The sequence below is a fragment of the Mchenga conophoros genome, linkage group LG12 (assembly GCF_057382185.1).
Source record: "Mchenga conophoros isolate Kocher_MC1m ecotype Shallow Benthic linkage group LG12, M_conophoros_male_GT1.1, whole genome shotgun sequence".
Lineage (NCBI taxonomy): Eukaryota > Metazoa > Chordata > Actinopteri > Cichliformes > Cichlidae > Mchenga > Mchenga conophoros.
The window spans coordinates 5,856,016-5,915,306 of NC_140537.1; the positions used below are offsets into that span (position 1 = coordinate 5,856,016).

Below are 59,291 nucleotides of genomic sequence, written 5' to 3' on the forward strand. Positions count from 1 at the left end.
AAACCACAGCGTCTTGGGCGTCAGGATCGGGGTTCAGAGCCTGTGGATTCAACAACTCCAACAGGCTTGCACAGGCCCAGTCCTTCTCACTGCGCTGGGTCTCCTCTGCTGGAGCCGAGGCGACAGATGTGCTGGAGCTGCTTGCCTCTTCATCCACCAAAGATTCAGCCTGACAGCTCTGAAGATTCTCAGCTCCTGGTTTCTCACTCATCAGAGGCAACACCTCAGCTTCCTGGGGAGCTGCCAGCTCGGAACTGCTGCCCGGCTTCATAAACTGTAGAAACCTGAACAGCTGATGGTTTTTTGTGAGGGCTGCAGCCAGAGACGAGTCTGCGTCGTCTGACGAGCTGCTCTCAGCTGCGTCTGAGCCGCTCCCTGACTGGCTGTTTGGAGACAGCTGTTGTTTTGTGACCACTGACCGATGTTCACCTCCAGCCTTCACCAGCTTGTGTTGTACAATCTGAGGAAGCAGGGAAGGAGCTGTAAGCCAATCAGCTGCCCCCCCAGCTTCAACCAGACTCTGCTGATCGGGAGGCGGTTGGGTTTGTGCTGTCGGCTTGGGGGAGACGCTCTGGGTTAAGATGCTGTAGGACAGCATCACAGGAAGTCGGTCTCCCTCCTCCAGGCCGTCGCCTGATTTTGTGCTGTAGTAGGCAAACCTCTTTGCCACCAAGTCGTCATTCACACAGATCTTGATGTCACCAACAGTCACGTAAAGCTTGATAGGGGTAGAGTCTGACTCAGGTTCAAGCAGCACGGCCTCCTTTAGGGTCGATGCTTGCAGCAGCTTGTGCAGGAAGAGCGTGGCAGAGCTGTCCCACCGAGCTGACGGTTTGAGCTCTGCCTTCTCCTCAAGCAGAGACACTCGCAGGGTTGTTGGTTTGATTCCCGCCAGGTGGAACTTTTGCACCCAGAAAGGCAGCTGAAGGAAGTTTTCCATTGCCAACCGGATCTGCTCTGAGGGGACGACGACTTTCTCTCCGTGGTCGACCAGAAAGCAACAAGCTTGACAGGAAACCGAGTCCACGAAGATCGACTCCACCACGGCCCGAAACCACGACTTCTTTACCGCCCAGTACACCACATACACCCGTCCTTCCTCCAACGACGTAGGCTTTAGCGTGCACACGTCCTGCGTGGTGTCGCGGTAGAAGAGGTTCATCTGAAAATGTAGCTTTTTGTAATGTTCTGAAGTCTCCACATCGCCGCTGAGACCCCAAATGGCACCCCAGAGACACGATGGGTTCTCCACCTTCAGAACAGATATTTTCACCATTTCTTTATTTCGTCAGTCCGAAAGCAGCGACACTGGAAGAAAACAGTCGGATTTAACAGATTTACCGTTTCTCGAACGCCAACTGTTTAAACTCGCTCCGTTTTACTGAAATGGACTACTTGCACTAACACTTCCGCGTTCTATGTAGAGCAGATCTTGATAGGTACAAATACCTTAGATGCCCTTTATGCTGACTTCCATGAGTCCAGTGCGAACTTTCAGCCCGTCCCCCATGGTTTCAGAACGCTCCTCAAAATCCTTGGAGTACGTCGAAAAGCCGCTAGCAATTGCAGCCTTGGGTGTGCAAAGTTAACGGGTAAAAAGCAAGCCGTGGTGGCGGCAGGGCAGACAGCAGTTTTAGAAGCTTCGGTGTACATTCCCAACTCCATTAATGAGAAATGTGCAGTTGTCGAATCATCATCAGATTTTCCCTTACCCAGTGGTTTGCTTGTGTTAACTGGTCTTGTCAACCTGCCAGCCAAGCGGCCTTGTAAACTGCCGGTTGTAGTGAAAAATGAAACCGATCACGACATTGTTGTCCTGTCAGGCCGTGTGCTAGCCGACATTAATGCCGTGACCAGAGTCATATGTAAAGAACAGACAGAGAAGATGTCAAACTCTTCAGACCACTCAGGAAATTCTTCTCAACCTGAAGAAATCAGTTTCAACTTTGGAAATGACTTACCTGATGAATGGAGAAATCGTGTCACAAAGTTGCTAAATTCAATGCCTGAAGTGTTTTCGCAGCATGCATTGGATTTTGGACACACAGAGAAGGTGCAACATCACATCAAGCTTAGTGATGAAACCCCATTCAAGTCCAGACCCCGACCAATACATCCACACGATGTGGAGGCCGTGAGGAAGCACCTGCAGGAACTGCTCGACGCGGGAATGATACGGGAATCTGAATCACCATTCGCTTCCCCAATCGTAGTAGTCAAAAAGAAAGATGGTTCAGTTCGCTTGTGCATTGACTACCGGAGGTTAAACCTTGTGAAGATTATGAGTAAAACATATGTTATTTTATGATCCTAGTCAATGTAGTTGAATTATGTTAACAGCTGTAGGACATATATTATCCTTTAGTTTAGATGGTGTGCTGTGTATGTAGTCTAGTTCTCATTATACTCTTGAGTTAACAGAACATATTCACATATTAGTTTATTAGATAAATGTGCATCACTCTGTATCCTTGATTGGCTGTGAATGTCTCACACTGTGTTCTTGACATGTTTTATTGCTGAATCATGAAGAGAAAGGAGACTCTGAGTCTAGGGCACAAGAGATAAACTACATTCTATACCCCCACCTTTGCAGGAAGACAGGGAGCCAAAGTCAGGAGCCAGTCTCGCTAAGAAGTAGAAAAACATGTGAAGATGTAGCTTTTATGACTAGGTGGGGGCTGTCAGAAGCTATAAAAGTCTGTGAAAATCGCCACCATGTTGAGAAAAATGTGCCTGACCCTCTGGCAGCATTTCTCCCGTCCGGACGTCTTAATGCTCTTTGTGTTGAATTGTATGGAAATAAATGATTGTTGATTGAGCATTTATACACCGAGTATTGTCCTTCCTTCAGCCCAAAGATCAAAAGAATTGGGAGATTTCAACAACCTCCAAACCATCAAAGACGCATATGCACTCCCGAATCTGGAAGAAGGTTTTTCCGCTCTAGCAGGGTCGAAATGGTTCTCGGTCCTGGATCTCAAGTCGGGATATTATCAGATTGAAATGTCAGAGTCAGACAAGCAGAAAACAGCCTTCGTATGTCCCTTAGGATTTTGGGAATTCAATAGGATGCCCCAAGGGATCACCAACGCACCCTCCACTTTTCAAAGGCTCATGGAGCAGTGTATGGGTCCGATGAATCTTAAGGAGGTCCTTGTCTTTATTGATGATCTCATCATCTTTTCATCATCTCTTGAAGAACACGAGCAACGCCTGAAGAAGGTCCTGTTGCGGTTGAAAGAGTTTGGGTTAAAATTAGCACCCGAGAAGTGTAAATTTTTCCAAACCTCTGTTAAGTATCTCGGCCACGTGGTGTCAGAGCGTGGAGTCGAGACTGATGCAGAGAAGATCAAAGCCCTCACGAGTTGGCCCGTCCCCACCAACCTTAAAGAGTTAAGGTCATTTTTGGGCTTTGCTGGGTACTACCGGCGATTCATCCAGGGTTTTTCTAATATTGTAAGGCCGTTGAATGAGTTAACCGCTGGTTACCCACCATTGAGAAAAGGAAAGAAAAGACCCACGAAGCAACAAAGCTCCATGTACCATAGCCCGAAAGAGCTATTTGGGGACAGGTGGACTCAAAAGTGTCAAGAGGCTTTTGAACAAGTCATTGGTAGGCTAACCTCAGCCCCAGTGTTGGGTTTTGCCGACCCCAGACTCCCATATATCCTCCACACTGATGCTAGTACCATTGGCCTTGGTGGCGCTCTGTACCAACTCCAGGATGGACAGTTGAGGGCCATAGCCTTTGCTAGCAGAGGACTTTCAAGAAGTGAGATGAGATATCCAGCCCACAAGCTGGAGTTCTTGGGTCTTAAGTGGGCTGTCACCGAAAAGTTCTCCGACTACCTGTATGGTACGGAATTCACAGTAGTGACAGACAGTAATCCGTTAACGTACATCCTAACATCAGCGAAGCTGGATGCAACGAGTTACCGTTGGCTCTCAGCCTTGTCTATTTTTTCATTCCAACTCCAGTACAGGGCTGGTAAACAAAATGTAGACGCGGATGCACTGTGTCGTCATCCCCATGGTAGCCCAGGTGATGATCCTGTCTCACAGAAGGAAAGTGAAAGGATCCGGCAATTCGCCCTCACTCACCTCAGTGGCGATGACAAAGAAATGGTTTCTAGGGAGGTTGTACAGGCCATCTGTGAAAGGCATTCAGTTAATTCTGCAGGCCTGGATTCACTTGCCCAGGTTTGGCTTTAGTTGAGTCCTTAGCCTTACATGCTACAGCTGTCCCTGATAGCTTTGCAGAAGAGCTGTTGAATGGTTCTCCTCTTCCCCCGCCTATGGCAGAGGATGAGCTCAGACAGAAACAGAGGCTAGACCCAGCTCTCGATGCTATAGTCACTCTGTTAGAAACTGGTCAGACCCCACCTCCCAGTCTTAGAGCAGAACTACCTGAGCTTCCCTTGTTACTGCGTGAGCTCAGTCGTCTTGAACTGCAGAATGGAGTTCTTTACCAAAAGAGGCAAACCAGTCCAGACATCTCCTTTCAACTCGTGTTACCCGAGGAGTTGAGGCCAGTAGTCTTCCAACACCTCCACAGTAACATGGGCCACCTAGGAACTGACCGCACTATTGACCTGGTCAGAACTCTGTTTTACTGGCCAAAAATGCAGACGTCAGTTGAAAAAATGATCAACACGTGTAAACGGTGTGTTCGCCGGAAGTGTAGGCCGGAGAGGGCAGCTCCCCTCATGAACATCAAGACAAGCAGGCCCCTTGAACTGGTCTGTATAGATTATCTATCTATTGAGCCAGATCAGTCTAACAGTAAGGATGTATTAGTTATAACTGATCACTTTACTAAGTTCGCAGTAGCTGTCCCTACACCAACCAACGAGCGCGCACTGTTGCAAAGGCCCTCTGGGAGAACTTCATTGTTCATTATGGTGTCCCAGAGAGACTTTTAAGTGATCAAGGCCCCGATTTCGAATCGAAAACAATAAATGAACTCTGCGAAATTATCGGCATGAAAAAGATACACACAACGCCGTACCACCCCAGAGCCAATCCAGTTGAGAGGTTCAACAGAACACTTCTCCAAATGCTTGGTATCTTGAAGGACAATGAGAAGTTGCATTGGAAAGACTATGTGAAACCTCTAGTACATGCATATAATTGTACCAAGAATGATGTGACGGGCTATTCGCCTTATGTGCTGATGTTTGGGAGACAACCAAGGCTTCCCATTGATCTAGTATTTGGGTTGCCTGTGAATGCTATTAGATTATTCTGTTATTATATGTTACCTTATATATGTAATCAAAGTAGTTGAATTAGAATACTGCTGTAGATCACATTATACCCTTTAATATAGAGTGTGTGAGCTGTATGTAGTTTAGTTCTCATTATACTTTTGAGTTAACAGAACATATTCACATATTAGTTCATTAGATAAATGTGCATCACTCTGTATCCTTGATCTGCTGGGAATGTGTTACACTGTTTTCTTGACATGCTTAAGTGTTGAATCATGAAGAGAAGGTTGTAAGCAGGAGACTCTGTGTCTAAAGACAGGGGAGATAGATAGACCACATTCCACACCCCCACCTTACAGAAAGCAGAGAAACAACTGCCGAGGTCATAACTTAGGCGCTGTAACAGAGAAAAAATGTGATGTTTTGGCTTTTACGACTAGCTGGGGGCCACTAGAGACTATAAAAAGCTGAGCAACCCGTCACCATTTTGAGACATGTGCCTGACCCTCTGGTAGCATCTCTCCCGTCCGGACGTTGTAATGCTCTTATTGTTGAATTGTATGGAAATAAATGATTGTTGATTGAGCATTTATACACCGAGTATTGTCCCTCCTTCAGCCCAAAGATTCAAAGAATTGGGAGATTTCAACAACTTGGTGCCGTGTGACCCGGATCTTTGGTGTGCTGAGGAGGTGCAGATTTGACCTTTGGTGAGATCGCGAGGCGAGGTGAACAGAGGACCGGTCCAAAAATAAAAAGGTAAGCACAGCCTGTTGTATTATAAATACCAAATGTGCATATTGGGCTTTCCAAATTAATCTGTTCGCTGAGTCACATGTATTTTCACAGTAAATTTGTCGGTGTCTGGTTTTTGGCGCAAGATACTAACAACATAAGTTGAGGCTGAATTCCAGTGTGTTAAATAAACTGCTTCTACCGAGATACTAATAACATACTACGTTGGACTAGTTGCAGTAAACTGCTTCTACCGAGATACTAATAACATACTACGTTGGACTAGTTGCAGCCACTTTACCTTCCACATTTAATTTTGTCTAATACTGGCTTCTGTAGCAATAATACATTAGAATTTATTCTGAAGACGCGGCCATTAGTCCAGTACATTGAAGTCGAGGTTTGTTTATTTTGTTTATGGTGTCAGTGACGTCCTGGCTTTTGCCGGCTATGAAATAGAAGTTGATTTAAGGAAAAGCAGATGCTGGCTTCACGGTGCAGTTGAACGCTGGCAACGCGAGAGCGAAACACGTCCGTAGGTTTGGTTTATGATACGGCGTGTTCCGGTGGTGCGGCCGTGAAGTGCAGTAGTGGTTGGTGCTAGTTTTAGTACATTTGATAGAGGTTTTGACGGTGGTTTGTGGCGTCAGTCGAGTATAAAGGGCTGCGGTCATAATACAAAGTAAAAATTTAGTACATAGCAACACCTGGTTTATGATGTCAGGTATAACTTCGGGGATGCAAGCATCACTTTTATGATGCGACTTTGCCCCGTGGTGGCGGTCATAAGCGCAGAGAAAGGGGTATTTTGGTCTATGGTGCAGTGTGCTTTAAGAAGATCTAATAGTTGAGCTCAGAGGTTTCTGTGTAAAATTCCCGCTGAGGAAAAGTGTTGTGGGTGAGTGTGAAAGCGCGCTCTGGGTGAGAGAGTGTGTGTGAAGCTGCGAGGCGCGCTCTGGGTGCTGTCTTGTGGGTAAAGCGCGCACTGAGTGAGAGTGTGAGTGAGGCGCGCTCTGAGTGTGTTTTTGTGTGGAGTGTGAAGCGTGAACACAGTGACAGTGACGGTTGATGTGTTTGATTAGGAGGACATTAGAGCAAATACACATTTTAGGATCAAAGGTTGATGCCTAGTGTACCTGTGGAACATTTGCCTATGGAGTAGCGACCCTCCTGTCCGTGGACGCGTGGCCAGGACCGGCGTCGTCCGGGTGCTGAGGTGGTGACTTGGGGAGGTGAGGGCCCCCGCATAGCCACGGAAATAACACTGGAACGGCCGTGTAATCACGGGTTCACATTTATTCCGGACTAGAACAAGACACATTTTGCGAACAAAGGTTGAGTCTAGATTAGTAAAGAAATATAAAAAGGTTGAATTCCTCGTTTCAGTGGTTGAAATTGTTGTGTGCCTGTCCCCTGACGAGTGTGAAATTAAAATAAAGAGGGAATTTGGAGCCACATAGAGATAGACGGGCATAATTGGGTGTATTACTCTGTGGTGTAATAAAAATAAAAAGGAGAGATAGTAAGAGGTGTGCAGTGGAGAATTATGGAGGAGTAGAGAGAGGAATGTGTTGGGAGACTGGCGTACAGTTTACGCTGTCAAGGTAGGCGTGTTGCCTGCTTATCTGTTTAACAGTGATGAAAATGAAATTAAAATAAATCTCTTAGTGTGTTAATACAGGAAGCTGCGGACCTGGACCAACTGCCCCCACAAGCACAGCGGCCGAAGCAAAATTATAGGTAATGGGAACCACACCCAGCACGAATCAGCAGCTGTGAAAAAGACAGCAGCGAGGAGAGAATTAGAGGAGAAATTAAGAGAAGTTTTAACACATAAAATTGGGGCCAACGGACTTGTGGAGGTTGGGAAGGCGTCCGGAGCATCACAACAAAAAGGTGAAACAAAAACACACACAAGCAGAGAAATCTGAGAGAAAGGCTCCTTTTAAGGTAACGCCTAGTTTGAGAAAAGATAAAATTAACCTGCTTTTATACAAATGCACATACACGCAATGAAGAAACAGCTTACACTCATGAACACGTGAAGATTTTCCAGCAAGGTTAAAGAAAAATTAACATACTTAAATGATGAAGTCTATACATTACTGACAAAGAAACCCTCTGGGTTGCAGGACAACAATTTAACTAAAAAAAAAAAAAGGAACACTGGTCTAACCAACCAGGCAAGACACAACAAATTTAGTGGTTAAAAGATTCAAATTGTGACATGTTTTCTGTTGATTGATTAATAAAAGTGATTACTGAATGAAAGAAAGTTCCTTTTTGGGCTTTTAAACATGATCTTAAGAATTTTAACATATACCGGTGTTGTCCTGTCAACTTGGTGGGTTAGGAGTTGATTATATCGGGAGACAAAAAACAAAAAAAGGGGGAGAGAAGGCTGACACAGGGCCTGGCCCCATTGTCTCCCCTCTGAATAACACAGCCAACACAACAACATTTTCCTGTTCGTTTGTTTTTGTTTTTTGTTTGTTTTTGTTTTGTTTCTGTTTTTTCTATACATATTTAATTACAGGCTGCTTTGCCGGCCCTGAAAGCCGAGGCTGACTGGACTCCTGCTCTCCCCCATACGTGACACTGACCAAATGCTGCAACAGCTGGACCCACAACAACGACCTGAGAATGTCAACAGACCTGCAGGAATGTGATCTCATGCAGCCGAGACGGAGAGCACTAAACCTAAGGCCCGTTTCACTACACGGGGGAAAAATTCCCAGACTGCGTCAGCTGACAGAGCTGTGACGAGACGCCCGCCAAGCCCGAATGAAAAGTAAGGCCGAGCGAAAGAATGCTGACCTTGATAACTTTGCATTCACACTGTGCAGGACAGTGATGGACCAACACGGATGATCGGGTGGCGAAAAAGGGCGTGACCGAGACAGGAGGAGTAACTGAGGTCAGAAGGCACCTCAGAATGGACAAAAACACAGAAGAAGATGCAGGTTTCACCTGCGGTGAACATCGACCCTGGAGAAAGGACTGCCCCAATTGGGGTCAGAACCAGGACGGACTGAATTTTGAGCAGCAGCAGCAGCAATGGTCGCAAACAAACTGAAAAGGAGGGGGGGCAGGACCCCAGGGCATGCTTCAGGCCGTGGTTTACCCAGAACACCAGAACAGGAAAGTGATGAACACAAACACACACACACACGTCTCCAAACACACAGATTCAGAATGAAGTGAAATACACACATGAACACGTGCACTCGTTGAGTGAGTGAGAAATGACACACACACACACACACACACACACACACGGGAATGTTGATTCACTGAGAAGTGATGCATACACATGCACACGCTTGTGCAATGAAGAGTGATCCACACGCACACACACATACACGCTGATGCAATGAAGAATGCTTTGCTTATGCTGATATGCAAAATGCTGCACACAAACATCCCAATGCATAATTTTTATGAGGAGCCATTGATTACCATTAAATACTTAGAATGTGTTATATGTCACCCAGAGGGCATTTATGTAGATTTTAGGAATAAGGTCTAAAAAAGTTTGGTTATGAAAACAATGTCTGTGCGTGATGTCTGTTTATGGCTCAAGGCCTTGACTGAATTCTTTGCTGTGCTTCACACAGCCCTGATGAGGAACAGTGGCACAGAGTGAAAATGATGAATTAATAGTGTAAGTTTTAGGTCGGAGTACGGCATTTTCTGTGATTGAGTTTTAATTCAAGGAGGAACAAAAGGTGTTACGGCACCTGAGGTTCTCATTCCCACACAATATTGTCCCGGCAGGAAGCAAAATGTTCCTGTGAATTTCTGGTTGATTGTTTGGTTTTGTTTAGCGCTAGCTTGATTTTATCAGTGAGCTTTGGCTTGTGTTCTTTCTCGTAAGCGAGAGAGGGATAGTTTTATGCTTGGACATGTCTGCAACGGGCCCTAGTTTGTGTTATTTTAGTAGTATTTTGTTGGTTATGTCTGTTTTCGTTTTTGTTACAGTGCACTGGAGAAAAAACATCTGAGAGGTGTGATCCACCGGTGGTGATATGTTGATATTTTGTGAGTTCATGATTTAACAATCAGCTCTTTAAACAAGGCCTGAAAGATTGAAATTTAAAGCGCTATAAAATATTATTACTGTAAACAGTTGCAAAGTGTGCTTCTCCATGATTGTAATTGGCTTGGGAGAAATTCACTTATAGGGAACACTGATCTAAAAGGATTGCACAGAGTCAATCCGGCCCAAAAAACAACAAGGAATTGTTTTCCTTTAAAATGATGACGTCATCTTGCTGGTGATGGAGGCTCGAATAGGTTGCGCGGGAGACTCCATTATCAGCAACATCTGGTATGAATGTGTATGGAGGTATGCATGCGAATGGACTGTGATGGACTGACGACTAAAAGTTTTGACTGACTTGATACTGAGACAATGACTGCACCCACTTTAGGATTAGTAAATGCCAATAAACAATTCACCCAGCCGACAAGAGAAGGGTGGATGCTTCGCTTTGTTTTGTTTTTTCAGGAGCAGGAGGATAAGAGAGACTGGAGGAGGAGACTCTAGCTTCACATAAGTATGAACTGCAGACTTAACACTGTGGTTGCTGATTTTGAGTTACTGATGTTTGCATTAAGAAAACTGTGCTATATTAGCTGTGTTTTGAGTAAGGTATCATGTTATATTATTGGGAATGCCAAATGCTACAGTGGAGAAGACTTTTGATACCACTCATGACTGGAATATGTTATTATTAACCACAGCAGGCCACTGTAAAAAGTCAATTAAATTTTATAGAGGAAAATCGCCAAAATTGAACAATACCTATGAATGACTGGCCACATTCAGAATAGAGATATGCAATAATAAACATTGGTCCACGTGATTTAGGTTCTCACTTGAAATAGTAAGTTATTAAATGTAGAATATAATCGACAGGGACATTTGATAGGATGTGGTACTGCAAAAGAACAAGAGCAAAGTAAATAAAGAAAATATTGTGTTTAGTTTGGATAAATTCAAATTAAAATGTACCATTACACTCAGAGGATCAATATGGAATAAAACATATGCAAAATTTGTAGGAAGTACATGACTGATAACTGTTCTGTCCTGAGCGTTTGTTTCTAGAGCACCCACTTGACCACACCAACAGTTTCTCGCCACCGAGGAGGGGTACTTGCAAAAAGAATAAAATAAAAATCTGAGTTTAACAAAACATTTTAAATGTAAATATCAAGATTACCTTTCTTTTTCCATGAAATGTGCTTGTGGGCACGCCAGCCATTTTGAAAAGGTGGGCAAAGCAATTGGCAAGGCCACACCCCCACACATGTGATATAATTTTAAAGGTACTGTTGCCCTCTCTAAGAAACATCAGGAATTAGAGGAGTGGCAAGTAGAGTATGCGAGCTACAAGCAAAAACTAAAATGTGTACTACAGTGTGCAAAAATGAAATACTGGGTCATCAGGGGGACATGAGGGACATTTATAAAACTAAAAGTCCCACTAACCTTAAAGTGCACTTGAAAAGCCCACACAAGAAGGTTAACCTAGCTTACCTAGAAGACCTCATCAGGGGGAGCACACTCCCCCTCCTTGAAGAGCTCACCCACTCAACCCGCATCCCCAGAAAACAGCTAACCCCAGATAAGGCAGCGTGATGTATCCCGAGACAACAGGACTGGGACATCTAAATAAAGGTGTGAAACAATCGCCTTCAAAAGGTTATCAATTCACTTCAACCAAAATTAGGACCACTCGGTGCGGCAAGAGTTAATAGTTATTAGTCTCAACACCCAAGGATAACCAGAAGAGCTTGACTGATATGATGGAACTGAGATTTTGTTACACTTAATTCTTGCAAAACACAAATAAAACTAAATTGAAACTAAGGATTTTCAGAAAATAAAAACTACACTAAACTAGCAAAGAATTGGTAAAAACTAATTACAACTGGTAAAAATTGAAAATCTGGAGTCGAAACTAAATAAAAATAACAACTAATGGAAATGGCGAAAAGTTTAAAACCCTGGTGCAGAGATTGGCAAATCTGACCAGGAAACGTTATAAAATGGATTGTCAGGATAGTCAGCGTTAAAGCCACTTTTGACAGTCCATACTAGGATGGCATTGGACATCTTCGAGGTGGAAGAGGCTTGGTGTGACCAAGGTGTGGTTTGGCTTGTTGTATGTACATTTCAAAATGTTACAGCTCTGGATGGACCAGTTACCAGGGCATGGAAGGATGACAGACTTTATTACATGAGGAGAAGGGACATTTTCGGGATCGAAGATCCTCAGGGATGACAAGGCTGGAGCAACGGTACTCGAGAGAAGAATTTCTGATACTTTCTGAGATATGATGTCACCAACCTTCTCTTTTAATTGTCTAGCTCCAATGAATTGACACATGGGAGTGTGTCAAAAAGGGGGAAGTTGAGTCCGAACATCAAACAATGGTTTTATGAACATCTTATGACGTTATTTCTGTGTTTAATAATTTAGCTATGGTAAAACTTAAGCTTATAATGTGTTAGACTTAGAAAGGGTTCACTAATTTTTGATTTCTTTTACACACACATAGATTATGATTAGAATAAGTCCTGAACATAATATTTTAAACCAAATTTGAATCATTAGAACAACAATGGATAACAATATTAGATTATCAAGGCTAGGGAGAGAGGTGTTTTGGTTTTCTGTCTCTTGCAGAGAAAGGAACAGACACCAGACGGGGACACGGAGATGTGAGGACCCTTCACAGCAGGGACAGATGTAGGGACAGCCGAGACAGCAACTGGGGTCAAGTGTCATGACGTTTGGGCTCCTGGAGAAGATGGATCCCACAAACACAGCAATAACCATGAAGGGGTTGGCGAAAACCAGGAACACCAGACCAACGAGGTTCAAGAGGCTCTTGGCAAAAAGGGGGACACGGCGGTGATCCCAAAACACACAGATCTTTGTTTGAAATCGGGGCAGAATAATCCCCAGAACTGTGCAATGACTAAAGGGTGGTCTAACCCCGGAGGTCGAAGAAAGAAGCTGAGAATCACCCAACTGGAAGACACTGGTAGCTGCAGCAATAAAAATAAAGGTTAAAAGCTCCTTAGACAGAGGTTCTAGTCTAAGTACATTTGAAAGGTATAAGGGGGCATTAAAATGGGAGTGGAAAACTGGAGCACCAAAATAAAGCTGTGGGAGAATTGGGGAGTGATGGGAGAGTCATCTGTAACTGCTGTTATGGTTGTAAATCTAACTTTGCTTGCATCTGAACTGCGTGAACACAGAGGTCATCCCACATATGGTCCACCCGTTAAAGGGGGACAGAGGGCCTCAGGATCAAGAAAACTTGGACCTTGCGACCCTGGAGTGCATGTTGTAAGTGATCTCTTTCAGAGATCAAAAGGGGGAATTATTAGATTGTTCTGTTATTATATGTTACCTTATATATGTAATCAGAGTAGTTGAATTAGAATACTGCTGTAGATCACATTATACCCTTTAATATAGAGTGTGTGAGCTGTATGTAGTTTAGTTCTCATTATACTTTTGAGTTAACAGAACATATTCACATATTAGTTCATTAGATAAATGTGCATCACTCTGTATCCTTGATCTGCTGGGAATGTGTTACACTGTTTTCTTGACATGCTTAATTGTTGAATCATGAAGAGAAGGTTGTAAGCAGGAGACTCTGTGTCTAAAGACAGGGGAGATAGATAGACCACATTCCATACCCCCACCTTACAGAAAGCAGAGAAACAACTGCCGAGGTCATAACTTAGGCGCTGTAACAGAGAAAAAATGTGATGTTTTGGCTTTTACGACTAGCTGGGGGCCACTAGAGACTATAAAAAGCTGAGCAACCCGTCACCATTTTGAGACATGTGCCTGACCCTCTGGTAGCATCTCTCCCGTCCGGACGTTGTAATGCTCTGACTGTTGAATTGTATGGAAATAAATGATTGTTGATTGAGCATTGATACACCGAGTATTGTCCCTCCTTCAGCCCAAAGATTCAAAGAATTGGGAGAATTCAACAATATGTAAACCCCTACACAGGTCCTTTTATTATTCTTGTGTTCTGGTAGGTATTTTGCAACATTTGTTAGTTTAATGTGCTCTCAGCTCTATGAGTGGCTGCCTAATAAAAATGCAATTATTATTAGATTTCATCATCATCTTCATCTAACGTAAGTGTTCCTAATTGTAGTTTTTAGCCACCCAAAAGGGGTATATTCCTTCCTTCACTTGTCTTTTTATTAAGTATGAACTCTCCTTGACATCTTTCCTTCGCTGCCATGAATTTTGCCAAAGAAATGTGATAAAGAAAAGGATCCAGGAAGTATTTTTTTCACTACTCACTCCACATCACGTCTCTGTCTAAAAGATTTATCTCTTACCATCTAATTTTTTAATAGAAAACTATGTTCCACGTAAGACACTTTCATTTTCTGTCTTCAGTTAGTTATAATTTTCTGAAATGCTTTTAATGCCTCTTCTGCCCTCAGCTGAATGTCTCTATCCAGCTTATGCAGAGAGCAAAGAGGACTCACAACCACTAGCACTTTACATAGCCTCTGTAGAAATTACCCACATATCTCACTTATCGTAACTGCACTACTGTATAGTTTTGTGTAAATGATCATTCTGTACATACGATAATTTTTAATCCTACAACTGTTTACAACTTGCATAGTTCCCATTTCTGTATAGCTGTATATCTCAGATTCTGTAAAGTTATTTATTTCATATTCTGTATAGTTTTTCATATTTATATCGATTCATTAAAATCCTGAATCAATTTTTTAATATAAATTTATTTTGCCCGAAATGCCAGAATCTCTGGTGAAATCTCACAAACTTTCAACAACCACCAAACAGCTAAGACAGTAAATGAGAGCAGGTACATGGATTCTGCACTTAAACACACAGCGCAACCCCCGGATCAGAATCAGTTAGATGTCGCCTTTCTCACGGTCGGGGCTGAAAGCTGACAGCTCGCTGATTCTGATCTGTCGGCGGGTCCACCTTTGTGTTTACGCCCTTTTTGTGCTGATTCTAAAGCTGTCAGTTTTACCTCTCTCCAAACAATATTGACCGAACCAGCAGCAAAAGAAGATCCAAACTACGCTTCACATAAACATCGTCATAAATTCATTCTTTTACTGTTTTGCTTCCACCACGATGCACAGCTCTCTCTCTCTCTCTCTCTCTCTCTCTCTGTACTTCAAGAACAGCTTGCTTGTTACGCACCAGTCTACTGTTGTTTACAGCGCTGTTTTTTTCCCCTTTTACATTCTCCCGAAAAGAAAACCTCATTACCTCAATACTGAACAAATTCAAACTTCTTAAAATTATGAAAAATGCAAAACGCTTAGCCGTGTCTCTAATAAAACCGCTGTAACGTCAGAGGTAATGTTCATATGTTGATTAATGGTTTTCTTTCGTTTTTGATCTATTGCAGAATATTTTTATAAAATCCCAGGCCAGGAAAATCACCTTCATGTTTTACTGTGTTTTATCTTCAGCTACTTTGACACAAAGGCCTCTGCTGTGATGCTCACGCCTTTGATAAAGTCTTGCGTGTGTCAGCTTCCTTTTTATAGATACAAAAATATGTAAATGTACTGATCTGAATTATAATATTTCTGACTGTCAAAATTTCCCAGATTTAAATCTAATTGAATCGAATCAAATTGAATCGTGGATCGAATCGATTCGGGACCTTGTGAATCGGAATTGAATCAATTCTAGAAATCAGTGACGATACCCAGCCCTACTTGTATGTGAGCTCCTCTCTAATAAGTGCACACTTTGGGCTGACGTGTGCAGATTTAAACACAGGATCTGGAAAGAGATTCATGCAAGTTGTTTACAGAGCAAATAAAATGATACTATTAAATAGCTGCTGGAAGAATTAAATAAATCTGAAACATCATCTTGATACTCCCATTAGTGACATTACAACAAATGCCTATATATATATATATATATATATATATATATATATATATATATATGAAAAGGTGAATACAATCAAGGCAGAGCAAACGAAAGTAAAAACAAAAGACAAACTTGGAAAAGGAACGCTCAAATAGTCATCCATCTGTTTTCTTTTTCTTATTCAACTCAAGGTCACTGGGGGAGCTTAAATATATTCCAGCTAACATACAGAAAGAGAGAGGGTACACCCTAGACCAGGGGTGTCAAACTCAAATACACAGTGGGCCAAAATTCAAAACTGGAACAAAGTCGCGGGCTAACATTAATATTATTTATTGAAAAAAAAAAAAAAATCTTCCTCCAGATATAAGAATGAATCTCTTCTTATGGACTCAAACAAGTTTTGCTGAAAAACTGAATATGGAACAAGCAAAGCTTAATACTAGACAACATATATATATCAGCTGTATAATACCAGTAGGCCAGCTCTAATAGTAATTTGGTATGGCTTCGCATTCCCCAAATGTAATTAGGCTGTGGGCCAAATTTGGCCCGCGGGCCAGAGTTTGACACCTATGCCCTAGCCAGTTTGTCACAGGTCTAACAGAGAGTAATAGACATGCATTCACATCTATGGGCAATTTAGAATCACTAATAAACCTAACCCCACTAACTGGATGTCTTTGGACTTTGGGAGTAAGCTGGGAGAGAACCCATGCAGACACATGAGGACATGATGAGTGAAGGAGCTGGTTGTGAATGGTGAACAAAACTGAGGGGGTAATTCAGCCATATGACTGTCTCGTTAGTTCAAACCAAAGGAGAGGGTTTGACTGCTGGGTTGGTGCTTCCTGGACGTAATCAGCCTCAGACTTAGTTAGAACTGTTTTCTCCAGTGCACTTGTAATCAAGACATCTAGGATTTTTGATTCCAAAGAGAAAAGAGTGTGAAGTTCTGCAGTTACCTGGGGTTACAGAGTTTGATGTCAACACACTCCTCATTTAATTGACAATTAACATTCATTTAATTCAACTGCTGAAGCGTTCATATTGTCCTTTAAAGGTTTACAGTAAAGCATCAACAAAATACAGACTCAGTGAAGTGGGAGAGAACCTCATTTTAATTTACCTAATTAGAAAAGTTGGTAGTTTGATCCCTGGATGCTCCACCCTGCATGCTAAATTATCCTTTTGCACATCCTGAACCCCAGCTTCTTCTGGTGCATTCATCGAAGTGTGGGTGACACACGTTTGTGGGTTATAAAAGCATTGTGACACCCCAAAGTCCCAGATTACCACTGCTGTGTCAAACACACCCAACTCTATAAAAAGGCACCACAGATCTGGAGAAAATGACATGAGTGCAACAATCCATTAACATCGTGCCATAGGAATGCCAGAGGCAGGGTGGACCACCACACAGAGTTGTTTGGGTGACTGAGTGCGACCTCCTCCACCAATTCAGCAACAAGTGTGGGCAGCACTGACCGAATAGTCACTGTAACCGATTAACTTAAAATATTTATTATAAGGAAGTGAGAAGCAATATATGAGCGGTTATTTTCAAACAGCTCAAACTATACCAGTGAATTTACAAATAATAGTAAAGTGATGAGAGCAGAGCAGAGACACTCTGGGAACAACTCACAGCTAACCAAATCTGATTACAGGAATTGGGGAAGGAAATTAAAAAGAAACCACAAAAGAGAAATGACTGTAAAAATCAAAGAGGAAGTAAGATGACAATAACACCTGACACGAAGAGCAATGCTTGACAAGAAGCAAAAGAATACTGGGGAAGTCTGAATAGACAAAAAAACAAAGACTCATAATAGACTTTACACACTGGCAAAAGCCAGAATACAAAGTAACAGGCGCTCAGGACAACAGTGGAATACAAAACCCCTGGAAGAACAATAAACAGCAGCTCCAAGCTGCAAGCTCCTTTGAATAAACAGCAGAAACCAGCTATAGCTTACACAAATCTAGGAACAATACAAGCAGCAGAGTACAAGGAAAACATGAGCCCAAGACCATGAGACGAATGATTCAAAAAGTAAACAACGAAAACTTACAGCCAAAAGAGAGAATGTAGGAATAAAAACCTCTGTAAATTTCCACTTATACAGAAATATGTTGCATTTTTGAGACACTTAACCTGAGATTTCAACTTAGTTTTGACTAGCAATATTTTATTTTTTAGATATTTACAATGCATTGCTTTTAATAAATCTGAGAAATCACACCCAGGTGAGGCAATGCTTACAGACAGGCATTTAACAAGTTTGCAAATGTTTGTCGCACTTCAACATCCTTTGGCAGGTTTTGTCCGTGAAAACCTTTTGACAGTCAACACTTGCCTGTGGTTTGGTCTAATGTGGCTCTTGGATTTCTGTATGTAGTTTTGCTTTTTTAAGGACATATTTATGACATATTTCTTATGTCATACTCTTTTTTCCATACTGTATTTTATAATTTTATCTAGGGATGCACCGATACCACTTTTTTGGAAACGAGTACGAGTACTTGCATTTCAGTACTCGCCGATACAGAGTACTTAATAAAAACATGATTTAAATTTACAGGTAACAGCTTTAGTCCTATAATTTAACAAAAAAAACCAACAACAACAACAACAAGGGCAGCTCAAACATAGACAGGTCTCAGACCGTGGTATCGGTCCCCGGTATCGGGGGACTTTTAACGAGTACTTTAGAAAATGTGGTATCGAGGCCGATACCCGATACCGGTATCGGTGCATCCCTAATTTTATCCATCACTTTTTAATTGTTTTTAATTGGTTGCCATTATGAGATCTTTTGTTTCTGATGCGTTTCTAGCCAGAACTTCTGCATAACACCATGAAGTCCCATATCCTTTTTACTCAGTCCTGCTGACTGTGAGATTTTTTTTCCCTATGTGGACACAAGAATTTTCTGACTGACGTTGCAATGTTTCTCTTTCCCCATCATCCATTTTGAGATTAAGCTCACGTGGTTGTTTTTTCTCTTAGTCTTCATTTATCTCCTTTAGCTCATGCCTTAAAGTATTTTAATACATCTTTCAATACAGCGAGTTCTTTTTGTAGCTTCAATTTTAAAATCAAAAGTAAATGGTAAAAATGGCCTGCACTTGTATAGCGCTTAACTAGTCCCCAAGGACCCCAAAGCGCTTTACACTACATTCAGTCATTCACCCATTCACACACACATTCACACACTACACAAAGTAAAATTTGATAGAACTCCAGCTTTAGCTACTAAAGAAAATTCAACTCAGGTAAATGATGACTAGATGACCTTGGCAAGAATAACTATTTTCTCCAATTCTGTGTCTTAATATAATTATTATGCTCCACAAATTCCTCTTCCTCAGTCCACAGGCTTAATGTAGAAGCACCGCTCTTTATTTACTCGCTACTGTAGCGACTTCCACAGTCGCTAGAGGCCGGGGATGAAGCCTGCCTATTTGCCTGACGCGCTGTCAACTTTACGCAATAATGCGAGAGGTGGAATTGTTCGCTTGTTTATTAAAGTGCTTTGAGAGTTTACAGAGTAATGTCATCGGCTCCTGATTCAGACTCTTACAACGTCACAGGCTCTAATATAACGAAGCGAAACATGTTGTGCAGCGGTCAACAAAAACTACGGCTACCCAGCCCTCCTCTCTGTCAAAATCAAAACCAGTGAATGATAAAAAACCCAGTGATCATCAAAATTCAATACATTCAATTATGGCTCCTACACACCAGCCCCTAATTATTAGGATCCCTTCTAATAATTACCCATAATTAACCAAGTAGGAGACATAAAACATGCAGAGAAAAGTCAAGCATTTACTGTATTTCAATATTACCCGCAGGAATCCTATAGGTAATCTTAAAGTCTATCTTTAAAGAAAAAAAAAAAAGAGACATTTTATGTCCAAATACAATCAAAGTCTGATAATTGGACCCAGAAGTCTTTAACTGTGATCTGCCTCCAGCAGTAGACACAGTTTGGTAATAGGTCGATCCAGGCAACTAGTCTGAGTTTTAATCTGAACTTTACAAACGAATCCTCTTCGGTCAGGAAAAGTCTTTATCACACGTCCCATTGGCCAAGAGTTTCGAGGTGCTGAACTGTCCATGATGAGAACCAGATCTCCCACGATGAGGTTCCTTTTTACTCCAATCCATCGCTGACGTTCCTGTTGCTGTAGTAGGTATTCCTTCACCCATCTTTTCCAAAACAAGTCAGACATGTATTGGACTTGTTTCCATCTTCTGTGTGTGTACATATCAGTGGAATGGAATACTCCTGGTGGTAATATCGGTGAGGTCTTTAACAGAAGAAGATGATTAGGGGTTAAAGCTTCCAGGTCGTTAGGATCCATTGAGGCTTTGGTAATTGGGCGGCTGTTAATGATGGCTTCAACCTCACAAAGTACTGTATGAAGACCTTCTTCATCCAGGTTTTGTACTTTCATTATGGAATTAAGTACTTTGCGAACCAGTCTTATCAGTCGCTCCCAGGTTCCTCCGTGATGTGAACCTCCAGGTGGATTAAAGGACCATTTAACTCCCTTTTGCAGAAAGACGTCATTGATTTTTACCTGGTTCCAATGTTCAATGGCAGTTCTAAGTTCACGTTCAGCACCTACAAAATTGGTTCCGTTGTCAGAATGCAGTTCTCGAACCTGACCTCTTCTTGCATTGAAACGTCTGAACGCATTAATGAAAGAGTCAGTATCCAGTGATGGAGCAACCTCAATGTGAACAGCACGGATAGCAAGGCAGGTGAACATAACACCGTATCTCTTCACCACGCTCCTCCTACTTTTTACACTGAAGGGTCCGAAGTAATCCACTCCCACCCGCGTGAATGGAGGTTCATCTGGAATGATTCTTTCATTGGGCAAATCCGCCATCTGTTGAGTCACTGGTGGAGCATTAAGACGTCGACAGATGACACATTTAGATAACACTTTTCTTATTGCTGTACTAGCTCCAATCAACCAGTGCTTTTCTCTTAGCTTAGACAGCATGTGGTTACGACCACCATGTCCAACTTCCTGATGTATGTGTCTAAGCAAGAGCTCGGAAATGTGTTGATCCTTTGCTAGTATTATGGGATGTTTCACCTCAACCGGCATCGATGATCTACTGAGTCTCCCACCCACTCTGAGAATTCCATCTTGCAGCTGTGGGCAGAGTCTTCTTAGAGGACTTGATTTTATAATGGGTTGTCCCTTCTCCAGACTCACAAGCTCCAAGGAAAATCTCCTCCTCTGACAGAACTTGATAATGACAACCTCAGCTTTGTCCAGATCTTCCACTGTAAGATTCTTAATCACAGATGTCCTCTTGAAGTTCCTCAGCTTTTCTTCCACAAATGATTTCTGTTGCTCTTTGGTGACCTCTGACTGTGGTAAGCTTGAACACAATTCTCTCCTTTTCTTCACAAAGGACAGAAGCAAGTCCTTAAATTTTAACAGCCATGCCACTGACTTCTTAAGACGTGTCCAGGTGGAAAAATGTTTAAACAAGCGAGTAACAGAATTTTCTCCAGCTTGCTCAACACTCACTGTGGCAACTGTTTTTACCTCAGGATCATCAGATGCAAGCAGACTGATGTCATCTGGGTAGATAGGCCATTCACTTCTAGATTGTAGAAGATACTGAGGCCCAGACAACCATTTTGTATTCTTCATAAAAACATCGACTTTCACTCCTCTTGAGGCCATATCTGCTGGATTACTGGCAGTGTCCACATATCTCCATTGCGAGGAAGATGAAACTCTTAAGATTTGTGAAACTCTGTTGGCCACAAAAACCTTGAATCTTGAAGTCTCACTCCTGATGTATTTAAGAACAGAAGCACTGTCTGTCCAAAACACAGAATCCAGAAGTTCCATCTGCAGCTCTTTCCTCCAGAGTACATCCAATCGACTGGCCATGGTTGCTGCAATGAGCTCCATTCTCGGGATGGTAAAGGATTTAAGAGGAGCAAAACGAGCCTTTCCCATAACAAACGCACAGTGTCGTTCTGAACAGATGTTTTCAATCAGCAGATAGGTCACTGTTCCATACCCATCCTCACTGGCATCACAGAAATGGTGCAAATGAGCACTCGTGATTTCTCCAAATCCATCAGGTTTCAGACAACGACTCACTTCAAACTTGCTCAATAGCTGGAGCTGCTGGAGCCATGTTAACCATCTTTTGGAAAACAGCTCTGGTACATCGTCCCAGCCGATTCCTTCCTGGCAATAGATCTCTTAGGATTTTCTTAGCAGTTAAGACCACAGGACTTAGCATTCCAAGAGGATCATAGATAGAACTGACAATTGAAAGGATTCCTCTTCTGGTGAGCGGTCTGTCCTTGAGCACAATCTTGAACTTAAAAGAGTCTGATTTTATGCACCACTCCACGCCCAAAACTCGCTCGATCATTGAGGAATCCAATTCCATGTTCAACTCTTTCATTCCTGTGGCTCTGTGACTTTCAGGAATGGATTCCAGCACTCCAGGCTTGTTGGTGATCCACTTTTTGAGCAGAAATCCTCCTTTGGCACACAAAGAAACCAACTCGTGGTACATTAACACTGCTTCCTCATCAGTTTCAACGGACACAAGACAATCGTCCACATAAAAACAGTGCAACAACTTCTTCACAGCTTCCTCACTGTAGAGATGTCCAAAGTCATCCGCACACTTTCTGAGTGCAAAGTTGGCACAACTTGGTGACGAAGTTGCCCCGAAGAGATGTACATTCATCCTGTATTCAGATGTTGGTTGTTCCAGATCACCTTTAGACCACCAGAGAAATCTCAATAGATCTTTATCTTCAGCTGGGACGATGACTTGATGGAACATGGATTCAATATCTCCCATAATTCCAACTGGCTCCTTCCTGAATCTTGTGATCACTCCTATTAAAGAGCTTGTAAGATCAGGTCCTTGTAAGAGTTGGGAGTTTAAAGATGTTCCATGATAACTCACTCCACAGTCAAACACAACTCTGAGTTTCTTCTTGGTCGGATGGTAAACACCATGGTGTGGTATATACCACAGCTTGCCATCATTGCGATTGATCTCCTCTTCCGGGACCTTTTCAGCATAACCTTTAGCCAGAAGCTCATTCATGAAGACTTTGTACTCAGTATGAAACACTGTGTCTCTCTCAAATCTCTTTTTTAGAAAGCGCAGACGTTGTTGAACAACTTTCTTATTGTTTGGCATACTGATACTGGCATTCCGAAAAGGTAATGCTATCTGGATATGACCACCCACATATTTGGCAGAGTTAGTCACTATTTCCAGAAATCTCTGATCCTCTCTTGACAATCCAACCTGCTCATCAACTTTGCTCTCAGGAAAGTCATTCTTGAACTGTTGCTGCCAAAGCTCCTCCAGCGTGACAACAGAAATTCTGTTGACTGTAACTTGTGGATGCTTCTGATCACCTGTAGCTTCACAGTTTCCTGAAAGTGGTCCATTGATGGTCCAGCCAAGCCTTGTCCTTACGGCATACGGTCCTCCATCAACACTACACACCACTTCCAGAGGTTCCAAGGCTTTGGGAATGTTTGTTCCAATCAGAAGTTCGATTCCTGCATTTATTTGAGGCAAGGTTATGCGTTTTAAATGTGCCTATCCTTCAATATCTCCTGGTGTTGTAATATTTCCTTTATGTACAGGCATGGATTCCTGTGTGTACACTTTTGGCAGTTCCAGAAATTCGTCACCACAAAGAGCGGCAACCTCCAGTCCTGATAAAGTGTTGCTGCTCACAATTCTTTCCTGGCCCATGGTTCTGAGGAGGATGTTTCCTTTCCTTCCCTCAAGGTGAAGTCTGCGCATCAGACTCTCAGTGCAGAAAACTGCTGTGCTCCCTTGGTCCAAAAAAGCATATGTTGTAATAATGTTGCTTCCTTTCTTTGACTTTACTTGGACAGGTACAATGGGCAGTTTACAGTCCTGGTCTCCAGCCCCTGTAAGACCACTCGACACCAGTGTGCTCACATGCGGCTGCATGTTCCTGTCGGTCTTTTCAGAAGGTGAACTTTCTTTGTGCAGGATGGTGGGATGTTTCCGGCTGCATTTGGAACAGGAAATCCTCTTACGGCAATCTTTACTGATGTGTCCTATACACAAGCAGCCAAAACAGATGCCATTTTCCTTTAAGAAGGTTATCTTCTTCTCATGAGCCATTTTTCCCAACTGTGCACAGACGTCCAACATGTGTCTTCCTCCACAACAAATACAGACGTTCCTTCCAACCTGATTATTTTTCATTTCCGCAGGCTTAGGTGTACTCTCCACAACTTGCATAGTGGTGGCAAAGCTTGTTCCTTTATTTCCAGGTCTGCCTTGATACTTGGCTTTACTCATTCCTTTTGTTGGTAAAGAAAGCGGAGAATCTTGAATATTACCGAATACAGGATCAGTTAATATTCTTATTTGCGTCTCCAAAAAGTCTGCAATATCCATAAATGTGGCTCTTCTTTTATGCCTTTCTTGCAGGTCACAAACATGGCTTCTCCATTTGTCCCTAAATTTATACGGCAATTTTTTAATAATGTTCACCATATTAGAAGGCATGTCCAAATCACTCAGATGCTGCACCTCCTCCATTGCATTACAGCATCCCCTGAGGAACAAACTGTAGTTCTGAAGAGCTTTTACTTCCTCTGTTTTAATTGATGGCCATGAAAGTGCCTTGTCCAGATATGCAGCTGCGACCTTCTGTTCATCGCCATAGTGCTCCTTTAACAGTGATTTTGCCTTGCGATAACCACGATCTGAGTTCATTTGTTGACAGCTTCTCACCAATTCCTTTGCATGGCCTCTTGTGTACTGTTCCAAAAAATATAAACGATCGCTGTTATTTTTCGTATTGCACTCAACTGCATTCTCAAATGCTTTAATAAATGAATAATATTGAAGTGGATCTACATCAAAATGAGGTATTTCTCTCTTTGGTAAAGAAAAGAGGCTTTGTTGTTGGATTAAGAGTGTTGTTATTTCATTTTGTTTAGTCATTATTCCAATAACATCATTTTGTGGTTCCAGTTCCACCATACCATTTGTATGACAGTCATTTTGTCCATTTGCATCAGATGGGTTTGAAGGAATAACTGAATATTGTCGAGGATGCTTATTTTGAGAAGATTCAGTCAGCACGGCTTGTTGCATGACACATTCCTGGGTTTTATCTTTTCTCCTGTTTTGAGTTTCAGCATTAGTCAATGAATTTTGTTTTGCAGAAATGTGAGGTATAAATTCCAATGCATCAACATTAAGGGTTTGTTTAGATCTTTCATGGGAAATGTATGAATTCATTCCATCTGAAACTTTTAAAGAGCCTTTTTTGCTTGTTATACTTTGAGCTTTAAGGACATTTATTGTAGCCATTTTTTCAGCAATTTCAGTGTCCAATTTTAGCCTTTCCTTTCTTTTACGAAGACATTCCTCCTCTTCTTCCAGTACATGTTTCTCATCCAATAATTTCTACTTTAACATTAAAGCTGCCAACTCTGCCTCAGCTTTCATACGAACAGGTGAAGTTGAAGATCTTGATGAAGAAGTTTTGTCGCTTTCAACATTTGAAACACTATCACTTGGCTTGATATCATCCTCCACTTCTGTCTCAGTATTTGATGCAACATTGTTTTCCAATAAATTGATTTGCCTTGGACGAACAGCAGGGTTTTGTTCTCTTTGATTTATCCAGTTTTGAATTTCATTTAAAAACACATTGGTGTATTTCATGATGCTTGAAAACCATTCCTCTTGTTTTATTACTTCTTCCTCTGGCACCAAAGACAACACCTCAACATGTGAACTTGAAGCCTTTTCACACAGTGCCTTTAAATCCACCAAATACTGCTTAATTTGAGAAAGATTTTCATTGTGTTGCATGAGCGCTTTCATTTTTTGTATTAGTCCTTTCATTTTATTGACATATATTTTGCATTCATTTTGTAATTTTTCGATTTTATTCAACAATGCCTTTCCAGTCATTTTTCTTTCTCTCTTTCCCCCCAAATCATTAGAGGAACAATCATCACCACCTGCTTGACTCATGATTTTCCCGTTTGTTTGTTCGATTTTTTTATTTATTTGTTTTAATCTTCAGTGATCATCCATTAAAACATATATCCACTGGAAGCCACAATAGACTTTGACCATAAAATCCTTTCAACGTAACGGCACTTTAATTGTCCATTTGAACGTCATCCAAGCAGCATAATTAATAAGACGCAGCGCAGACATCATTCCAAGAGCGCAGCCAAAAACGTTGCACATTTAACCAACATTCATTCCATTCAGTGAACAACCCTAGGTTTCTCTTCAGCACTGTAGCCAGGCTGACAAAAAGTCAGAGCTCTTTTGAGCCAACCATCCCTTTAACGTTAACTAGTAATGACTTCATGAACTTCTTCACAAATAAAATTTTTATCATTAGAGAAAAAATTACCAATAATCATCCCACAGATGTAATATTATCTACAGCTACTCTTAGTACCATTGATATTAAGTTAGACTCTTTTTCTCCAATTGATCTTTCTGAGTTAACTTCAATAATTACTTCCTCCAAACCATCAACGTGTCTTTTAGACCCCATTCCTACAAAACTGCTCAAAGAAGTCCTGCCATTAATTAATTCTTCGATCTTAAATATGATCAACCTATCTCTAATAATCGGCTATGTACCACAGGCCTTCAAGCTGGCTGTAGTTAAACCTTTACTCAAAAAGCCATCTCTAGACCCAGCAGTCTTAGCTAATTATAGGCCAATCTCCAACCTTCCTTTCATATCAAAAATCCTTGAAAGAGTAGTTGTCAAACAGCTAACAGATCATCTGCAGAGGAATGGTTTATTTGAAGAGTTTCAGTCAGGTTTCAGAGCTCAGCACAGCACAGAAACAGCTTTAGTGAAGGTTACAAATGATCTTCTTATGGCCTCTGACAGTGGACTCATCTCTGTGCTTGTCCTGCTAGACCTCAGTGCAGCGTTCGATACTGTTGATCATAATATCCTATTAGAGCGATTAGAACATGCTGTAGGTATTACAAGTACTGCGCTGCAGTGGTTTGTATCATATCTATCTAATAGACTCCAATTCGTGCATGTAAATGGAGAGTCCTCTTCACACACTGAGGTTAATTATGGAGTTCCACAGGGTTCAGTGCTAGGACCAATTCTGTTTACATTATACATGCTTCCCTTAGGCAGTATCATTAGAAGACATAGCATACATTTTCACTGCTATGCAGATGACACCCAGCTCTATCTGTCCATGAAGCCAGATAACACACACCAATTAGTTAAACTGCAGGAATGTCTTAAAGACATAAAGACCTGGATGGCCGCTAACTTTCTGCTTCTTAATTCAGATAAAACTGAGGTTATTGTACTCGGCCCTGAAAATCTTAGAAATATGGTATCTAATCAGATTCTTACTCTGGATGGCATTACCTTGGCCTCCAGTAACGCGGTGAGGAACCTTGGAGTCATTTTTGACCAGGACATGTCCTTCAACGCACATATTAAACAAATATGTAAGACTGCTTTCTTCCATTTGCGCAACATCTCTAAAATTAGAAATATCCTGTCTCAGAGTGACGCTGAAAAACTAGTTCATGCATTTATTACTTCCAGGCTGGACTACTGTAATTCATTATTATCAGGATGTCCAAAAAACTCACTGAAAAGCCTTCAGCTAATCCAAAATGCTGCAGCAAGAGTCCTGACAGGGACTAGAAAGAGAGAGCATATTTCTCCTGTTTTGGCTTCCCTTCATTGGCTTCCTGTTAAATCCAGAATTGAATTCAAAATCCTGCTCCTCACATACAAGGTCTTAAATAATCAGGCCCCATCTTATCTTAATGACCTTGTAGTACCATATCACCCTATTAGAGCGCTCCGCTCTCGCTCTGCAGGCCTACTTGTTGTTCCTAGAGTATTTAAAAGTAGAATGGGAGGGAGAGCCTTCAGTTTTCAGGCCCCTCTTCTGTGGAACCAGCTTCCAGTTTGGATTCGGGAGACAGACACTATCTCTACTTTTAAGATTAGGCTTAAAACTTTCCTTTTTTCTAAAGCATATAGTTAGGGCTGGACCAGGTGACCCTGAATCCTCCCTTTGTTATGCTGCAATAGATGTAGGCTGCCGGGGGATTCCCATGATGCATTGAGTTTTTCCTTTCCAGTCACCTTTCTCACTCACTATGTATTAATAGACCTCTCTGCATTGAATCATATCTGTTATTAACCTCTGTCTCTCTTCCACAGCATGTCTTTATCCTGTCTTCCTTCTCTCACCCCAACCGGTCGCAGCAGATGGCCGCCCCTCCCTGAGCCTGGTTCTGCCGGAGGTTTCTTCCTGTTAAAAGGGAGTTTTTCCTTCCCACTGTCGCCAAAGTGCTTGCTCATAGGGGGTCATATGATTGTTGGGTTTTTCTCTGTATCTATGAAGCGCCTTGAGGCGACTTTTGTTGTGATTTGGCGCTATATAAATAAAATTGAATTGAATTGAATTGAAATTGAATCCTCTTGAACATCTCAGCGCTAATGCAATGTGGCTTCCTTTTCCACAACCAGACATGCACAGGTATTCTTTATGGAACGCCAGGACTGCCATAATGAATTAATTAAATACACCATTAAATAATTAATTAAATGTGGCAATAATTAATTAAAATTGGAATTAATTAAATAAATAGTTATGACACATGTAATTAATTAATTATTGACACATTTAATTAATTATTTATGTATTTCACATTTTAATTAATTATTGACACATTTAATTAATTAATTATTGACACATTTAATTAATTATTTATGTATTTCACATTTTAATTAATTATTGACACATTTCATTAATTATTGACACATTTAATTAATTATTTAATGATATATTTATTTATTTCATTTTGGCAGTCCTGGCGCCTGGCTCTCATCATGAAATAATTTTATCTGTCAGCCTCACCCATCAAACTCAGGGGGCGGGGTTAACGCTGATCGAGTCAAAACCATTGCTTTGGCCTGGTGGCCATTGTTTCTAGCACACAACAACCGGCATGTGGAAGCTAACAGAACTGAGCTTTGAAAAACCCTGTTTGTGTGTTACCAAATACCGTTTTAATATTTTTTTAGCCGAGAATGTAGTGGTTTAATCTTCATGTGTCTGGTCGGTTTGTCAAGATACAGCCTCTTTGCAAAAGTGTTTCGATGATTTCGGAGATGTCTGCCCAGTCTCACGGCAAAGCGTGGGATAGACCCGCTCGCCTCGCAAGCAATCCCACCGACAAAGCGCAGGCCCCGGTACACAGCTGTAGTAACCCCCGCTGACTTCTTTTACTGAGGTTATATTTATCGATGTTTTATTTCCTGATGTTCTTATGTGTCCTACGTGTTTCAGTCGCCAATTCTGAATTATAACTAACATTAAAAACATGTTTAAGGAGGAGAGAGAGCAAATAAATCTGTTTAACATCTGATCTTTGGGTTTTTGTTCAGTAATCAGCGTGACCTGTGTATAAACACATAAAAGAGATAACGTTGGTGTTTCCGTCATGTAGTAACTGCTGGCTTTAACTGTACAAAGGTTGTTCCACACTATGAAACACATACAGACTTCATGATGTTCGGCTAATATTTTTATTGTGAATATTAATCATGCTGACCTCGCTCTGTACACCACGCAGCGAGGTCAGCATATCCACGATATCCTCAGCTCCATGAGTTAACACAAAGTTTCCCAGCTGACTATCTAACTGCCAACTATTCCAGAGACGTGAAAATATACAGCATAAAGAAAAGTGTAAGAGACTCAGCAGCAGATTAGAATAACAGTTATACATTTAATAAATCACCAAATGAATCCAAGAAACGAGCAAACCTGTTCCGACAATTTGAATTTGTGTTCCCTCAGCTGCAGACTCGCTGCTGTTTAAATGTTTGAAAAGGAAGATTAGATATAAAAAACGTCAAACATAGACTCAGTCTGCCTTCACATTTGATATGAGGCCAGCACGTATAGTGGCCTCAGCAGGCTATTACTGAAATACACGTGCTATATCATAAACTGTGATATAAACAGGGAGGTCCTATTAACATGTTTAGTTTTAAAGGACACCTTCCTGCCTTTAGTCTCATTCATGAGCAGTATTAGTTTTCTTCTAACATCCAGAAGTCTGCACAATGTGTTTCATAGTTTGTAACAAGCCTTTGACAGGTAAACATAACATGACCGAAAAAGAAAAAAAAAAAAGAAAAAAAAAGAGAGAGAGTGTTGACATAAGAAGAGAAAATTCTCTCAATTATGGAGACAGGCAAATGGTTCATTTATGTTTGATGTGTGTTTATTCCTCCCTAAATATCGTCGGTGAAGTTCGCCATGCACGTCAGATTTTCCTGCGCATTTTTATACCTCTGCCAACAGAGAGAGAGAAAAAAAAATCACATTCTAACAGACAGCTGGTGCTTAGAATACAGTTGAATAACTATTAAAAAACAGATGATATTTAGATGATAGTTCAGTCTAACACATGTGCCAGTGAACCATTAAACGTCTGTGAAACTATGCAGTTATGAAACGTAACTTTAACCTCAGCCAAACCGATTTGCTCAGTTGTAAATAAAACAGCGACGTAAACGTGACCCGACAGACAGAACCTGAGTGAATGAAGTCCAGCGTTTAACCACTGAGAGCTAAAACTCAGCTGAGGTTTGAAAGCTGTGTGCCGGTGATTGGACATCAGCCGCTGATAAAGCTGTTCGCCTATAAAGTGCTCTGTAAGGAAACAAGCTCCAGCAGCTCTGCGCTCGGGGAAAACACTATATTTACTTATCTTGTGCAGAAAAATGCGCTGACATTGCGTTATATCGAGCACCGGCTGCCCAGTTAAACTGTGACTATCACCAGGTAACTAGGCGTGTTTCTTGAATTAGCAGCAGGTGTTAAACAGCTGACAGATGAGGAGGAGGATGCATGCAGGTAAACTGAGGGTCTGTTGAGCTGATCGCTGGTTTCGTGAGAAAAATGTCAGCTCGTTCTTTATGTTACAGAAGCACAGAGACACAAGACCAGGCGGAAAGAGACGATCGTTCGGTGAAAATGAGAATCTGCGAATGCAACATGTGGAACACGGAGAGTGGAATATGTAAACAAACCGGTTAACGTAACCCCCTCGGTGCACTCTGCATGCTAACTGTTAGCAGAGCTAGTGAAATCTCTGAAAACATCTGAGCACTTTTGCAAACATGTTCTATGTTGACAACCTGACCAGACACACGTCGCGACATTCGCGGCTAAAACACTGTTAAAAGTGTAGCTGGTGACAGAAAAACGGGGTATTTTAAAACTACACCACCACCATTGCTGCTTGTGATTTGATCTGCATTCTGGGATAACTGGCTGCCCCAAGTCTACACAAGCAATCGATTTTCTAGGATCGACCTGTTTTGCCTTACTTTGCACGGCAACCTACGGAGCCCCTCTGATGACATGGTACAAAAAATAAATAAATTGTGGCCACGAAATATCATTTCGAGGCCACGAAATAGGTATAACGTGCCCACGAAATACTTATTTGTGGCCACGAAATACTATTTCGAGGGCACGAAATAGGTATAACGTGCGCACGAAATGCTAATTTGTGGGCACGAATTGGGTATAACGTGGCAACGAATTACGCATTTGTGGCCACGAAATAGATAACGTGCGCACATCTTATTGATAGAATTCCTTGACAGCTGCGTAGAGACACAAGCATAAAAGTAGGCTAAATACACCATGGACAGAGACAGTCTGATTGAGTTTTATTTCAGGCTGGGAATGAGCTACAAATGCATTTTGAAAAGCCTGGCAATGCAAGGAACCATCATTACGGAGAGACATTTAAACCGGATATTGAGAGCCAAGTCGCTTTACAGACGTAAGTACGACCTGGACGCCGGGATAGATTTTATTGTGAACCAACTGCAAGGGCCTGGGAAGGATCACGGTTATCGGTGGATGTTTACAAAGTGCAAACAACACGGCATTGCGATCAGGAAAGAAGACGTCAGGATCCTCATCTCTTTACTGGACCCAGTAGGTTCCCAGGTTCGCCAGACCAGACGTCTCAGAAGGAGGCAATATTTTGCTCAGGGGCCTAACTTTGTGTGGCACATAGACTCTTATGACAAACTAAAGCCATATGGGATATGTATTAATGGATGCATCGACGGTTTCTCACGCAACATCATTTGGCTGCGGGCCGCACACACTAACAGTGACCCAAAGGTTATCGGAGGTTACTTTGTGGAAGCAGTGGAGAGTCGTGGGGGTTTCCCCAGGCTCGTACGAACTGACATGGGCACTGAGAACGTGTTGGTCAGAGACCTCCAGCGTTATTTACGGAGAAATGACGGGGATGATAGAGCAGGAGACAGAAGCTACGTCACAGGAGCAAGTACCGCAAACCAGAGAATTGAGAGCTGGTGGGGAGTGATGAGAAAAGAAGGAGTCGAGTCATGGATCAAGCTTCTAGGAGAACTGAAGGACGAAGGATTCTTCTTTGGGGATTTCATTGACAAAGCTCTGTCACAGCTCTGCTTCATGCCAATCATTCAGGTAAATGATCCATATTATGATAACCAGTGGTGGTAATTAATTACATTAAATTAAGCTGTTTTAGCAGTAAGGGTAACAAAATAATTGTTTACATAGTTAAAACGACGTTACCTTTACCGTACGGTAAATGCAATGTATTCCTAACGTTGTTGAAGGTCAACTGCACTCTGTATGTGCGTAATGGAGGCTGAAGCATCAACCCAGCCAAAGTTTTTAAATCAGGGAACACTTTGCCAATTGAACTGATCAGAAGTCAGCACGACTTAAATGTTGTTTTTTTCTGATCGGAGGACATTATCCTTGTCTGCACTCATTCTGCATCAGCAGTTATGCTGCAGCTAACGATCTGTCACTGCCAGTCTGTCAAAAGCAGTCAGGCTTCACGCATCAGTAACTCTTCAGCGCTCTATCATTGGTACGTTCAGGTCTGAGATGATATTGGATCCCCTCATGGGATTGAAAAATATTGATTTTGTCACCTGTATTATGCGCATAAAGTTGAAAAGCTTTGCGCATCCGCACCAAGATTAGTATTAGTATTAGTATAAAGCCCAGATCCCACAACTCAGTGGTTTGCCTGGTGTGGTTCTTTCTTTTCTTTTTTTGCCATCACTCCCTCTTCCTTTGGTTTTCATTAAACTGCATCCAAACATTGCTGCTTTTCAATTCATTTAAGGATGCACCACACTTATTTTCGACCATTTTAAAAATGCCTTGTATTACAGCTCTGACCTAATTCTTGTTTCTTCATCAGGAGGTATTGAATGACATCCGGAGTGTTTGGAATGCTCACCGTATAAGGCCCTCAAAGAATAACAACGTGCCCTGTGGGATACCTGATGTCATGTACATGGCCCCTCACCTTTGGGGTGCAGAAGACTGTCTCGTTCCACTGACAGAAGATTTGACCTTGTGTAAAAATAGCTGCACTTTTGTTAGTTCAGTCCCATGTGATGTGCAAGTATTTGATTTGTGCACAATAATAATGGAGGAATCAAGCTTGGAATTCCCATCTACCATGTCCCAGGCCCTTGATTTATATTTTCATCTCAGGGATACAGTTCGTTCACAGTTATTTGAGGCTACTTAAATGGACACAAACATACAAATGTAGTACATTTTGTACTTCAGTACGTATTCCTACAGCTTAATGTACTTATTATTAAGTAATTATTTTTCTCCAGTGTGTAGTTATCTTGTCTTTGTATCAAAATTATCAGAAAAGACTGTATAACATAATTTTCATTTTGTCCATGTCAGTAAATTAACTCATCATGAAGTGTTGCTTGCTCTTGGTAGCTACAAAGCGTGGAGTATTAAACTAAAATATGATACAGGTTAGAAAAAAAAAATCCTTTTGAGATTGAGTTAAACTTATCACACTGTTAAAGCATCAAAAGTTGTTCATAATAGTTTTTGGTACCAAAAATGTGTTCATTTCTAACAAAAAAAGAGCACCTTGGATAACAACCACATAGACTGGCAATATATCTAATGTTGTGATCAATTAGACAAGAAGACCAAGTAGGCTAAAGTGTAGAATCATAGTTGTGTCACCAATGCTCCAAATGTTTCTTGAGCCTATAATTTTGTTATTGTGGAATAGATTAAAGCAATCCCATGTTTGATAAAGAACGGCTTTTTTTCTTAAAAATCACAGCACGTGTATGACATTATAGAATGAGTAGTTAAATAACTTTCAGCTGTGTCATTAGACATGTTCATGTTTAAAGATGTATAGAATGTAACAGAGAGGACAAAGTTTTGTACCAATGAGAATGGTTTACTGGTGTCTTTCAAAATACACCATACTCAAAAACAGGTTGTATTTTGCATATAATAACAGGATAAAATAACAGTTATTTCTAAAATGTTATACAAACCTCTTTACAATGTAACCAATCTCTGTAATTGACAACTTTTCTTCTAAACCCATTAGGAACATAAAGGTTCACATTCTTGTTTCTATTAAGATTTCTGCAAACATCTGAAATACTTTAATATAGAACATGCTTAATCAGTTGGAATATGGTATTTGTAATGGTGTTGTACTTATGTATGTATATACAGTAGAAAGCACTCAGCAATCTTCCAGTTTGTAGAACTGTTACTGTATGCTATATTGGAAATATTTGTTACTCTTCCTGTAGTAAAAAAGTATTAGAATGTTAAAATTAGTAATTTATTTTGGCACTAGCCAAAAACACAGTAACAATGTGTGCAGCAGGAACAGATGCACTTCTATGTTTAGTGTACGGATTCCTACCAGGTGAAGCACTGAAAATGTTATTTAAATATGTATATGTATTTTCAACTGGTGTTGTTTTGTGGTCTCATTCCCCAACCAATTTGTTGCCTTATTTTGTCCCCAACACTCACTGCTGCTTCTGCAAAATCAGAGTGCTAAGTGCTGTCTACTACAGGTAACTCCACTTTAAAAAACCTGAACATTCCCTTTAGCTTACTATTTTAATTGGGGGGAGAAACTAAGAAAGCACTTACTGACCAGATGAAAAAAAAGGCTGCACATGAAAAAGGCACAACGGGCTACACTGTTAAGAGAACTTAACCACCCAGTCTATTGAACATTCACATTCATTCCTTCATGTTACTGTTAACTACACCCGTGTTTCTATGAACTGTTAGGGTGGAAAACCTAAAACGTGTAGGGCAGAGTGCCTTGAGGACCAAGGTTGGGTAACACTGACCTACACCACATCCATCACCCACATAGAGCTTGCGAGAATGCTGTTAAATTCACTGCGAAAGTCTGGATAGCTGTGATAACCAAGGGGCAGCTTTAGTACACATCCACATGTGTGGGATTGTGGTCTGCGGAGGAAATCTGTAGTTTCTATGAACTCAATTAGTATGGCTTTATCCAACAGATTGGATCCTGTACAGAACCGCAGGAAAAGCTGAAGATAATTGAAATCAATTTCTCCAATGTACCTTTTCAGGTAACGAGAAACTGTTGACTGGGCAGCTGTCATCTCCTCTGGAAAGATTAGAAGCTCCTTCACTGTTTTTACAGTCGGTTTTTTTTCTGCTATGAAATGATGCAGTCCTTCTGGTGGGAGTAAACCAGCTACAGAACCCACTACGGGACGCCAGCACTTGATTACAAACATTGGGGCCTGAATAAGTACTTTGTGTCCTATCTGTGCCAAAACAGGGAGCAGTGTGTCCTTGGTAGGAACCTGCTTGCACTCATGTGCATCAAGTACTTCCAGCAATTCATCTGTATCCACTGAATTGAAGTCATCCAAAGCCTTCAGGAGAACAGATCGCTCTTCTTGTGAGACGTACAAAAGAAAGGAATCTTTTAAACTACTGGTTGTTGAGCCGTACAATATCTCCTCCAGAAAGGGTATTGCAAGCTTCACTGGGAAGTAACCAGCTTGCTTCCACCCTACAACAAACACTCTAGCTATAGCCTGCCATTCTTCACACTGAAAGTCATGCCGAATGAATGGGACTTTCACCTCAAATCCCAATGTGCAGCTGTCATAGAAATCCATCCAAAATTCTGTCAGGCAGTCCCGCAAAACACCACTTCCTTCCCCCTGTTCAAGCTCTCCATTTGGTAACAACATTTTGATATTGACCTCAGATGAAATAATGTTTGAGTCCTTAAAGGCACTGATCAAATCAGTAAGACAATGACCTCTTCTAACAGTTAGTATCGTGGTTCAGGGGGTGCTTGGTCAGGAATATTGGCCTCTCCTGTCAGCCCCGGTGAGAGAGACAATGTGTGATGAGGTGGATCAGATTCTTTTTCTGTAAACAGTGTTTCAGGGTTTAGTTCAACCACACTAATATCCACCCTGTTATCCCCACTAATAATAACAACTGCATCAGAATCTTCACTTTCACCTACATTTGGCAGACCATCCCATGGTAATGTGTCATTCAGTTCAAAATATCCACTTGTGGAAGCTCCATCATTAATTACAAAGTTTGATGGTTCTGAATTTATGTTTTCCGCCAACAGATCATCAGCGGCCTGATTAGGTTCATTGCCAGTGAGATCTACCACAGAGGGATGGGTTATTGCATGATTGGCCTCTACGTCTTGGGGCTGCTGTTGTGTTTTCTTTCTGGTACACAGATAAAGTCGCAGAATTTTGACTTTACTTTGCTTATACAACTCATCAACTGTACTGGAAGCATCCACATGCATCTGTGAGCTCTCAATATGAGTTGAATAGTGTGAAAGACTTTTGTTTTTTTTTGAGGTGCCATTGGGGAAAAACAGATTTTCAGCCATAAGTTTGATATTTGACACTGTTTCATTTTTATCTACAGATAAATGCCTTGTTCCACCACCACTTACAGACTTCACCTGTTTGAACCCACCCTTCGACTCATCAAAATCCATCCAGCCAACCTCAATTCGTCTAACTGTTCGTTTTGCATTTGTATTTTCTGCCCACTGAGACAATTTCTTTTTAGGAGGCATTCCCTTAGCTCCTGTCAGTCTTTGTCGTAGCCTTGAGAGTATAGATTCTTTCCTGGATGGTGACGTCCGTGACAGTGTTGCTTGTCTGCAGAAGTCCACAGTGGAGACTCTATCGCCAACTTTGGGGATGTACTTTGCCAGGTCACTGTCTGTCATTAAGGGAATGACAGTTTCATCAATCTGAAAAATATAAATAACAAATTAATAAAATTGTCAATATTAAAAAAACAATGAATACATACAACTGCATATTTTAGAGTTGTTTTTTGCTATCTACTTTTGATAACAGATACTTTTGGTAATGTGGTACACATTTGTCCAACATAAGATGAACAAAAATTGCTTTTAAAATTACTCTTTAAACATATCACGTCATTAATTAATGTCACTGATTAAACACAAATATGAAATTCAATAAATTCTTTTAGAATGTGCATAGTAAATTGTGGATTGCGGCTTTCCGTTCAAAAACAAACACACAGACACACACGCACGCACACAGCAACAGCTGCAGTGGCTTACATTCTCATCTTCAAGTTTCTTGATCACATCTTCTTCAACTTTGCGCTCTGTTAAGAATTCTCGCAGCCGAGTATCCATAGCTGACCTCTAAACCACATGAAAATAAAATTAGTATTTTTACACTCAGTTATAAATTTTATGTAGCAGATTTTTACATGATAGCCTACCTATAAAATCACTTTATCTATGGCAAATCAGAATTTGATAATGATTGTTTTATTACTTAGATATTATCTATGGTAATGAGGAATGGAGCGATTGTCTACTTGGAGTTTAAGTAGTTCAGCATGAGCAATGACAACCTGCATCAATACAAAATCATTCCGATCACTGTATGCTTTATTAGTTCCCTTGGCAACGTGATAACCGCAGTGAGCTACTGTAACTGCAAGGCTTCATCCGATAATGCGTTGAAAGCTACGGCTCATTTAGCATGTATTACCTTAACAAGTGTGACTCACATGATGCTACTTTCAAAGGACATGTTCAGCAAAAAAAAGGCAATTTTAAGATGCTTTCCATCTAAAACTGTTATTATTGTCCAGACCAGATTAGTTGCACCAGCTAGTATGGTGATGTGGCCAGGGTAAAAGAGAGACACCTTCGTGACACAGAGAACTAAGGTTTTATGTTGAACATACCTCATTTATTAGTAGCCTTCAGCCTTGCTCTACTTTGAAAGTGTGCTGCGGGGCCGCCGCACGTCCTACAGTTAAAAATGAGTTTACGGCTACATATTAGCACAACAAAACAACGTGTACTAACAACATGAGGATACAACATTTGAAACGTCAGCAGATACCATTTAGAACATAGTAACAATATAGGTCTGAATAAATAACTGCCGAATTGCGGGATAACAATATGAAATAAATATAAAATATAATACACTCACCTTAAGGACATCACCAACAGCAAGGACTCCGTACTATGGCTGACGCAGGTTCTAGTGAATGTGCCCTGGGATAATATATATATATATCATCAAGTGTTTCGTGGCCACAAATAAGTATTTCGTGGGCACGTTATACCTATTTCGTGGCCACAAATAAGTATTTCGTGGGCACGTTATACCTATTTCGTGGCCACAAATAAGTATTTCGTGGGCACGTTATACCTATTTCGTGGCCTCGAAATGATATTTCGTGGCCACAATTTATTTATTTTTTGTACCATGTCATCAGAGGGGCTCCGTAGCAACCAATCAAATGTTAGAGAAGCTGCATGGGCAGCGTTAACCCCGCCCCCTGAGTTTGATGGGTGAGGCTGACAGATAAAATTATTTCATGACGAGAGCCAGGCGTCAGGACTGCCAAAATGAAATAAATAAATATATCATTAAATAATTAATTAAATGTGTCAATAATTAATTAAAATGTGAAATACATAAATAATTAATTAAATGTGTCAATAATTAATTAATTACATGTGTCAATAATTAATTAAAATGTGAAATACATAAATAATTAATTAAATGTGTCAATAATTAATTAATTACATGTGTCATAACTATTTATTTAATTAATTAATTCCAATTTTAATTAATTATTGCCACATTTAATTAATTATTTAATGGTGTATTTAATTAATTCATTATGGCAGTCCTGGCGTTCCATAATTCTTACCTGCGCTCCTCCTCAGAATTGCGTCAGGTGTGTCGGTGCTGCTGGGCTCACTCATTCAGATGCGCTGCACTTACTTGGCGTCTTTCAGGTTCCTTGATCTGATTTCTTTGATCCTGCTTGCGGCTTGCTTCTCCAGAATGCCGTTTTTTTTGTTGACTAAAGATGTAGTGACTTCCACAGTCGCTAGAGGCCGGGGATGGAGCCTGCCTATTTGCCTGACGCGCTGTCAACTTTACGCAATAATGCGAGAGGTGGAATTGTTTGCTTGTTTATTAAAGTGCTTTGAGAGTTTACAGAGTAATGTCATCGGCTCCTGATTCAGACTCTTACAACGTCACAGGCTCTAATATAACGAAGCGAAACATGTTGTGCAGCGGTCAACAAAAACTACGGCTACCCAGCCCTCCTCTCTGTCAAAATCAAAACCAGCGAATGACAGACTGACAACGCCCATTTATGTCACCGCTATCACCCACGTGACTCCCATAACAACCAAACAAATAAAAAACCCAGTGATCATCAAAATTCAATACATTCAATTATGGCTCCTACAGCTACTATCTCATCAACTTTTCTGAAAATTACTTTTTCATCTTAGTAGCTCCCACCAGAAATGCCAGCAGAGGAGGCGAGGAAGCAGCACTGCTACTGTTGTATTCTTTGGTCTCAGGTGTAACAACGATTTAAACAGTAAATTTACAGCATGTGACAAATACACTTTTTTTCTTTTAATCTCACAGAAAAATGGTGAAGGGCAGAATATTTAATATTCAAACAAAAAAAAATAGAACAATAAAAAGAAGACTATATCCATATATACACTGAAACTTAAAGATGAAGAATTGAGTGGGAAGTAACCGCAAGAGTGTGAAGCAGCTCTAACAACACCTGTGGTGTACAAGAACAACTTAATTGCTTGACAGATGTGTTTCAGCTTGTGGCTTTCATCCGGGTTATCATCATCATCAGTAACAGGATTAGGAATCAGTACTATGTCAGCGGGACAGCTCTTGCTGCAAGATTCAAGGTCAGCTGTTTGGTGTTTGGCTCTAGACAAAGGAAAGAAGTGAAGGAAACCTGGTGGATAGTCAGCGCGATGAAGAGAATACCGGGAGACTAGGGACCCAGCAAAGAGAGGTGGCAAAGGAAGAGGTTTATAGTGGGATGTGAGTTATGTGCGACAATCGTCCGTCTTAAACTTCCTCCATCTAACCACCGCCTTCTGATTAAGCAGCCCGTTGTAAGATGTAGTCCACCAGTGCACCTTCCCCCACTCTTATGCCGCCCCATGTCTGAAGTACACCCTCTTCTTGCAGAGGAGCACTTTTCTAGCGTGTAGTGTAGTGTAGCTTACACTTTTTGGCCCTGTCAAAAAAACAAAAACAAAAAAACAACAAAAAACATTTATTTGGGGGTTTTATTACATGGCTTTTTGCGGCCTTGGGAAATGTATTGTAGTGGACTATATCATTATTATTTTTAGTGTTATTCATTTGTTATTTATTCAAAAGTCTGCATTCATTCTTTCATTACGCCGCAGCGATACCACTGAAGTTTAAGTCTCCAATGAAAGGCAATAAACTAATTTGATCTAATCTTTGCCACTAACTTGCAGCGTTAAAATGTATTTACACTTTATATAAAATCCATTTGCTGTCTGCCTTTTCATCGGAAGGTCGTGAGGATCTGTTGGAACTATTTGCCACGTTTGCTTATATAAACCGGGTTTAACATATAAATGGACCTCGTGGCTTGAGACACTCAGTGTGCTGCTCACCGCAGCACACATCGCTGTCTCTGTTGCGCGCAGTCAGTCGGACTGGAGTACGTGGCTGCAGACCGCCGGTAACTTCCTATGAACTGTAGACGGACTTCTAAATTGTGACTGTTTTTCTGAAGGAACATTACTGATGGTTCTTTATTAAAACTATGTAAACAGTTAGATGTCTGAGCGCCGCGCGCTACGCTGAGGACCTCTGTCGCTTCTCCTCTACTATTGACTCTTTTTCCAGCAGTGGAGCCGGACACCACAGAGGTAGGTTTTCATTTTCACATATTTTACTTTCACCTCAGTGCCAAGAAAAGCAAGGGGGTTGGGGGATAACATCCCCTGTATCCAGTGGCGGTCCTAGCCTGTTTGGCGCCCTGGGCGCACACTCCCTCGCCCCCCCCAACACACACACACACACACACACACACAAAACATATTATGGATTGTACATTAACATAAAACTGTTGTCGGAACCATACTGAATTTCACCAGAGAAACACACACACATATGAAGAGAGAGAGAGTATGCATAGAATGCAAACAGCTACCAGCTACCAAACAGCCATCATAATTCATCATACAATGAGAACAGAACAAATCAACAATTGACAATGACTAAATAATATTAAAATATGTAACATAATGTATTGTTTGGAGTTTAGTCTGTTACTATTTTTACCATTTCTTCTTGGAGCAACTGTAACCCACATTATTTCCTTAGGGATTAATAAAGTATTCTGATTCTGATTGTTTCAGGATGACCTGCCATTATCCAAACACACATCTGCTTACCTGCATCTTTTGCTCGTTTCTCCTCCTCTTCTTTTCTATTTTTTCTAAACTGAAGACATGATGGCTTTGAACTTTTCTTGTCCATCTTCCATTGGTTTTAATTTTGCACTCCAGTATGAACACCCATCCCCCAACTCAGGGATCACCACAACATAACCTAATAAACATACACCTTAGTTCACTTTGTCTAGGGTTTATTTCTGAGATTTCGCACAACCCAGGATTCAAATCATGAATACATAATGGGCTTGGATTTACAACATTATGAATGAAATGTGGTCTATTTGGAAGCAGCCGGTCTCCCTCCCCTTTCGACGGGTTGTGTGTGAGACTTTAAATAATCAAACTGTAAATTATAAATTTTCAATTGTTATTGATCCCTTTATCCCGAGTCCTAAAGTGTATATTTATTTTCTTACTCTTCTTATATATATATATTGTTTGTTTACTTGCACTGCTGTAACTGGAGCCTCGCCGTCTCGTCTCTCTATATTCTGGACTGTAGCGGAGATGACAATAAAGTTTTACTTTGACTTCAGCAGCAAGCAGGCCGAGGGCTCTCGCGCTCACTTTTCACGTATAGAATTTCGAAAAAACATCGGCGCAAATTACAAGTCTGTATCATAATGTCTGGTGTTTTCGTGTTTGTTAGTTTGTCTTTATTTTGTTTTATTTTGCGAGCTGGTTATTAGATGCTGCTCCAGCCAGCCAGAGAATCCCCTCGCCGCCCCGCCCTCTCCTCCCTGTGCCGCAAGCAGCAGGCGCACCTCGCAAACGGAGGGCGCCCTTACTCCCAGCAAATGGGCGATAGAAAACCGATCGGTGACAATGCCATTCCCAATATGCGCTGGCTGATGTCGAGGCTGTTAGCAGAGACGGGTCTTCCAGCGGAATCTGCATGAATATTGAAGATACTTATATTGTCTAGACGGAGGAATAATCACACGTGGGGCATCGGCTTTTCACCGGAACAACACTTAGTTTTTATTATTGAACTCTCGCGTGCACTCTGCAGCATAACAGGAAGCATCCTTTCAAAATAAAATCACAACAGATGACAACGAGGGCATACCTATTAACTAGCTCAACACCCCCACTTGCACTCACGTTGTCAGCTTTACATGCATTCCAAAAGAAACAGTTTTTCTTTACTATTTGTTTACACTCCAAACATATATTTCTCAAACTTCAATAACTTCCCCTTTGTTGCTGGCTTTGTCATAACATCGGCCACCATCAGACCTGTCGGACAATACTCCAATATCAAATTTCCAGCATTAACTGTTGATCTCACAAAATGATATTTGATATCGATATGCTTACACCTCTGTCTGTTAACAGGATTCTTTGCCAATGCAATAGTCCCTTGATTGTCCTCAAAAATCTTTGGCGGTCTCTTTTGATGCTCATACATGCTTTGCAACAGTTGTGTCAAGTACAAACATTCTTGTGTTGTTGCTGCCAAAGCTATGTACTCTGCTTCACAAGTTGACAAGGCAACAGTTGGCTGCTTCTTTGTTCGCCATGACACCAAAGTACCTCCTTCATTCAGGCTTACGCAGTAACCTGTAGTACTCCTCCTGTCAGTCACATCCGCAGCCCAGTCTGAGTCACTGTGACCTTGTACTCTCAAATCTTTGTCACTTTTCCTGTAGCACAATGTCTTGTCTTTTGATTGTTTCAGGTACCTTAGAACATGTTTCACAGTAGTCCAATGTTCCACAGCTGGTTCTTTGAAGTGCTGTGACAGCTTACTTACAACAAAACTCAAATCTGGTCGTGTGCAAGAGGTCAAGTAAATAAGGCTACCTACTGCCTCTCTGTACATTCTGACATTGTTCATTTTCTCAGCATCATCATTGTAGTTCAACCTTTGTTCACAAGGAGTTGATCTTGGTTTACAGTCTTGCATTTGAAATCTTTCCAGTATGTTCTCTACATATCTCTCTTGTAACATTTTTACACAATCTTGGGTTTGCTCAAAATCAATACCAAGAAAATGTTTGAGTTTCCCCATATCTTTCATTTTGAATCTTGCAGTTAGCATTTCCTTCACAGTTTTCAAAACCCTTTCATCACTGGCTGCAATAATAATATCATCAACCCATATGATCATGATCACTTTTTCTTTTCCTGTTTTCCTTGTGTAAACACAATGATCTACAGGACTCTGCATGAAACCGTTCTCTATCAAATAGTCATGTAATGTCCTGTTCCAGTTTCGGCCTGACTGTTTAAGCCCATAAAGTGACTTTTCCAGCTTGTAGACCAGTTTCTCATCTGTTTTTCCTTTTACTTCATAGCCTTCTGGCTGCTCAACATACACTTCAAAATCTATTGGTGCATGCAAGTATGCGGTTTTTACATCCATCTGATGCAAAATCAGGTTTTCTTGTATTGCACACTGCATCAATACTCTTATGCTTGTCAGGTTAGCAGTCGGAGAAAAAGTTTCATCATAGTCTATCCCAAAACACTGGTTGTAACCTTTAGCTACGTACCGTGCTTTATATTTTTCTGATCCATCACCACTGTTTTTCTTCACATATACCCATCTACCCCCCCACTGCTTTCTTTCCCTCAGGTAAGATTGTTAGGGTAAAGGTGTTGTTCTCTTTTAAGGATTGCATTTCTTCATCCATAGCTGCTTTCCACTCTCTAGAGTTGGGTGACCTTGCAGCTTCACTGAATGTCACGGGTGAGTTACTTATCAGTCTGTAACAGTAGTCTATGTTAGTCAGCACTTGATCATCAATGTCTTCTCCTGACTCATATTCATTTAGATAATCTGGTTTCTTTCTTGTTCTAGAAGGATACCTTCTGGAGTTTTCAGTCTCATCACTAAGTGGCATCTGACTGTTCACTTCTGGTTGGTTGTCAGTATCTGGTTCCTGTGAACTGGTACTGGGGCTTTCCCTGTTCACGTTTGGTCTCTCCCTCACCTGTATGTCTTCATCCTCAGATGTCGTATCAGTTTGTGTTTGCTTTTCCTCATTGTGTTTGGTTACAAACTTAACCAGCCTAAACTTTTGCACTTTGGCGCTGTCTGGGAAATAAACCTTGTATGCTGGACTGTTTTTGTCGTAGCCTACAAAAATCCCTTTTGTACACTTAGAATCCAGCTTACCCTTGTTTTGCTTGTAAGCATAACACTCACACCCAAACTTTCGCATTCTGGATAGATTGGGCTTCCGCCCAGTCAGCAAAAAGTAAGGTGTCTGCCCTGTCCGGTTGTTAAAGCATCTGTTTCTCACGATAGCCGCTGTTTGAACTGCATACGTCCATAATTCCTTTGGTATGGCACTCTCAATAAGCATGCACCTCCCCATATCAAAAAGTGTTCTCCAGCCACGTTCTGCTGTACCATTCTGGTGAGGGGAATATGGGGCTGAAGTTTCATGTCTTATTCCATGTTTGTTTAACAATACCTGGTAACTCTTTGCCATGAACTCTGTGCCGTTGTCTGACCTGATACACTTTACCTTCCCGAGTGGGGCTGTATCGGCCAAAAAGATTTCAGTTGCTTGCATTGTTTCACTTTTGTTTTTGAGAAAATATACAAATACTGCACCGGAAAAGTCATCGGTAAACAATAATGCATATCTGTGTCCATCTCGTGATTCTGGATCTATCGGCCCTGCTAGATCCGTATGTACCAGCTCGAGAGGTTTCTCAGCTCTCCTGTCAGGGTTTCTATTCCTAGTCTGGACAAATTTTCCCTGAATACACACCTCACAGTTCAAACTTTCTTTGTCAGTTTTCCCTTTGATTTTCATACCTTCAACCACATTTTGTAGCTTCAGAATGTCACTATGATTGCAATGTCCCAAAATTTCATGCCATGTCTGCACATCAAAACAATTATTACACTTATCATCGTACTCACTTACAGTCTCAAGGTAATAAAGTCTGTTGTGCTCATGGATGTGAAACTTTGTACCGTCTCTGTGTTGAAGGACGTTCCTTCCTTTCTTAAAGATGATAGTGGCTCCGTTCGTGGTGGCCGCTCTCACAGAGAAGATATTCTGTGGAAATGAGGGAATGCATAGGGCGTCTTTCAGTGTTGTTTTACACTGTCTCCCTCTGCTGTCAATCAAGCACACCTCTGCATCTCCTCTGCCTTCAGCCACTCCTTTACACCTGGTGCCATCAGCTAATTCCACACAGTGCGTTCCCGGCTGGAAGTCGTCATTAAATTTCTTGAACGCTGTTTTATCATTCAGGATGTGTGATGTTGCGCCAGTATCCACCATTAGGCCTTTGGTCCTGATGTCTTGTGGCTGTTGAGGTGCCGCGTAGTCATCGCTCATCCGGAAGACATAGGTGTCGTCGCTCTCTGCGTTGTCGCCCTCCTCCGAGGCTATGCGTGCTTCATCATTCCGTTGTCGTCTCCTGCAAGTCGACTCTCGATGGGTGTTGCTCCTACAGTGACCGCACCACTGTCTGTAGCGGCATGCTCTGGCCTTGTGTCCCCGTTGGCCACACTTAAAACAGACTATGTCTGACATGTCTCTCCTGTGGTCATTAGCAGCTGCTGCGGGTCTCACGCTGGGTTGCACTCTCGCCTTCATGATGTTATCCTCTTGTTCCATTAAGCGCATTTTCTCAGTGTCCTCATAGCTGCGGAGTTTCGTTTTAAATTCCGCAAACTTGATTTCTGATTCACTTTGCGTAATGTGAACGGAAAAAGGTTTAAATGTTTCTGGTAAACCTTTTAACACCATCGCTACAAGCAGACCATCACTAAGTGTCTCTCCAGCATTTCTCAGGGCTGTAATAAATGTCTCTGCGCGTATGATGTACTCCGTGACGCTCTCACTACTTGCTTTCTTCAGAGAAGTCAGTTCGGTATAAAGGCTGATAATTCTTGGTTTACCTTTTCCTGCATAATAGTCTCTTAAAATTTCAGTGCCTCGCGTCCATCATCGGCAGCTTCTCTCATCACGAGCGATAAACTCTTATCATCCAGGAACTGTATTAACTCTGCATAGGCCTGGGCATTCTTATCTTCGTCGTCCTCATCGTCGTCATCGCTTTTCAATATTGTGTCTTTTAGACCTTGTAATCTAAGATGTCCCAAAAATTTTGTCTCCCACAGTTCATAATTCTTCTCATCTCCGTCAAAAACCAACCTTGCCCATCGGCCACTGGGTTCACCAGCACGCTTATTCATGGTGCTAACTTAGCACGCTAGCCCTCACCGAACACGCTGTACTTTGCGACTTTTCTGGTGGTAAACTTTCCCCTGGCGTAGCTTCAATGTTTTCCTGGGCCCATAACCTGTTAGCAGAGACGGGTCTTCCAGCGGAATCTGCATGAATATTGAAGATACTTATATTGTCTAGACGGAGGAATAATCACACGTGGGGCATCGGCTTTTCACCGGAACAACACTTAGTTTTTATTATTGAACTCTCGCGTGCACTCTGCAGCATAACAGGAAGCATCCTTTCAAAATAAAATCACAACAGATGACAACGAGGGCATACCTATTAACTAGCTCAACAGAGGCAGCATGAGTACGAGCAATTTTTTTATTTTTTGCCCATGCACGTGATGCCGCCCCGGGCAACCGCCCGTGTCGCCCGTATCAAAAACTGCTACTGCCTGTATCTGTTTCCTTCGATGCGCTTAAGAAAAACGCTAAAGAAGAAGAAGAGGAGGAAAAAAAAAAAAAAAGCAGTTTGTTAAACTTATTCAAACGTGAGCTTTTCAGAAGCCTTCAAACACTGCATCAAATGATTTAATACAAACTCTTTACCTTTCATCTATCTCGTTATTAAAGTTGGTGGCGCGATTTAAAGGGACCTGGTTGGTGCTTTTTTTATTTATATAAATAAGTCGAGCTGCAGCAGGCTTGTTGTGCATGCTCTTCGATGATGAATTTAGGACAGTCAGAGAGAAATTTTCTTGCTTTTGGTGTGTGTTTAGTACAGTACAGGAGATTTAAGAGGAAAAAACATGGAATGCGAAGTTACATGGTGGCTTTTAAGTTATCTTAAGTAATACACTACGAGCCTTTGTATGCAAAGAATAACAGTCTTGTTGATCTGATAGGTGGAGGTTCTCGGATTCACTGCCTCACCTTTTAAAAATAATAAGCATAGACGTACCAAAGGAACTGAAGGTGTTCGATGTTACACCAGCACCTCCAGTTTGCTGGTTTGGAGTGCAGGTAGGACCTCATGTATGAATGAATAAATAAATAAAAAGAAAAAAGAAGCCTGTGGGGCGCTGACATTTGCAAGGACTGAAATATGGAAGCACGGATTGCCAAATACAAACAAAATTACTAAGGATTCCAGACAGCATCAGTCTGGGTAAAGATGTCAGTTGACCAGTTTTAGTTAAGTATTAGGATTTTTCTTCATACTAAAAATCGAATGTCAGACATAATGTAGCCAAACCACCTCAAGTTTTGCTGCTTCAGACTGAACAAGTTAGTGGCAGTCTTTCATCTCCTTCAATCAGTGTGTTCTGTGTCACTGTACCCATGCTAGCTTCTGCTGTACATCTCTCCATGCAGTACTTCTGGTGTGCTGTTTTGTCAGGGCTCTGTGTGCAGGCGGATGGAGAGGAGGATCCAAATGCAAGACTCGGACACTGAATACAACTCAAAACCTCAGCCTGATTGCTGGCATGAAGACCAAACATGACGTGAACACTGAGAACAGAAACACACAGGCATAATGTGATGGTACAACGCGACACTGAGCACAGGAAAACACAGGGCTAATATACACAGGGTGGTAATCAGGGAATGGGTAACAGGAGGGAGACACAGCTGGGAGAAATTGGACTAACGAGACAGGGGAGCAGTAGAACTGAACACACTCACATGAGACACAGACCTTCACAAAAAGAACAGGAAACAAGAAACCACTAAACAAAGACGCAGACAGAATATAACACATGCAACTCAAACAATACATGAAACAATAAATCCTTAAGCACGGATAAACAGAAACATGGAGCTCTAATAATAATAATCATCATCATAGCATCAGAGAAACAAAACAGTCATTCAAAAATAAACCAAAATGCTGGGTCGAACCTGACTCAGAACCGTGACATGTTTTTTGTCTTTTTCCACAATCTATAGTTGAGTGGCCAATTCAGAGGTACTTAAAACTGTCCAGCATACTGCATTCACAGTATATTATGTACTCAAGAAACGCAAGTGCATGCATGCTTTCACGAACCTGGCATGTTGGAATAATTGGATGATGACTCGGACTGAGCAGCATTTCTTCACAAGTGAAGGGCAAAACTTCTAAAACAGGCAATTACCCGCTTCCCTCGTGTCTGTAGCACACGTTCTTTAGTAGTTTCTTTTCTACATCTAGATTTCTCTGTGAGCTTTGTGCTTTTTCAAAAAGAGAAAAGTGAAATATAAACTGACTTTGGCAGAATTGTAACAGTAAGTGTCCTTTATCAAGAGTTCAAGACGTATTTCTGTAGCAGTCGTGGGCAGAGATGGGCAGTAACGCGTTACTGTAATCCGATTACTTTTTTCAAGTAACGAGTAAAGTAAGGGATTACTATTGCAAAAACGGTAATTGGATTACTGTTACTTTCCCGTAGGAACGCTGCGTTACTGCGTTACTCAAACGGTGATGTTTTTGCAAGAATGTCTCATGACAGTGACCTAAGCAAGTGCGACGTTTGTGACAACAGCTGTCTGCAGATCAACAGTGGATAATATATCGAGTGCGGGAGAGAGTATGAGGTGCAGCATTTAAAGCGTGGAAGTACTGACCTTACTTTGAGTTTGATTCCATAAAAAGTGACAAAAACATTAGTGTCCGTTGTGCGTGGGAAGACAACTTATTTTTACAGCGAAAAAAAAATTCTTCCACTCACCGCCGCGGCACACCTGCACCAGGGTAAACCTCCGCCTACCCTACTCCTGCTTTACAGGTGAAAATAGAGCAAAAGGACCGCTGAGTCTTTGATTTTATTTATTTTCTGTTGTGTTTTACTTGCATCTATTTGAAAGAGTGAGTGTAAACACAAAAAAGAAAAAAGAATTATGTGCTGGAATGTGCAGAAAATAGGTTTAAATATTAAACAAATTTCTTCCAGTCAGAGAATGTTGCATATAATTAAATTTTTGCTTGATGCATAAAGTTAAAAGATTAAAACTAATAAAACAAGTTTTAAAAAGGGACTTTTCCATTTGATTACATTTTGTATGATGGATTATGCAGAAAAAGTAGAATTGGGCTGAAAGATCTATCACTTTATCACCTATTCAGGTTGTAAATCGTGTTTTTAAAAAGTAACTAAGTAACTAAGTAATTAATTACTTTTGAAAATAAGTAATCAGTAAAGTAATGGGATTACTTTTTTGGGGAAGTAATCAGTAATTAGTTACTGATTACTTTTTTCAAGTAACTTGACCAACACTGGTCTTGGGCTGCAAGGATGGTGTTTTTCACTGAACATCAACATTGTTGTCTGGATGACCTGCTCCTCTTCAGCAGAAGTAAGACCAGCAGCTGCATTAAATGGATCTTGGGGAGAATTTTTTGAAAGGATGCTCTCAAGGGAACGATTTGTTCTCTAAGGCGTGCAATCACTGATCGCTCTGAAATCACTGGTATTAGTATATTCACTAAAATGCTCACAGGAATCAGCATTCCCTTCATCAAGGCGACTTGATGAAGGGAATGCTGAGTACATAAATATCAAGTTTTTGAGTGAATGCACTGATCTTGTTTGATCCAGTTGAACAAAAGAGGCTTTGTCACATGTCATGGTTTTTTTGGCTTCTTTTTCTTCTTCATTTTTGCAGATGATTAATTTATTCCTTATTTTTCTTGTTTGTCTCCAAAGCGTTGCCCATTTTTTCTTTTCATCGCTGTCAAATATCTCTTTATTGTGTCTGCTTTTCATTCATGGTGTGAATGTCTTTGTTTTGATAAGTAAATTATTCAGAAGTTAAATATTAGTGTCACTACATTCAGTCATTCACACACACATTCACACTGGTGATGGCAAGCTACATTGTAGCTACAGCTGCCCTGGGGCGCACTGACAGAGGTGAGGCTGCTGGACACTGGTGCCACCGGACCCTCTGACCACCACATAGGGTTAGTATCTTGCCCAAGGATATTTGGCATGCAGCCTGGAGCAGCCTGAGATTGAACCACCGACCTTCTGGTTAGTGGCTGACCTGAGCTACAACAACCCCAATAAATAGCTACAATAAGGAGGAAATCAATTCTAGTCTTTTAACTGTTTTTCTGTCAGTTTTTCCAGTATTCTTACCGACATTAACATTTGTTTTCTAGAACATTTTCAGTTAACATTTTTGTGTAATTTTACTCATTTAACACTTAAAGTCTAAGTTCCAGGAGCTGTCATGATGGCTTTCTTTGTTTTGCTACTGTAGTAGGAAAAACAGACGAACTGTCAGAATCAGAATCAGAAAGGGTCAAAATTGCACTTGTTTGCTAAAAAGAAAAGAAGTCGGGTAAAGGTTACCTTTGCAGGAAAGAACATAAATGCAGGCTCCTAAAGCTGCTGTCTTACTGGGGAGGCTGGAAGCTGGTGACTCAAAAAATTGAGGATAAAAGGAAAACCAGTGGCACCATGTTATTTTACACTATTTAGCTGTTTATCTCTACTTCCCTCTGGTCAACTTAAAGTGGAATGATGGCTTCTTAAAAATAGTCACTGCAGGCTGTGGAGGGGAATGAACTGCACGTATCGTGTTTGCCTAGAAGCCTGTCAGCTTCCAGTCGGCCCAGAGAGGAATACTGATGTACATTTTAGGAGAACCGGCAGCACAATACTAATAGCCCAGACAACTAATTAGTAACGAATTACCAAGATACTCGTTGCCATGTTTAGTTAGTTACTGATGAGGTCATCAATAACAGCACAGTAATTATGGCAGCAGATTGGGGGGGGAAACCCATATCAAGAATGATATTCTTGACTTTAGTCGACACATCAGACCTTTAAATAAAAACATCCCATCTTCCTGAAGACAGCTGCTGCACAACAAATGTTTAAACTGTAGCATCACTGTGTGTCTCTGAGCGCTGCTGACTGATCCTTCCTGTTTCCACTAATTAAAAGTTATGAATAATTAATGAAGCATGTGCCAATGGCAGAAATGCTTGTGTTACCTGAAGTTATGAAAAAAAGAACCGTGTTGTGAGTTCTTCCTCCTTCTTTAGAGTTACACTGATTTGACATGTTGGGAGATTATTGTCACAGCTGCTGTAGGTCCTGTTGGATGCAATGTTATGAGTGCAGGATAGACCTAAAGGCCTTCTCTCTTCTTTGGATCTTTTAAGGCCAGAAGAAGTCCAGCCAGTGAGACATTAACACAGAGAAAAACATCCTCCGTTGCGTAGCCCATGCAGTAGTCGTTACCAGGATCAAGTGCCAGGTGAGTAAATCTTTTAAAGCTCAGGCAGCGCAGCCCGTTGTCCCAGCAAAGCTCTCCATCTGTTCTTGCCACGCTCCCCAGTCAAAATCCATTGACTCCATTAGCTTAACTATTTGAGCTGCTACAAGAAGCTAAATCGTGCATTGGATTTTCACTTTGCCTGTAGCAGAAAACACTTCACAGATGATACCATCTCCCCAGTACTGCACTTTTTTTTGAAGCACCCTGTTGCATATGCCAGACTGCTTTTTATGTTCTTGTTTGCCCTGCCCGTCGGGCTGTCATAGGAAGGAAAAATATATGTCAATGCTTTTGCATTCTTTCGGAAATGTAAAGTAAGTAAGTAAGTAAAACTTTATTTATATAGCACCTTTCAAGATAAAAATCACAAAGTGCTTCACAGAAGCTAAAACCTAAAAATAAAAATCAACTAAAAGCAAGTTTAAAAAGATGGGTTTTTAGCTGTTTTTTAAAAGCGACCACTGAGTCCACAGATCTCAGGCTCAAAGGGAGAGAGTTCCACAATCTGGGGGCCACAGTTCCAAAAGCTTTGTCGCCTTTTGTTTTCAGCCTCGTGTGCTGGACAGCAAGCAAGCCCTGGTCACATGACCAAGTAAAAACAAGGTCCAGTGTGTGTCCTTTGGTGTGTGTGGGACCAGACACATGCTGAGTAAAATGAAAAGAATCCATGACGCTAAGGAAACCTCTGGCAAAGAGGTCAGAGTCATCATCAACGTGTATATTAAAATCCCCGACTATAACCAGTCTGGACAGCTTCAAAGTCGAGGATAAAAAGTCACTGAACTCCTTTAAAAACATAGTGTTTAGGCCAGGTGGACGATACACTACAGCGCAGTAAAATGGATCTTTATTTCCAATTCTAACCAGCTGTAGTTCAAAGGATGAAAAATGTCCGACCAACACTGCGCGACAGTAAAACCGGCTTCCAAACACTGCAGCGACACCTCCTCCTCGACCCGACGTCCGAGGCTGGCTGATGAATGAGTACCCACTCGGACAGAGTTCAATGAAGGATGAAAAGTCACCATCGCGCTGCCAGGTTTCGGTTAGAAATAAGAAGTCCAGTTTCTTGGAAAGAATAAAATCGTTCAGCAGGAACGTTTTATTAGTCATTGATCGAGCGTTGAAAAGCGCCACTCTCAGCGAAGTAGAAGACATATTATTAACAGAAGCGGCCCGATTTAGGGGACGAAGAAACAGAGAGTTTGATCCGCGACGTTCATAAATTCCACTCACCGCGGGGATGGAAGGCCAAACAACAGGAGAGTCTGGATGAACACTCCTGAGGTAGCGCCGTCTCATAGATCCAGGCACAGTTAGTAGCTGGGTAATTATGTCATTGTCATCGGTGAGCCACTGTCAATATGTGACATATTGAAATCGCGTTTGAATTTGCGCTTGTTTTTTGCGCTTGTTTTTTGCTTTCACTTTGCAATCGCGTGAACTGTGTATAGAGAGCGACAGCACTGATCTGTGAGTGATGATAATTTGCGCACCAATTCCTCTGACATCGTCTTATCAATCGTTAGCTTACTATGCAAACATGACAAGTGAAATCTCCCGCAGCTTAAACATGTGAGAGGTTGATCGCGCAGAGAATCGCTGAGTGTTATGTGAGTGTGTGTGTAAAAGCAGCAGGATATATATTTTAGTTCTGCTGAGCCAAATAAGACAGGTCAGGGTGAAGAAGTGACAGCCAAAGAAAAGCTTACCACAAAACGGAAAAGTTATGACAAATCAGACTATAAGGCAAAAAGAAAGTGCAGCTTTATGGTTTCATGGACAAAAGAATTTCTGTGGCTGCAATATGACGAGCTAAATAACCAGGGCTGAACATAAGTGGTCCGCAGGTGCGCATTCGCTGTCAATATAAAAAACGCGCACAAGATAAGAAGTTGCAACGCGTGTTTGCGTACATAAGATTTTCTGGAGGAGGACAGACATTTGTTTAGAACTCTTAAAGATGTCGAAGAAGCTCCTTTAAGCAATTACTGTGATGTTCCTCCACCTCCAAAGAAATGTCAGGAGTCCGAACCACAAAAGAAGCGCGTATTCTCGGAAAAGTGGTTGCAGGAGGTGAGCTGGCTTCAAACAAATGATGAACGCACAGAGATGTGGTGCAGAATGTGCCGTGAAAATCCCACTCTAGTGGACAAAAACACTGCTTTTTATATGGACGCAAACGCGCGTTGCAACTTCTTATCTGGTGCGCGTCTTTTATTTTGACAGCGAATGCGCACATGTGCACCCGTGTAAATAACATAATGTTCTGCCGGGTGTGTTGTTGGTTTTCTCTCGATTTCTGAGTCGAAAAGCGCCTTTGTTACTGGGACCAGTCATTTTAAGAAAGGCCCCCATTAGAACCCATGAGAAATGCAAGAAACGCATTATTGCTCAGTCTGCAATATCTTTCCCAGAACAAACACCAATTGCAAATAACATACTAAAAATAAACCTGAAAAATCTGTTTAGAACAGCGTACTATGTTGCAAAGAGTGAACTACCACTGGCACAATTTGGCAGTCTTTGCAAACTTCAAAAAGCAAATGGCCTCGATCTTGGTTCCACTTGTCTCTTACCCGTGACTTCAGTGGAAATTTCAAATTCAGGATCTGACCCAGACTGATTCATGTTCTACACAGTTCTTACAAGTTCATAGAAATTTCTGTTCAATTAGAACCAAGTATTTGAGTTGATGACTGTAATTTTTATACAGTGTTGTAATTTGTGTTTCAGCAATTTTTTGATTAATGTTTTGTTTCCGTTACAATATTATTCTTTAATGTATAATATTGTAATGGAAACAAAACAGGAAACAAAACATCAATCAAAAAATTGCTCTCTTTTTTATTCGGGCTACTTAAATTTATTTTGGGCTACCAAAAACTGAAGAGTCCCTGCTCGAAGGGCTACCAGGGATTTTGAAATTTTGCGAGCCCTGAGCTCATCGTTGTCTTTATTCAACAAAACTGCTAGCTCCCATGCTAACCAATATATTTTGTAATTCTGCCTAAACGCAGTGATACTTATCTTACTCACAGTAACTCTGACATTTCCTGCTATATAGTTGGAGTGAACACCCTTGTGAACTGGTGTGATGAGCTTCATTTGCATATTTGTTTCTGAAAAAGTGAAGAAACAATGTTACAGCTGAAGATCAGAGCTCTGTTGCTGCAAGCATATTCTACAATGGCAGGATTCATCAGGCTCACACTCTGAAAGAAATTCTCACACTTTAACCTCATTGAGAATCTGTGAGACGTGCTGGAGAAGACTTGTGAAGTGGTCCAACTCTCCAATCATCAGTACAAGCTCTAGTACAACTCTGGGTGGAAAAGCATGTTGTGACATTGCATAAACTTATTGAAATTAGTTGCCATCAAAGTTTGTCTTCCAACAAAATATAAGTATGTGACTTTTCTAGCTGGGCAGAGATTTTTCAGTGATACATTATAAAGCTTTTTACTTTATACCTTAAAAGCTGTTCTGTTGCTTAACAGGTTTATACCAGTGGTGAACACTTGTAGATTTTAATAGATTCCCAGTGCAGCGTTAATATTGCATTCTAGTGGTTGTTTTGACACTTCAAGGGAACTCCTCATCATTTCACTCGTGCTTGGCCAATAGCATGTTAGCATGAACATAAGTAAAAGACAATAAGTTGACATTGGAGTTCCTTTTCTCTAATCCCTCCTACTGTCTGGTCTCTTGCCTGTCCTCTAGGAATCACTGTTGAGGCATTTTAACTGGAATTTCAATAATGAATTCTTTGCAAAAATAGAGTGAAAATCCATAAAAGTGGGACAGCCAGAAGGTTGGAAAGAAAAGTCTGTTTAATGCAGCAATGCGAGTGATCTGTTTTGTTGTTGTCGTTTACCACAACCTCAATTCAAAAAGTTGGGATTCTGTGTAAAATATAAAAAAAATAAAAAAAAACTGAATGAAAAACAATAGAACACCAAAAACGCTTCAGATGTTTAAACTGCAACATTTTACCATTTCATGAAAAGCTTATTTAAAATATGATGTTCAATTCCTTGCTGCTGACGGGAGCAGCAAATAGCTGGAAACAGTTCAGTAACATGACCGAGTATAAAAAGAGCATCCAGAAGATGTTTTAAAGAAGTAAAGATGAGCAGATGCTTACCAATCTGCAGAGAACTATGTGCAAATTGTGGATCAATTGCAAAGACTTTGAACATGTCATCATCTACAGTACATTACAACAAATGTCTTAAAATTGAACATTTTCCCTGTTTAAACGTTCTACGTCCTTTTATGCATCAAATACGGGTTTATGAGATTTGCAAATCACTGCATTCAATTTTCATTTACACATCGTCCCAACTTGTTCAGAGTCGTGTTTGCACTTGGACAATGAAAAAGACTGCAAGATGCACCCTGAATGCACTACCTTTGCAGGATTTTGATTTTACTGATTTCTCGTTCCTTATCTGAAGCATTTATGTGCTCACGGTGCAGAGCTGAAAACAACTCAGAACATTATATATATATAGTATATATATTGGGTGAATGTGCAGTAGTAGCAGCAAGCAGGTGAATTCTGTACATTAATATGAATAGACATCTGACTATTTTACAGAATAGACAATATAAACATGTTTAAAATTAAAGGAATTTGGAATGTACATTGTGCCTTGGTTTAGAGTGTTTGGAAGAGAGTCCTGCCTCAGTCAATTATAGATGATGTGTGTGTGTTTAGGGCCCGGATGGCTTGGGGATAGAAGCTCCTCTTGAGTCTCTCTGTCCTTGCCCGGATGATGCGGAACCTTCTACCAGATTGCAGAAGTTGGAACAGTTTGTTGCCAGGATGGGAACAAACTCCAGTGTCTGTCACTGAGAGTGAGAGGAAAGCAAATCAAATTAGGAAATGTTGTGTTACTGCACTGCATTGAAACAACCTTTGTATGCACTGATATATGTATATACTAATTTATTTATTGATTTTATAAACTCTATAATCCTCTGGTTTACATATTAATTTTGTACCTGCTCATATTAACTTAGGGTGTTCCAGTCTGGCAGCAGCTTGCCTTTCCTCGTTCCTCTGAATAGCTTTCACAAAAAAACAGATACCACTTTGTTTGAATGATGGTCTGATTTATTTTAAAATACATACACCAAATATTCACCAAATATATTATTAGTTTTCTTATTTCAGAGTTATCACAGTTCTGAGGATGATGCTCAGTTTCAAAGGTCAAATTCCTGATGATTCTTCAAGGGGGGAAAAAAACAAAAGAAAGTTTTTTTGATCATGGTGACATTTAGAATTAGAATAGAATAGAATTCAACTTTATTGTCATTGCACATGCACAGGTACAGGGCAACGAAATGCAGTTTGCATCCATCCAGAAGTGCTTTAGTGATATAGATATATTACAATATATATTAGCAATAATATAGATATGTGAGTATATTACAGAAATTGGTCTATCTATTTATCTTTGCTGCCCACCTATTAAATGTCTTCACTCTCCAATTCATATATTAGAAGAGCTAAAACTGCAAGGCTGTAATTCTGCTTCCTTCTGAGTTTGACATTTCTAACTTCCAGAGGGAGAGCTTGAATTAGCCCGTCTTAGCTCCATGCCTTTAGGTGGACACCTGTGTTAGTGAACACTTTGAATATTAATGAGAAGAAGCGTGATACTAAATTTGTGTTTTCAGGGAACACTAGAGAACAAGAGGCTATGACAGAGATGATCAAAGAGAGTCTTTCTCTCACATAACTTAACTTTTAACCTAACTTGTAGCCACTGTGATGCTTTGAACCATCAGTACGGTTTGTCCAATTCAATGTCCAGGCCCATCATTTAGTGCTTGATTGATTGTCAGCCTTTTGTAACGACTGTAACAATGTAATGTGTGTTTTTGAAAGCTTGTGGTCTGGCTGCTGCCCCACCTGAAGGAGGAATATGGAAAAGGAGAATACTGGAAAATATGCTGAGAAAGAAAAACAATCTGTCTTAGATAATGCTGCACATTCTGAAAACGATGTGATACACAGCAAAACCTCCAGTGTTAAATTAACACTAGAGAGTGTCTATATGGGTCCACTCCTCTGAGTGTTAAATACAACACTGTTGAGTGTTAAATTAACACTTTTGACAGTGTTATATGTTTAAAAGTAACCTAGTCAGTTTTGAAGATTAACAAAGACTAACACTGAGCAGTGCTGATTTTCTAACACTGGAAAATAACTCAAAATGTTAGAAATATTTAAAAGACAGCTTTACTGCCATTTTAACTTTCCAAGGATAATAGGCGGGCCACGTATGTTCTTTTAGAGCAGCGACACAGATGGGGCAATCGCGGCTCAAGAGTTGGGAGTTCGCTTTGTAATCGGAAGGTTGTCGGTTTGAGCCCCGGCTTGGACAGTCTCGGTCGTTGTGTCCTTGGGCAAGACACTTCACCCGTTGCCTACTGGTGGTGGTCAGAGGTCCGGCAGCCTCGCCGTGTGTAAAGCGCTTTGGGGTCCTTAGGGACTAGTAAAGCGCTATAGGCCATTTACCAAAAAAATGCCTGAAGCGGTCAAAGGTCTGGCTGTACTTCACAGCAAAAGATGCAAACTCAGCAGCCTGCAGCAAGTGCTTTAAGGTGATACTGTGCAAAGGAGGTACCACCTCGAATCTGATGAAACACCTGGCGATGCATAGCATTTTTTTTAAATGCAGAGAAATGCACTATATTTGATAGCTTGCTGCAAGACCTCACACCGAGCACATCTACTGTGCGTGTGGTGCCTGTTATCGGACCCGGAGTTAGCAACATCCCCCAAGAACCCAAAGAGGAGAGTCCTGGCCCCTAGCCCTGCCAGTGTAGCAGAAATGATGACAGATGATGATGGCAGCAGCAGCAGCCGGTCTTCTCTGTTGTTCGTGTGTAATTTACGTTGAGTAGGCTAACCGCGTGATTAAATTAATGCCCGTAAGGTGAACTAGCAAACACTGTCGTAGTTACAGTAGTTGCTGTCTTCTTGTTTGATAGTGTGATACCATATACTGTATGCCCTATAGCTGCAGAAAAGGCTAATGGCAAACAATTCTTTTTACAAAAAAACCCCCAGCTAAACATGAGAGGTTTTAGGACAAAGTTTGTGTTTTCCACTGTTTGAGCACCGGTTCCAACGAAATGAGATATGTTGTATCAACAGAAAAGGCTAACTTGGTTATCATTTT

At 41.1% G+C, this 59,291-nt stretch overlaps 2 protein-coding genes and 2 long non-coding RNA genes across 5 annotated transcripts in view; 1 reads left to right on the plus strand and 3 right to left on the minus strand.

Annotated features, from left to right (window-relative positions):
• LOC146561982 (uncharacterized) overlaps nt 1-1,359 on the minus strand; it is a 1,499-nt gene extending 140 nt beyond the window's left edge. Inside the window, exon 1 of the mRNA XM_085293458.1 lies at nt 1-1,359. This exon is cut by the window's left edge and continues 140 nt beyond it. Coding sequence (XP_085149584.1) covers nt 1-1,276 — 1,276 coding nt within the window. The 5' untranslated portion in view covers nt 1,277-1,359.
• The window catches only part of LOC146561981 (uncharacterized), a 17,216-nt gene extending 3,296 nt beyond the window's left edge, over nt 1-13,920 (plus strand). For both annotated transcript variants that reach the window (XR_014894594.1, XR_014894595.1), the window contains one exon: nt 5,832-13,920. This is a non-coding gene — a long non-coding RNA (uncharacterized LOC146561981). The remainder of the gene's footprint in view (nt 1-5,831) is intronic.
• A 20,382-nt stretch (nt 13,921-34,302) lies between these two features.
• LOC146561983 (uncharacterized) lies at nt 34,303-36,162 on the minus strand. Its single transcript, XM_085293075.1, has one exon. It carries the CDS (start codon nt 36,085-36,087, stop codon nt 35,200-35,202), a length of 888 nt encoding a protein of 295 aa, XP_085149201.1. The 5' UTR covers nt 36,088-36,162; the 3' UTR covers nt 34,303-35,199.
• Nucleotides 36,163-37,003: 841 nt separating this feature from the next.
• Nucleotides 37,004-38,243, minus strand: LOC146561984 (uncharacterized). The gene is made up of 3 exons (XR_014894527.1): nt 38,117-38,243; nt 37,476-37,562; nt 37,004-37,133 (listed from the first exon to the last, which is right to left on the minus strand). It is a non-coding gene; the product is annotated as an uncharacterized LOC146561984 (long non-coding RNA).
• Nucleotides 38,244-59,291: the final 21,048 nt, after the last annotated feature.

Coding starts and splice junctions, on each gene's coding strand:
- LOC146561983 (XM_085293075.1), bottom strand. CDS start 36,087: ATGTTGTTACCAAATGGAGAGCTTGAACAGGGGGAAGGAAGTGGTGTT.